A 72,089-nucleotide genomic window follows, 5' to 3' on the forward strand; every position below is an offset into this window, starting at 1 on the left:
CTGCAGGATGCCTTAAAGTAATTATCAAATAATGTCCAGAAAGGTCAGAGGCTGATATGTAATTAAAGATGATGATTAAGGGTAGGGATGTTTTACATCACCATGATTCCTATCACCTTCTTTGGCCAACAGCACTGCAGTGCAGACCTTTCAGTATTTGTCAGGATGACTCCTGCTCTCACCCTGAAAATGTTCAGATGTGTTAGACTCTTAGCTGAGATCAATCCTGCTGTCAATATATCATTATTAGAGTAAGGAAGTTGGATAGAAAATGAACTAGAGGCACCATAGGAAGACCCGGCGATACTTAGATTAGGTATCTCCTTGTTGATAAGCTTTCAATTTCTAAATCCAAATTTCCTAACAGAGTCTGATTGCATGAGATTCCATCCCCAGGATTTCCACATACAGTGCAGAGACTAAATATCAAGGGTCTCTGAACTGTGAGTGATATTTACCCACAGTGTACGTCATTAACAAGTAGATAAGAAAAGATTGATCTTGGCTTTGACTTTAAGAAAAGATCTGGCAGTTTGTGTGTGTACAAATTTTGTTACCAGCAGAAGTATTATCCTGGTAAAATGCTGGAGTTTCAAATTTAGAGCCACAGGCACCATATTAATTCTGATCATAGCAAATTCTTTCAGATTGACCAAATTGTTGCTGTTGCTCTTTTGCTTATGAACATACTTTGTTTTGGGTTGCATGAAATGTTTCTGTAAGAAATAGCTTTTCTAAGCTATTTTTCAATAGCAAATGTGCCAATCAAGGCTAAAGCCTCAAAAGATATCTCTAAGTGGACGCATTGTTGAACAGTTTGATCACTCATGTACCATTTGCAGCTACTTCTAACACCAATTCTTGCCCATTTCTGTCTGATTCAGAGCAGCAATCTGAAACAGAGTCACTGGCTTGAAAAATATGGGTGTTGCTGCATTTGAGTAAAATGATAGCATAGTTAATATTAAAATCCCAGTCCTTTCTGGAAACTGTATGCAACTTAAGAGTAGTGGTAAGCTCTCAGTCCTGCTAGAGAGGTCACCCACCTGCAGTTTGATGGCAGATTTTGGGTTCACTCTATGATTCATGTCCACTAAACTATTTTCACAGGAGGATAATTTCTTCACTGAAAAGGTGGCCAATCATTGGAATAGGCTGCCCAGGGAAGTGGTGCAATCACCATCCCTGGAAATGTTAAAAAATTTGTCAGTGTGGCACTTGGAGACGTGGTTTAACAGTGGTCTATATAATGTGGATTAATGATGGGACTTAATGAACTTATGAGTCTTTTTTGTCCTTAAGGATTCCATGATTTTACAATTTCCACATCAGCAGTGGAAAGAAAATCATCTCAGAAACCCTGTAAAAATACTGCTGGGAAGATATTGTTGACATGGTCTCCACTCCAGTTTACCACACAGATCCCAGTGAAAAGGCTTGTGCCTTTTCCCAAGCACCTTCTCCTTCACAAAGATAACGCCACCTCCCACTTTAATAATTTCCAGAAACTCTGGAGAAAACCACTTGAATGCTTATAAAAAAATTCCCCTAAGCAAAAAACCTTCACTCCATTTGATGTAAATTTGCATGTTTGCAAACTTTTCAATAGATATAAAAGTCACCAAAATGATTTTGCTAAATTTTACTAGGAGCACTAGCAAAGTCAGCCCTTCCATCTGCTGCATCCTCATTCCCCAAACACCTGCACTCAACCTGTTCCTCTTTGGCTCCAAATCTGCATGACCCTGACCCACACAGGACCTGGGAGGGCAGGGCTGTGCCCTTAATCACCACATCATCCACTCCACAGTTAATACTCACCTGTTGTGTTGAAAGATTATTTTGTCCTCCTGGAAATCAGAGCTCTTTTACAATGTGCAATTACTGCAGGCAGGTGTCAAGTTTCAGATTTTTTTATTCTTGCTAAAGTTGCATTTCTTAGTTCTTTGCACTCCCCAAATTCCCTGTGCATTTAGTCAGACATTTATGAAAGCAAGAGGAGGGTAGTCGAGCTTCTCAAATAATGTTATTTTGCAGGTGTGTATATGAGAGTAGAAATAATTATTAAAATTATATATACAGAGAATAAAGGACTGCAGATGCAGTTTAGAATACTTTGGAAGAAACACTGGTGAGCAAGAAACACACCACAATTATTGATTTTATTTTATTGGGTAAGGAAAAATGATGAATTTTCCTCTTCTAGCAGGTGGCAGTAGCTTGTTGAATACTGAAATGGATTGAATTTCAAGATATGGCTGCACATTATTATCCTTTATCACTGTCATATTCAAGCCTGGAAGATTTCATTCACTAAATGAAAACCACATTGGAAGATGCCATTTTATTTGGGAATAGGTTTATACATTCAAAATTATCCTTGGCACTCCAGTGTTAATACCCCTCCAGTGATAATTTTAAAAATTATTGGTGGAAGATGGAGGGGTTAAAACTTCCAAGGATGTCAATCATTTCAGCAACCCTCTCCCCTGCCACAGTAGGAGCAGAGGCTGCAGATTTTGTGGTTTATGACATACATCTGGAATGGTAGACTCCTTAGTACATTAATTATGCATCTCGATATTTGTCTTGCACGATTATTTTTTCCTTCAGCTAAAAATAATTTAATCACACATTAAACCCATGAAAATTCCATCTCTTTTGCAGACTAGATTCTCCAGATTTATAACCTACTTACCTCACTTCAGTTTGTTTGGATATTTTGAGATTGGCCTTATTTATTATACAGTCTATAAACTAGAATTATTCTAAATCACTCCTGTGGAACCATGAAAATGAAACCTTGGATAGGCGAGATGATTTTTATGTCTTTTAATTAGAGCTTATGTTGAAACTTCAAATGCCATGGCAAAATGTTTGTTGAACAGCCTTTGCTCAAGCTGACTGCAAAGGACAGAACCCCAGCTGTATAGGGATGAGATATCACAGATTTTGAGCAGTTTTGAATGACAATATCAATATCCAAAATCTTTAGCTCTGATTTATTCAGGAGCTTTATACAGGAATTCTGTTGCTTTATCCCCATTTTCCAGCCTGGTAAAGAGAAGGGAGGTGAATGTTGGGATTGTTGCACTTGCTCCCTTTCTACAGCTGCTCGGTGGCATGAATTTGTCCAGGATTTACTTTTAAGCTGACAATCTAAAGTCAGACAACGATTAAAACTGGACAAAATTAATCCTCATACTTCAATATTCCAGCTAGTCTATCATGACTCAGAAAGTTTGGTCCTCATGCACAATCAGCTTGCAGTGTTTATAGTTCTTTTTCTTCTATTCTGAAGCATCAAAAAATCCATTTTCTGTGTTTGCAGCCACCTGGACACAGCTGTTAGCTGTCTTCCCTCCTGTTCTCTGTCTGCAGCACAGGATTCAGTCTTCTGAAGACTGGAAACCTTCCACTTCAATGTAGTCTTTGAGCTTAAAATGCTCCATGCATGTGAAATATAATGGGTTATGATATGCAAACAGCCAGGCTAGATGATGTGAAGGTACCTTCTGTCCATAAGCTCTCTCAAATTATTAAACCTATGAAATTGCAGGACACAAAATACAGGATAATGTTAAGTCAATGGGAGTGGTGAAAATTAAGTATCATATGTATTAAACCCCACATACTTGGTTTCATTAAACTCCAAGCACCAGAATTTCTCCCAAGCAATCCCATTTCATAGGATAATAAAAGAAAGAGGAAGAAGCTTTAGGGCCACTTGACCAGTGTCTCCCCATATTTGCTAAGTGCACACACTAAAACTAATTTTCAAGGAATTTAATGCCTGAGAGCCAATTCAGCAAACGAAGTAAATCCTGTCTTACAGAGCACCTGCAAGTCACTAAGTAAGAAATATTCTCAACATTGCTTCAATAAGCTTATGTATGCAAATTTAACTCCAAGTACAGACAGGTACTGTGACTCTGTCTCAGTTGCTGAGGACTATAGATTTTTTTGGCAGAATGGGGGAAGAAATTGCTTTTTAAATTTGGAAAGTTTCAGTATTTAGAGCAAGGATCTAATACAGTTTGAACAAAATACTTTTAAGTTTATTTCTCAGTTACTTCATCTAACAGTTATCTTAGTTCCATATATATATACACATAACATTTCTTTATATATTTATAGACTTATTATTAATTTAAGACGACTTTTCATATTTTCTCACATCTCCCAGGGAGGTGTGGTATCATGCGCAGGGGAAAACTAAAGTTAAACAGATCATGAAAATAAGTTTGAAGATTTATAGTGTTTGTTCTGATGTGTTTTAGACTATTATCAGTCTTTATTCTCTTTCTTCTCTGATAAATTTTCATGTGTTGCTGATGCAGAGAACACATTGAAACTCTTCAATACACAAAGTAACTTGCTACTTACATTTTTGTGTCTATATATTTATAAAATCCAGAACACATGTAGAGATATTTTCTTATTAATCCCTGACTTTCAGTTACCAAATATCTCCTGGAACAAATGCAGTTTGTGACAGGCGCCACAATTGTGACCCTTGATCTAGATGACATGTAGAATATCACAATTATTTTTTAGTTTGGCTTCACAAGGTGTTGTTTTCCCACACAAACAGCTGATGAGATGTTCTACACAGGATTTCCATCCCTGGATGCAAAATAAATGCACATCTGGACCTCAGGGCTGACACAACTGGACAAAACAGAATAAAGGCCTGCACTGGGACCAAGAATACATGTAGAAAGCCAGGGGAAACCCTTTCTCCAAAAAGCCCTTGCAAGAGGCAATTATTGGGACATAAAATCTCTTCCCAGGGCCACATACACATGGCAAAACAAAATTTAATCTCTGGATTTCCAAGTCCTTACTCTCCTGCTTATGCTTATTTTCATGAAAGGCTTCTTCTACTACAGCATCTGGCTTGGTCATGACAAATAGGAACTCAGGGGATGAGGTTATCCTTGCATGGGTCTGCACACCTGAAAATTTGCACATTCAGAGCTGTGATGTTGATAAGATCAAAGGCAGCTCCTTTCTGCAAACCCATACCTAATGAAAGCAAATATATACCTGAAATTTAAAACTCTTACAGGTGAAGTTTCTAGGACTCTAGTTCAAAGGGGTTTTGACTGAAAGGTTATTAGAAATATGCTGAAAAGAATTTTTAAATATTAGCTCCCTGTGATGTTTCAAAAAGAGTTGTCTCTTTTCCCTGAGTGGACATATAAGCATAATTAAAGATGGTTTACATTTAATAAGTGTTGTGGTTTAAGCTGGCAGGCAGCTAAACACCACACAGCCTCTTGCTCACTTCCCACACTGCAGTGGGATGGCGGAGAGAATGGGGGAAAATATAGTAAAATTTGTGGGTTGACATAAAAACTGTTGAACAAAATATAAAAGGAAGTGAATAATTAATAATAATAATAATTACAGAACTAGAATATACAAAATGAGTGATGCCCAATTTAATTGCTCACCACTCAGATTTCCCTCAGTTTATAGATGTTTATTTATGTTTATATATGTGTATATACACACATATGTATGTATATATATATATGTATATATACATACATGACATCATAAGGTATGGTGTATGCCTTTGGCCAGTTTGGGTCATCAGTCCTGGATGCTTCTTGTGCATCCACAGACCAAGACTGTAAGGCATGTGCCTAGTGAAAATTTTCTTTATGATTGCTTTTCTTGTGTACAAATTCAAGCTTCCCAGGTTCTTCATCATTAAAATTCTTTTTTTTTTTTTTTTTTACAGTATCATTTCTGCCTTCTCCATGTAATCAATCAGTAACTTACACAATTCAGGGAAAATAATCTTACTGCATTACTTCAGAAGTGCTCTTTGATTTTTTGTTGACTCCCTTTTCTTACTGTACATTTGAAACGCTGAGGAAGGAAGAGCCTAGAGAGGGAAGGGCTGGACTCTGCCTGAAATCAGACCATGAGGAAAATTCAGAATAAAAGAATATGAGTTGTTCAAGGCACAAAATCAGACTTAATATTCTATTTTAATTCTTTCTTTTGCTACATAATCTTGAGAAAAATAGCTCAGACTTCATGCCCCATTCCCTGTCTCTAAAGGGAATAATAACATTTATAATATTAGCAAAATCTTTGTTTTGGAAGCAAATGCATGACAAGTTGGAGGCATCTGATTAGTATGTAAATGCAGGTTACAAAGTAACTTGGATCAGTAATGTACTCAAATGTAGTTTACTGGAAATCTTAGCCCCAGGTTTGTCTTTTAGGATCAGAAATGGTTAATCTTTCCACTATTATTATTATTGTCTTTAATAACCTTAGATTTCTCTTTTTATTCCAGTGACTTGCACTGCATGTGAACATTTAAGCTACAGGTGTGACATTTTAGCTTGAAGTTATATGTGTGACAATGGCTCTTTAAACCAACAGATCTGAACCATTTCTATCAGAGACTTACTTAAGTTTATTTGTTTGGCTGATAAGAACTCTGAAATTATATTTGCAAAGACCAGCCTGTGAGTATCAAGGATATCATTAATAATAAAAAAAAAACACCTTGAAACAGGTGCCCCTTTCCACAGCAACCTTCATTTCCACCTCATGATCATTCTATAGACAGATGCTAATAAAGGACTTATCCTGGTAGGTGCTCTGTATCTAATTGTCTTCGAGGGAGTTAACAGGTATTCTGGTAAAGTTTGATGCCTTCTTCTTACATCCACATTTTTCTTCCTCTTTGCGTACTACAGTCATTCTCCTTCAATGAGAGTTTGTATCTTCCCATTAACTCGTTAACTGCACTTGTAAACTGTCACTGAAGCAAGCAGATCTTACAGGATTCTGGACACAATGTTGGCTTTTATTGGTAAAACACAATTACAAAGGTAATTGGCTCCTATATATCTGTGTGACACTTTCTTGGCACCAGCTTCTGCCGTTCCTGGATTGCCTTCCCCTCTTCCACTCCTCCTCAATATGTTTTAGTATTGGAGCCAATAGCCTGGTGACCATTCAGAGGTTATACTTGGCAGGTTTAGAGCACAGATGCTGGATTGCAACGTTCAAGGGCTTGCAAGAGTTTTTATATCAAGCTTTCTGAGTGTGTCCATCTCTAGGACCGTGCAACAGCTACAAAATTGTCTTTAAATAGGGTGAGTTAACCTGTTGATGAGTTAAGCCCATTTTGTAGACCTCCAGTTTCTCCTTCTTTATTTTATCTGGAGAGAATTAGATTCTCTCACCTTCAGGATCATGTTTTCCAAGTATTCTTACCAAGATGAGATGATGATCATTTTATGTAACTTTTTTAAGATGATAGAATGCCTTGAAGACCACCCACCTAAGCTCCTCTGCAGTCATTGAGACAGATTATCATTTCTGCATCCTACTACAAAAAATCCAAAGTGTAAAAGAAAAAAAACATGCCAGGTGGCTGAAGTGGGAAGTGGGACTAACAGAATGATGTAAAGCTGTTGTAAAACTGTCAATTTTTCCACCAGTCAGAGGCAGTAATCACAGCCCACAAAATGCAAACAAATGTAGTTATAGTCTCCTCTATAATACTTTCTGAGATTTTCCTTGAACGAGATCCACTATAAGTCAGTTGTTCCAGTGTAAGAACAAACTAGGTATTGCTTCACGTCCTTTGGAAAAAAAAAAAAACAAACAAAAAAAGCCACCCAAAAACAACATCAAAAAACACCAAAACCAAACCATGGTTCCTCCTTGAAACAGTGTCAGAGTCCCTGGTGTACATTGTCCAGGTTGTGGGTTGGGGTTTTACCAAGAAAGATGTGACAGCTCAGTATTGAGATCAAATTCAGTGAGATGAGGTTTTATAAAGAATATCTCAATGAAAAACAAAAATTAATTCATCAGCCTCTAAAAGAGCTGAGGCCCTGCAAGATTAGATCTGATTTATATGTTGTGCATTGTTTAAGCTCATCCAAAAAGAACAAAATTTAAAAATACACAGTTGGAGAATATGGAAACTTCTTTACCACTCTTTTTAATTTCTTCTTTGCTATTCATTGTTCTTTCCCTCTTTTTGACAAATGAATATCTATAACGTTCCTCGGTAGGGAAAAAACTATTTAAAAAAAGGATTTGGGAAGGCTAGAGGTTTGCTTATTACTGACATAACCAATTGTCACTTCCATTTGGACTCTGTAGAGCTACAGAGATGAAATTTTCAGCTCTGAATCCAGTGAAGTCAGAGGCATTTAGGGATGTCCACCAGTTCTGAAACTTTTGCCTTTAGCTCTAAATGAATTTATGCAGGAGCAGGAATAATGTTTAATTCTTTGCCAGAATACAAAACAAGCCAAACTCCACAGTCTTTGTTTTTTTGTAGGTTGGATAAAAAGACTAATGTCAGAATTCTTTCCTTTCTGGTTGGGGAATTTTGAGGCAGATGTGGAACTCTCTATATTCTTGGAAGGTCCATATGCAATTAACACATGTGTTCAATAATCAATAACCACATCTGAAAGCTCAATCAGGATGATTATTTGGAGCAGTGTTGCAATCTGTGCATGAAGCAATCTCTGTTTTCTGCTCTGCTGACCAGAAATTTCTCAGCTTGTTAAGGGTTGAAGAAATGTGGTGTCAAAGAGCAAGTCCAAAATACAGATAGAGCTGTAACTAGAAAGAATAGAAGAATTCAGGCAATGCTGCCAAAGTCAACAAATGTTAGTCTGACTAAGGACTTTTTAGGGATGAATTTTACTGTGAAGAAAGATCTTACAAGTAATAATGCAGTTTCTTATTTAGCATAGGAGACAGATCAAAAATGTTTGTGTATTTGCACAGATATATGTATGCCTTTTCCCACTGCAAAAGCTTTATTTCTTCTGGAAACAAAAATAGCTGTGTGATTTAACTCTCTTACTTTGCTTTGCAATTGGATGCTTATGAATAGAATAACTGTGGCAGCAAATATGTCATGAGCAATCAATAGGTTGTCATATATTTCTATAAAATATTCATCAGATAACTTGAAACTGAACAAATTCATAAAGCGTGGTGTATCTACTTTGCTTACACCAAGCACTGCTGGAAGTATTAGTTCCGTTGGCATCCTTAGGAATTCTCACATTTGAGCAAAGATTCACAGTCTGGCCTGGGACAATTTTGTTCCTTTTTAAAAGTAGGAAATCACATAAATAAATACAGTAGAAATCTCCTTTTGATAATAATACATCCTTAACTGCCAGAAAAAACTACCTGGGAAAGCAGTGGATTTTCCACCACTGAAAGGTATTAAATCACATTTTTATATGTTGTAAAAGAGATGTTTGATGCAAAAATGACTGAGCAAGAAGCTCTTTTTTATTTCCTCTGCTTACAAAAGAAGTTAGACTGTGATTTTCTTTTTAGTCCTAGAATTTATGAATCTATTATAAAGTATATTTGCAGATGATTTCTAAAAAATACGTGGAAATAGATCAATAATATTAATTGTTAGTTGAATGCAATTTTTTGACCTCACTGTTTAGTCTCTACATGCACCTACAGATCCATCACGCACAAAGTTATGGAATATTTAAATGCAAGTCTAATTTAAGTGAACATAACCTTTTGATCTAAAAAATAAGCAATCTAACAATAGGAAAAATTGCAATCTGTCAAGACATATTTGAGTTATTTTGCAGTAATTGGCTTGGCAGTAGCTTCAGTCACAGATTTCTGTTTCACAGATTGTCCCCAAATGGATAAAAGGTTTGCTTTGAAATATAATTAATACTGCATTCAGCTGCAAGACTTTCTCAGGTTGTCAAAGGAAAGAGAGAAGAGAAAGAGAAGAGAAGAGAAGAGAAGAGAAGAGAAGAGAAGAGAAGAGAAGAGAAGAGAAGAGAAGAGAAGAATATTAAATAGCTGAACTAAATAAAAAAAATGCTAAAGGGCAGCAGGGAAATAAAATGGAATGAAACAAATGGCAAAAGCATTTCAGGCATTTTTTTAATTTTTTTTTTTTTTTAATATCAGATCAACACATAGTTCAATAATGTTCCATGAATTATACAGACACTGTCAGTTAAGGTAACATATGATGATGAAATATTTGGTCTCACAGTGGGTGTACATTACAGGTCAGAACAGACAAGGAAACCTTATTTTTCAGTGCTGGAGTCGTAAATATCTGCTTCATATAAAACTACATTCATTTGCACTTTAAATCTGTGTACAAATGTTTAGGGTTCAAAAAGATTGCTTGTGGAAGTTGCTGACTCAGAGTGCAATGTGCAGCAGAAATAGAAAAGTGGGTGCAATTCTTCTCCTCTTCATAATTAGAGGATTAATTACCTCAGATTCCTCAACCACTCTGTACTCCTTTTTTTTCTCCACATTTTCTTCAGTATTAGATTGGGATGTGCACACAAGGCAAGGGATATAAATCCTTGCTGAAGTGAAATGAAAGCAGGAATTTGGTGTGTGGGGTAGGGCTGCCTGATCCAACCTGTCACTGGGACAGGGCGTGACAGTTCCAGGTCACAGGATAGAGGCAGGGGTGGAAAGAGACCCCTCTAGGGGTGCTAAGGGCTGTTCTTGCTCTCAAAATTCCGACACAACCCATTTTTCCTCTGAAAACCACCTCTGTGATTACTGAGAGACGGCAGATCCTGACATTTTAGGTGCCAAAATCCCATGGCCAACTAAGCACCAACCTACACAGAAATGTTTATAAAATTTCCTTGATACTTACATGCATCTTTTATACATCAACAGTTTAAAATGAATGTCTAATAGTTTTGCAGTGCACTCCTTCTCCTGTTTAAAAATTAACAGCATTTCCCAGCAGACAGCAGTGAGTGAGAACAGTTCAAATCAACGCAAACCATATAAAGTCCAGTGAAAAAAGAAATGGAGCAATGCCTCCTACAATATTCTTGTGTTGCAGCAAAAAAAGCTGTTTCCTGCTGAGGTTTCCTGGCTGGTTTTGGAAGGCAGCTCTGGTTGGTATTGCTGCTTCCTTTTCATTAGAGACATCCACATCTGAATTAGTCATGCTGCATTCCCATCACTGTCAATGAGGAAAACTCCAGGTTCAGCTTATCTACGACCATATCTTTTAATGAACAGAAATAGATGGCCACTTCAGGCTTTCAGGAATTTAAGGCTGAATAAGAAGAAAAATGCCTTCCAGTGTGATTACGGCTTTATTAATGAACAAAATAAGCAATAACAACAGTTGATGACGGAATAGGTTTTCCCAGATGAACACTAGATATTCCTAAATGTTCTAGTTATCTAAAATAAGTTCACTTTTCCTCAGAACCTAGAAGCCAAAATCCTCTTTGCTTTGCCTGGACTTCAGCTGGGTAAATTAGGCATATGACCTTGAATTGGCTCATTGCTTCAGTCTGCGTGTAGCGTGTTATCACTGCACTTACAGTTCACCAGGAGCTTCACACTGTCAGAGATGATTTACAGTGAATTAATTCCACTTATTAACCAGATTCCTTTTCTGTTCAGGTAATTACCAGTGAATTAGCTGAATTAGCTGTGTGTGTTTCTTGTCCAAGAGAGTTTGGGGAGGGAAAGGGTGTAGCTGTAGCCTGTGTGCTCTGAGGTAGCTACACAGGGTGTAAAGGATCAGCAAGAATCTGGTACTGAGGCAGGTTGATGTACAAAATGAAGCTGTTTGCAAAGGGTTCTGTGAAAGAGTAGAGAGAAGGGGGAGACTGAAGATGTGGCTTAGTGTATATCCTAAATCTGGCTGGAAGATGGGCTTTGAACAAGCTGTTATTTTCCACATGGGAGTAGCATTGCTACAGTAAAATGCCAGATTTCATCCATCATAATGTCATGGCTCATATTAAAATGTCTTGAGGGACCTGAGGGAGGGATGGGCAAAAGACATCAAATCAATTTTCAGGCAATTGCTACGGTTTTCAGAACCTAAGCCCTGTGTGATGGTGTTATGGTTGCACAAAGGGAGGCTGTAAATAAGGTCCATATATCAAGAGAGGAAGTAATTTAGAAAAAGGCAGTGGATTTGACTTTTGCATGAGGCTGAACATACAGTGAAGTACAATCACGTTATCATTCTATATATTCTTTACAGAGATAAGCACCAAATCCATACTTATGAGAAATTAGCACATCAGTGTAGTCCCAAAAGTGTCAGCTCCAGAGAAATTAACACATCAGTGTAGTCCTAAAAGTGTCATCCCCAGAGCAGAGTAGAGTTTTTTTAATAATCATAAAAAAATATCAAAACCCAAACAAACAAATAAAACCCCAAAAAACAAAAAATCCAAAACCATACCTCTAGGGTTTTTTTTTGCATTTGTTTGAATTAGCATTTAGTTATGAGATATGCAAGTCAAACACCATTATATAGCTTGTTTCTTCTGGAAGCTTGAGCATTAAGCTTTTGCAGGGAAAAAAAAGGACTTTTTTACAAGGTGATTTCAAACAGAGAGAATGGGAAATTAGCCCCAGGATAGTCCTGCACTAGAAAAAAAAGTAGAATTTGAGAGTTTTATGGTCTACATAAACAAGGATAAATAGTTTTGTGATGAGTTTTTCAAGACAACAAATGGCCTGTGTACCACAGTGTGCAGGGGGCAATGTTTGTACAAAATCCCCAAGCAGGTGGCTAAGAAGCAAATTGATCTACCTAATGGCTTAATATTTCTGAATGCTGCATCCACTTAGGAACTCTTCTGTTTCCAGGCCTTTCTGTTGGCAAAGGACCAGCATATATGAAAATCTATTCAAGGCATCTGAGTGCCTTCATATTCCATCTGGAAACAGAATCCAGGGAGTTGCTAGTGCAGAAAAAATTCTTGTTTCTCAGGTATGTGCCTGTGGATATTTACCTCCTCTATGAGCCATATAGAAGGAAGTCAAAAGAAAAACATCCATGAAAGCAGGTCTAGAAAGGTGGTTTTATCTGAAATGATCATTACCATAGACGTGGTTGACCTGCAGCAATCACTAAAGAAAGAATTTTCCTTGTAAATGGGTAGTTTTAATCTTAGGCAAGGAAACATCAAGATTTGCTACCCAGCATCTGTTTATATCTTGTATAAAATTAGCAGCTGGCCTCAATCCTAGCCCAAGTGGACATATGGCTGAATAAAAAAAAAACTACAATACTTAACACTAATCAACATACTTGTTGGCACTGGAGCTGGGTGAATAATTCAGTTTCTTTTCTGTTTGGTAGCCAAACCACACAAAAAAGGTGGAGGAATTTACTACAGCAAAATGTCTCAGCAAAACTAAAAAAAATTGCACAATTTTTCTGTTCAAGTGTTTCATCAATACAAATGCATAAATTTACTTATTTTCTTTCTAAGGTTAGTTGATGTCATTACTTGATCTTTTTTCTGTCAGTGTAGATGATTTGCTTAAGTACAAGATATTTTTCCAGAATATGAAGTCAGTTCGTTCTGGTGAAAGTAAAACCATGCATTTTTAAATAGCAAAATAAAATAATATGACACTCTCAAAGGGATCCCATTCTTTTTCATTGTCTTCATGGCTGAAAATAATTACTGATTTTGCCTCCATTTCCAGAGATTTTTTTTTATTTTATTTTTCAGTAAATCAGTAAATTCAATGTTCATTGGAAAAAAAAAAAAAAAAAAAAAAACCACAACCAAAAAACAGACTGGACAGTACTCATTTTTAATTCCATCATGGACCAATGTACTTGGCAACTGAAATAAATTTAGGGTTGATCTCTTTGTGTGGGCCACCTAGTCTGGTGTCCATTGGATACTGAGAATTTCCTCCTTTGGCTTTATTTGCCACTCTAACAGCTTCAATGTGTAAATTAGTTTTAGATTATTTGTTCTTTCTTTCAGCATAGACCTCATAATTATACTTATTAAGGTTCCAGTATAAGTGAAGCTGAACCTATTGTGGTCAATAAGAGTTTCTTTATAATGAGCAAAAGAGTTGCATGGCATTTAAAAAGTCTCTTGGAGCATAGATTGCTTCTGATAAATAAAGATTTCTGGGTTTAGGAGATGAGATCTGTTGATTTTGGTGATCTGTAAGAAAGAGTGAAAACTCCTTCAATCATTTCAACAATATCTATGTTTATTTCCCCCAGTAACATTTATCTAATGAAAATCCATCCTACCCTAAAAACAGCAGGAGAAGTGAATTGTACTTTGTGAACTCTGATTTGTATACTTTCCCCTCCTAGAGTCCTTCTCTGATTTTGCACCTCTGGTGAAAGTAATGCTATTGATTGCTCAGGTCTCATTTAACATGGTGCATTAATGAATGCTTCTGTGTAAGCCTGTTAATATGGCATTAAATTCAATTCCTTTCTTGAACTTGTGTGCTGGCCTCCAGTTACCATTCCTAAAGGTCACAGGTCTCCCTCAGGTTCTGCATCACATTTGCCAGGTCTGTACAGCTGCCTTGCACAGCCCCTGGCACCCGAAATGGCACCAGATGTCTGTTCACACGTGAGTGGATTTATCTCCAAGGACTGGATGCAGCTCCAGCCTCAGATGAGGTGTCTGGGACACAGTGCTCACAACTGAACAGGTTCATTTTTGTCTATAAAGAGTCTATAAAGTTCTTCAGCTTGTCAAATAAGGGACCAGCTGGATAATTCTCATCTCCACTGAGCTCGGTTTTGTTGACCACACAGGCATTTACCATTTGAGATGCTCGAGTGTCTTTAAGACATTCTTATGGTGCTTACAAAAATGACACATGACATACAGGGACCTTTGCCTCCTGAAGGATCAGCTCCAAGTGGGTCTCTGAATTGGCTGTACATGTCAGAATAAGGACAAACTTATTCAAACCCTTCTGACTGTACTGGAAAATAACTTCTTAGGATTGCTAAATTAGGTACCTACCAACACATAGCACGACAACCCCTTGAGATCTGTAAGCTGGCAGACGTGACACCAGCCTCAGACCCTCTTTAGCAGGAATTAGATGTCAAGATGACCTGAGTTACCTGCAGTGCCACGAGATGTGTGGTAGGCAGCTGCATCAGCCCAGTGTCCATGCTAGATGGTGCAACAGCAGTAAATCCTTCTTACTCTCACAGAAGCCCCTGCAAAATCAAAATTCATCATCAAAATCTGAAGCTGAATCCTGTCCATAACTGGGTTTTCACCTAAACTGGGCACACACAGAACCAATAAAGCAGTTAGGAGAGCCAGCCAGAGAATAAAAACAGCCTTTTAGTCAAGTGTTAATATGCACATGCTTAAAATGCAGTGTGTGCTTAAGTGATTTGCTGATTCAGACCTCGAAGTGCTTGGCCAGTCTTTCCCTCTGCAGAGCTCAGATTAGAAAAGCACGTGTTTTTTTTTTTTTTCCTTTTTTTTTTTTTTTTTCTTTTTCTCAAGACAGGAAATAATTTCTCACCTTTTTAAGTGCCACTTGTCTGTGGGTACTGTAAAAATTGTTACATCTTGTGGAAGTGCCAATTAGAGACAATAATTACTTGACTTTTCTGCTTTAGCATTAAAATGCCTAAACTCTCTGTCCTTGGCAGCTGGGATTTTACTTCTGTGCTTTTCTGACTAAGAAAGATACTGGTTTTTTATGGAACTTGATATAATGATCAACAAGACAGTCACCCAAATTGTAAAACTCCACTCTCCTAAAATAATATTCCTAGCATCTTTGTTTCATTTATTAATTTCAGTAATTCTTTCCAGTGTAGTTCATATAATCACTTTGGTGATTATATAATATATAATTTAAAATAATTCATATGAACTGTAATATAAATTTTATGTAGAATATACTTCTAGATTAAGCTTTCTAAAATTATATTGGATTTTTCCATCCAAAGTAGTATTTTCAAGGAAGATGAAACCAGTCTGTACTAATAGAAACCTAATTTACTTGAAATGTATGTGTATAAATGAAATGGAGTGAAATGCAGAATTACATTATTTTGTGTAACTCTGCCCAAGTTTTCTGGGATGAGAAAGTGGAAAAACTAGCTAAACCATTTTGTCATATCCCTGTATTTTAGCACATCCCCTACAATCTTAAAAATCATGCAGGTATTTTTTTCTAGAATGCTTTTATGAGCTTTAATAATTCTCATGTGTAAAATAAAAGATCTGTTTTAGCTGCATGCTAAGTACTTTCACTGGAAACGGCTTCCAACCAAATTTTACAGAGGGGTTTAGGGTTTTTATTTTAAGTATTACAGAATATTTTAGGGGCTTTTTTTCCAGAACTATTCAACACCACTTGTGTCTAAAAATGTGTATGCATAGGTGGGAGCTGATTAATGGTGCTAAAAACACTTTGTGTAGGATCTTATGCTAATTATCCTTTATACCCTAACCTGTGTCAGTTTTAACAATCTAAATTAGCATTTTCTCTTAGGACTAGAAGAATGTGAGAATTGTGAAATTGGCTCAGTAAGCTGAATTAACAGTGTGAAAATTGAGATGTTCTGTCTTTCTATATTAGCATCTGCTTCTTGTACTAAATGTGATGTTCTAATCTAAGTGGTGGAGACAAAAAAAAGATAAAAAGAAAGAGGAAGAAGAGATGGGAGATGGGGTGGGGAAAGAGAAATGAAAATCTTGCTACATTGTAAAAAAGTATAATTGGTGACAATTGTTATTGGCAGTTCCAGGTAATCATGTCTGGAATAATGGATTTTTGACATGCAAGTCTTGAAAATTGGTTGCATTATTGTTGATGCAAATAGTTTAGTTTCTTTCCTATTACTGCTGCAATATAATGAAACACAATCTTATAGGCAGTGGGTGATACAGACAGAACATAGCTAAAATCCTGATTACAAATGGTTCCATTTGGTTTATTTTATATTCTAATAGGAACACAAGTCTTTCTGGGCTCATTACATTATTAAAATAAAACCCCAAAATTCTGAAGAAAAAAAGGAAGCTTTTATTATTGTTTCCTCTTCTAAAATTTTGTGAGGATTATTCAGATTTTAGGTCTTAGTGAGCTGATAAACTGCACTAATCAATGGCAGAGAGAAGGAATTAGCGTTTTCAAAATATAAAGATTATTCCCAGTCCTGGGAACTGCCCATTGTTACTCCTGATTATCATAATCAATGCTGTCTAAGGTGTTTCTGAGCTGCCAGGATGGCATCCGTGCAAGAAGCAGCTCCTGGGCAGCAGCAGCTCACATCAGATGAGTGCAAGTCAAACTGCAACTTCCTACAGGCTCTGCCCACCAGTCCTGGGAGCACGAGGCTGGAATGAAAAATGCATAAATCCAGTCAACGCTGGAAGTTGCAAGTCTGTTCACAGAGTTCAGGCACAAGGAAAAGGAAAAGGAAAAGGAAAAGGAAAAGGAAAAGGAAAAGGAAAAGGAAAAGGAAAAGGAAAAGGAAAAGGAAAAGGAAAAGGAAAAGGAAAAGGAAAAGGAAAAGAAAAAGGAAAAGGAAAAGGAAAAGGAAAAAAAAAGAAAAAGAAAAAAAAAACAAGAAAAAGGGAAGGAAGGAAGGAAGGAAGGAAGGAAGGAAGGAAGGAAGGAAGGAAGGAAGGAAGGAAGGAAGGAAGGAAGGAAGGAAGGAAGGAAGGAAGGAAGGAAGGAAGGAAGGAAGGAAGGAAGGAAGGAAGGAAGGAAGGAAGGAAGGAAGGAAGGAAGGAAGGAAGGAAGGAAGGAAGGAAGGAAGGAAGGAAGGAAGGAAGGAAGGAAGGAAGGAAGGAAGGAAGGAAGGAAGGAAGGAAGGAAGGAAGGAAGGAAGGAAGGAAGGAAGGAAGGAAGGAAGGAAGGAAGGAAGGAAGGAAGGAAGGAAGGAAGGAAGGAAGGAAGGAAGGAAGGAAGGAAGGAAGGAAAGAAAAAGAAGGAAAGAAAGAAAGAAAGAAAGAAAGAAAGAAAGAAAGAAAGAAAGAAAGAAAGAAAGAAAGAAAGAAAGAAAGAAAGAAAGAAAGAAAGAAAGAAAGAAAGAAAGAAAGAAGGAAAGAAGGAAAGAAAGAAGGAAAGAAAGAAAGAAAGAAAGAAAGAAAGAAAGAAAGAAAGAAAGAAAGAAAGAAAGAAAGAAAGAAAGAAAGAAAGAAAGAAAGAAAGAAGAAGAAAGAGAGAGAGAAAGGAAGAAAGAGAGATAAGCAACTCAATGACAACTACTGGAAAGGTGTTGGGACACAGAGAGAGGTGCAAGCTGCACCAGGTGGCTGATGTCACATTAATCCAGTCTAAATGGAACCAAGGGTGGTGGAGGCTCTCTGGAAAAGCTGCTTCCACTGGGCTCCAAGCCCTCTATGCTCTGGCTAGGCAGGAGGATATGGGAGCACCAGGTTTTAGCTCCAGAGGTGCTCCAGCTCACAGGTTTTGATAATGCTGATGGCCTGAGCTCTTGGAGTGACCTCAGAGGTTGGAGAGAGCTGGTTCAAGGCTCAGTTCTCATCCTTCCCTGTTTGGCAGGAAGAAAAGAGGGGAAAGAGTTTCCCACTTCTCTCTTCCTTAAGGATTTTTCTCAGACTTGTAAGAAAGATAGAAATAATGAGCTTGGCCCCCAGTCATCACTTCATTAAAATAAAAATCCTTCCTGACAGCCCAAATGTTATCTTTAAAATCTTATTACTTGTCAGAATACACTTTTGTTCTACTCCTAGCCAAGAACATTTTAAACTATTTATTTTCTTTTTTTTCATCCTTGCAGCATTGCCATATACAGCCCTTCAGAACCATTGTATCACTTTTCAAGTATTCAGTTCAAATTAAATCTCCAGGTCTTAAAGGGACTCCTGGAAAAAGACATTATTATTACGAAAACACAGAGGGCAGCATGGATACCCCAACTGTGGCATTTACATTCATGCTTCTTTGTAAACTAGCACAAGGGATCAATAAAACGGTTTTGTAAGATCCAGCTGAGTAGCACTGTAAATGAGCTCCCATCCCTCTGGCATTTTGGGGTTAAGCATGCACTCCTGTTAGACATCTGTTTAGGAAGCAGCATTCCCAAGTGCAAGAATCACTCCAAGCTGAGTTTTGCTTATCAAACTGCTTTGGGCCTGGCTGAGCTGGAGTTCATCTCCCCCCAGTTGACCTCACAGGGCTCTGGTGCCCAGCAAGGTGCTGATAATGCCCCAGTGTTTGGGAACTGCTGGCCAGAGCTGGCACAGCACCAGCACTGCCCCTCCAACATTCCCCCTTCCCCGGCAGGCTGGGGGTGGACAAGGTCCTGTGAGGGGACACAGCCACGACACAAAGGGACCCAAGGGACATTCCATATGACATCTGCTCTGATATAAATCTAAGAAAAGGAGGAGGAAGGGGGAGGGCATTTGTTATTTACAATGTTTGCCTTCTGGAGCTCCCTCTCCACGTGATGAAGAGCTGCTTCCCAGGATGTGGCCAGATATCACTTGCTGATACGTTTTCCCTCCCCTGCTTTTCCTGTGCATGCACAAACTTTCCTTTTTGCTTTAGTAAGTTTATCTGAATTTTAGTAAACACATCTCAGGTTTTCTCCCATCTTATTTTCTCTGCCCTGTCCAGCTCAGAAGGGGGAGTGGAGTAATAGAGAAGCTTGGTGGGCACCTGGCAACCAGTCTTTTAAATTTATGTGGACTTCAAGCAGAGCCCAAAGTGTGACCCTCACTCTGTACTGGCTACCCCAGAATGTCAGAAAATATACAGTGTTCAGGGGAACCTCTGTAGTGGGTTTTTTTACCAAGTTCCATAATGACCCAGGCAGGGCACCTGTAGCTCTAGAACATTAGCAGCTATTTCTGTCCCTATTGCTAAGTTAAGGGTCTCTTTTATGGTTCATCTCAATGATCTTATAGGTATTTTCAAGCCTAAATGGTCCTACATTCTATGTTTTATTCTGCTGCCCAGCTCACACCAGGCTTGTGCCAGCTGAGCATACAGGCTTATGCACCATTATCTGCTAGTTTCTTGTCTAATTCTATAAGCTGGGTGTTCACTAAACATTATATTTACATTTTCTTTCAGCATTGCTTGAACACCTGCAATAAGAATGTTTCTATAACCTGACAATCACATTCTGGTAGACATAAAATCAATCCTTAAGCACCTTTGTATTTTCTCTGATTTTTTTTCACTTTATTCTAAAGAACGATAAAAGTGACAAATTGCAGCTTAGATTCTCACCAGAAGCGATTTCTTCCCAAACACCCAGAAATGCTCAACAGTATCATGCACCATTCCCACTCCATGATCAAAGACAAATCTTTTCCTGTGCCAACAAGCAAGTCACCCCTTTGAAGGCCTTTTTTTAATGCTGGATATCACAATCCATTCTGGCTAGTCATTGCATCTGTCCATCAGGACATTGATATGGCTAGGCTAACATCAGCTTTGGTGGTTCATCTGCTTTCTCCTTATAAACTTCCCATAGCTCCACCCCGGGCAATCACTTGCCCCTGAAACCATCTGTGACTAGGATATCTTATGGCTGGGATATTTAATCAATTATGTCCAGAGCTGTGAGAAGAAGATGGTTCTGGCACTGTCATACTGTATGTACTCCAGTGCTGAACTTTGATGGAAAACTTGATTTTTATTAAATATATCTGTTTTGTGTTCTACAGTCTCTTGGGGGTGAAAAGGTAAATTAATTTAATAATAGATTGAGTTTCTACCAACATCTGTTTACAATCTGGCCAGGCTGTTATAAATATCCCTTCCCTGTATATCAAAATGAAGTCTTGTATTACTTATACTGAGTTCTAGAAATGATTCCAGTGCTCTTTTGCTTGGAAAGGATTTTTATTTTATAATTCTATTTTCTAAAATTGAATAATAACATTTTTGGACCTTATAAAGCAGAGATTTACCAGTCCCCAGACAGTAACATATGCAATGGTATTATTTTGTAGCAAAAGCCTCAAGAAAATAGGAAAGAAAGATGCCAAGCCAAAATTATATTTTTTCTTTCCCTTCTTTTGGGGAACAAGTGGAAACCAACCAGCCTCATTCCCATTAATCCAATTGGGATTTTTTTTTCTTTTTTTTTTTTCTAGTTTCATTCTTTGAATCATGGTAATGTTAAGGGAGAGCCACTATAGGTAAAAAAGAGTCAAAAGAGTAGAATTAGTTCTAAGACAAAGGCCCAAGAGACAACCAACTCAGTACTTTCAGGTGTTGGGCACTGCCACTCAGCAAGTCACATCAACTTGTGAATTTCTGAAATGCTGGTGAAGAACTTGTGCTCAAAAACTTTGTCAAATCAGGGACACAGACCTCAGCCCTCAGCCTTTCATGCTGAAAGAGGACTGTTATTGTAAAGAAACTTTTATGATGTGAGTGAATAATAATAATTGATAATAATAATAATTTAATAATAATTTATTAATTTTGTTCGGTTTTCCTATTTTGCAGTTACATAAGGAAGGTCTAACTCTGAATGCTTCAGCACAAGGTAAGCATCCTGCTGCTTTCCTCATGGTCAGTCAAGCCCAAGGCTTGTCTGCACGTTTCAGGTACCTCTCACCTCACATATTGGAGAAAGTGAGGTCATGATCTCAAGCTGCAAGATCCTGGCTGTAAGGAAAGAATGTTAATTACCCAATTGCTGAGAGGTGTTTGTTTGACAAGTGTTATCCTGAGTTTCTTTGACAAATGATGGTGGATAAAGAGTCAGAAATACAGGGATCTCCACAAAGCCACCTACAACCTGCAGCCCATCTGCTTGGAAACAGTGGGCACAGGGAATTAAATATTTAAAGTTGCACTTAACATATAGCTGAACAAAAACTCCTAGTCCTAACATGCTAGTTCCAAAACTTCCACATTTTTTTAGGGCTGACCTCACATGCTTGAAGGATAGAGCCCTCTATTTGCCCCTGCCCATGGCAATGCACTGTGATGCTGATGAGAAGCACAGCAGCAGAACACTTTGCTAAATATATAGAAGTTTAGGATTTTCTATTCTTTAAGAGATGGATTCTTTCTCTCCTGTAAAATAATAAGAAAACTGTGTACTAGTTTGGGCTGGACATTGCCATAGTTTAATACTTCCTTGAATTTGTTTTTCTTCCGTAGGTTTTTTCCAGCCTTTGCAGGTCACAATTCCATAAGGTGTCACCTGACCATTAGAAGCCATTGGGAAGAATGCAACCTGAGAGTGCAAACACTCTGAAAAGGATGGAGATTAATTATATAGGATTATGAAAAGGCAGATGAGAAGCTAATGGAAAGTCAACAGAACCAGGTTTGACCCCTGCTCTGAAAAGAAAAACCAACAACAAAAAAAAAAAAAAAAGAAAAAAAAAAAAAAAAAAAAAAAAAAAACCCACACAAAAAAACCCAAAAAACAACAAAAACAAAACAAACAAAAGAAACAAACATACAAACAAAAAAAAAAAAAAACCAATCCTGTTGCATGATCTTGGAAAAATCTATTTAAGCCTTTTTTCTTTCTTTGTTGGCTTTGTCGGCTTTGTCAGCTTTGTCCTTTTGAATACAATGCTCTCTGGGACAAGGACTGTTTTTTCCTTTGTCTGTACAGTGTCTAAAACAAGACACTTCAGCCTTGGTGGAAATCTTCAAGTGGAATGGCGAGGATAGTAATTATGGAGTCTTTGTATCCATTGTCACAAGTGCTTAATGAGTTAATAGAGAAGTGTCAGTATTAATACTGAAGGAAGGACAACAGATACAGCCAAGGGGGGGAAAAAATCACCTTCAGTGTTTGAAAAATCCATAATAGAGGAAATGTTTCTTGTGGAGTCTGTTTTATTTAGACAATAAGACATTTGTTCAAATTACAATAGACATTCAAACACTTCTTATTAGGAACTTTAAAAACCTGAAGGAAGCTTTCTTTCCTTCTTTTCCATTGAAGTCTACAAGAAAGAGAGAAAGGCTCTTGCTTTCATCCTGCCCTGAGAGAGACTTTCCTACCAGCAAGTGAAACATTTGCTAAATATAATGGTTTATTTTTTTTTATATCAAAGGGTTTTGACCATACCCATTCTTTATAAACATTTTACAGCTTCTTCTGTGTCCTTTCCCTTTTCTAAAGAGTGTCAGCTGCTCAGTGTGGAAGGTGACAATGAGGCTCAGAGCAGCACAGTGTACCAAAGGCATTGTACTGAATATCAGTGTGTATTTGAGAATGATGAAAATGAGAGAACCTAAGTTTGCACTGCTGGAAAGGAAAGCACACAATTGTGCAATTCTATGGATATAGAAATGTTCTCTGGGTTCACAGGCTAAGCCAGTTGATGGAGAATAAATGTGTTTACATATCTTAATTTCTTTGAGGGAGAATGTTTACCATTTTAGCTCCTCACTGTGAATAGTGAACAGGGTTCACATGGTCACTGAAAGCAACAAAGGGTTTCAATGAGTTTGTAGCATAATTTCCTCAAGCTTTAAGAATAGGGCAGCCGTATGAAAAGAGCACATCTGATGAACTGCTTTTTGTGACAAAGCTGGAGTTAGGAAGATGTGGGCTAAGAGAAGGATGCTGAAAATTCTTGTACTTATAAGTAGTTCTTATTTTCTTAACACATAAGCATGAGGTGTTTGAAAAGTCCAATTCACTTCAGTTGGACCTCTTATGTGTTTAAATTGGATGCACACTTGACATTCTGCTGGGCTGGCATGCCCAACCTAGTGCTTGCAGTGGAAATGAGGAATGTATTTGATTATCATGAAGAGAAGCAATTCCCAGGACAAAGGGATTAGACTGCAGAAAATTCCTACTCTTGTGGGGAAAAACTAAATTGCTACATTTATCCTTAAAAGTTTCCAAACATAACAGTATTTTCAGCAGCAGATTATGTGAGTTTATTATTCTTTTAAAATATCGGGAAAGAGTTGGGCTTTTCCTCTTCCCTGAGTGATCCCACTGATGGGGAGAAAATCCCATGAGATCATTGGTAATGGGACAGGGCTGAAGTTGCAGACGTGAGCCTCCTCCAGTAGTATATGGAAATCGGAAGCTTATTTGCCTTTTCTCACTGCCCCACATCTATATTGGCTTTGGCTTCAAAGCATCCCTGTCACATCTGTGCAAGAAAGATGCATTCAGTTCTTTATTCATGGTTTCAGGATAATATTTTAGTGTTATTTTCCAGGGAAAAAGAGCACACATTCCTGAAATGTCAATCCTGCTTGATACAGTTGAGGATCCTATGTCAGTGCAAGTCGTTCAAGCCACTATAATATAACAAAACGTTAGATTATACATGTTTTGTCCTGTCCACTTATTCTGCTTCTCAGAACTGGAGGAGGAGAAGGTCTGGTGGTGGTTTGCTTTGTTTTTTCTGGAAGATATTTTAGTAATCTGTCTGCATCGCATGTGGAAATGCAATTAGTTTCATATATTTGGACTGTTCTGTGCAGACATCAGGTGCTAAGGAAGAAGTGCTAAGAAAATTCACAAAAGCTTTTGGCTCTCTTGCATAGCAGCTGGCTGAACAGATAGAGGGTTGGGGTTTCTTTTTGGAAGTGGGCAGGCCTTTGAAGTCAGTTAAATAACACTCCTGGTTTAGATTCAATTTTCAGTCAATTGCTGGTCAGATTAGCTGTAGGACTGCAAGTGTCTTACTGGTGATGAGCTAAAGCAATTAGATGCCTGAAGCTTGTCATCTCCTTGTTAACAGGCTCCTGGGTATGCCTGCAGCCCCCTTATTTGCAGAAGACTGTAATTCAAATGACATCTGTGAGTTATTTATAGGAAACCAGTGCTGGAGATGTAACCCATATAAAATCAGCCACTATTTTAGTTCCCTGAGTGAGACACAGTCTCTATCTCACATGCTTTGGGATGCTCTTGACATCAAATGTGGGGTCAAGACTGACCTGTGTGTTTTGTCTTTGGTCCAGCTGTATTCAGAAATCTTTCTACAACTCTGAGTTTAAAACCCTGTTGGAAGCTCAGTCCTGGGAATGCTGGGGATAAGAAATTGAAAAGGGTGCAGAAATAAAAGGAGTCGGGGGCAGGCTCAGGACCCTCTGCCAGCAGAGAGCCACCAGCCAGCCCTGCAGAGCCAGAGTTTCTCAGAGGGTATTCACACACACAGCTCGTAAGGAAAGCACTCGGGCACTGGGAAGGAAATTCAGTCACATGTCTGCTCAGTCAGCTGCAGAGATGGAAATGCTGGGTAACAGCAACATTAACTGTGAGAAAGGAGCTGTGTCTGCCCTGTCACTCATAAGCAGACACATTTTCTCTGCTTGTTGAATTCATCCACTGGTGTCATTACTCTGTGGCTGGTGCTGCTCCTCCTGTCTCCACAGCGGCACCAGATCAAATCTTCCTTTCCTCCTGCAACATACAGGAATAAATCACACCAGCTCAGCTATTCTAGTCCACTGTGACTCCTCCGGGGTTAACCCTACAGAAAAAAAAAAAAAAAAACCAAACATGGCAAATGTTGTTATTTTTAATCATCAGATTCCCTTTTCCTAACTTCCCCTTCATTCCCATTCCAGCTCCTTCCCCCTTAAAATTACCTGGAAAGAAATTATCTTCTAGTCAGACACAGATGTTTAAGTTTGAGCTGAACAAATTTAATTAGTGCATAGAACTAAAAACTAGAATTGTGTCAGCCTCTTGGTCTTAATATGTATTAAAAGTGTTTTTTAGGAACAGGTGTAATTTACTTCATAGCACAAAATTGATCGGATCACTGCATATCAAAATGATGCACGAATGATGAGATTATGGTAATTAATTAATCACCTAAATGTATGTTTAAAGTGACGCTTGACAGAGAAGAGCCAAGAAGTTCAAAATTAATCATTAATCCACACAAAATTGCATATATATTTTTGCATATCTTTTGCATCATTTTTGCAGTTCTTTCACAGTTCTTTATAAATACTAATAAAACAAGTATGTATTGACTATGGAAAACAACATTAAAAGCTTATTGGGATTAATTTTTATTACCACTGAGTTATCTCTAGGATAAATGTGTATGTGTTATGCACAGGGAGATGTCAGATTGACACATCCATTCAGGAGTGCCAAACTTTGCTCACCCTGTCTGCGGTATTGCCTTCAGTGAGAGGCTCTGCCACCGGATCTTAATTGAGCCTACTGTAGATAAAGCTCAAATCAGGCTGAACACAACACATCCTTCATTGCTACAGCCCTCAGTGACATCAGGAACCAGAAGGGGAACCAGTTGTTACTTATAAGGAGAAACTACTTGTGATTTGATATTGCAAAGTATTTAGGCTGTTGTGATCACCTCTGGAAAGCTCAATTAACCATTGTTATCTGTTTATTATTTCTTTTTTTTTGGGAAAGAGAGAATTATATATGTATTTTATGTGTTCATACATTGATGTCTATGCATTTGCTGGGAGTCCCACCTCCTACTCTGACAGAGGTCTGTCCAATACATTGGATGAAGTCTAGAAATTAACTTCACCCCAATCAGGTTGTTCCAACCCTCTGCCAAGAACAGAGACACCTTCCACTATTTCAGGTTGCTCAGAGCCACATCCAGCCTGGCCTTGAACACGTCCAGGGATGGAACATCCGCAGCTTCTCTGGGCAACCACTCCCAGTGCTTTATCATCCTCATAATTTCCCCCCCTCCCCACAATTACGTGGTAATATCAGATATAATTTCTTATCTTTCATAAATTCTTAGTTTCTTGAATCTGAATTTAGCTTCTAATGATATAATTTCTTTCTGTGCTTGATGGATGAAAAGCATGAAAACATGAAAAATTCATTGCTGAGCTTGCACATCAGAATAAACTAAAATAATTAAGATATGTCCAGAAAAAAGAAAAGAACCCCAAACAAAGAACAAAACAAACAAAAAAAAAAAAAAAAAACAGAAAAAAACCTCCAAAACAAAACCAAACCAAATCCAAAACCAAAAAATAACAAACAAAACCCCAAAACAAAGAAACAAAACCCAAAATGGAATGAAACAAAAAACCCACAAAAAACCAAAAACAAAAGAAAAAAACAACCAAACAACCAAACAAAACCTCCTAAGAACAACATTAAAAAAGCAAAAAATCCAAACAAAAAATACCCAAAAAACAAAAACACCCATACCAAAAAACCCAAACCCAAACCAAAAACCCGAAAAGCAACCAAACCAAAAAACCTACCTAAAATCCAACAAAAAGCCCACAAAAACCCCAGTTAAAAAAAAATCAAAAAAAAAACCAAAACCAAAAACAAACAAAAAAAAACAACAAACAAAAAGCAATAACAGATAAAACAAACCAAGCCAACCAATGAAAACAAACAAACAGACAAAAATCCCTACTAAACCACACGCCCAGCAATTTTAAAACCAAAATTCCTAACTGAGAACTTCTTAACATTTGGACTGGCAGACTAGGTAATTATTTGAGTTTTTGATAATCCACTTTACTCTCTTTCCATCTACTCACATAACATCTATGGAGAAAAACTGATGAGGGAGCTGTGGGGTTCAGGCAGACACAGAATTTTTACCTCTGGCACAAAAATTCCTCTCCATTAATTTCTTTGTCATCATGTGTGCACAGCAGCCAGCAAATGGCAGTGGTACATGGCTGGTGTGGTAATAATATTAATATTTATGTTCTGGATGACAGGACAATGGTTTGGAAATTTAGGAGTATTGGAATGGGCTTCCAAGCTTTCTTGCCAAATAACTATGAAGCCTGCAAAGATTGTTCCAGCTATTTTCCCAGGTCCAAAACAATTTCTCCTTTTCTTTTTTCTTTTTTTTTTTTTTTTTTGGAAGTCTTTTCTACTTAATTTGTAAATCCTCTAGAGTGGAGAGGAACTTGTTATGCGCAAAAAGAGGTCTTGATCTTAAACTCCAGATTTGGCATGATTCAAAAATTCCAATAACATTAATCTCATATATCTTTGTCCCTGCTTAACCTGGTTTTGTGTATGGGCAAAGCATCTCATTTGGTGAACACATTTTGAAAATGAGAGCTGTCTTCTGAATTGTTTTCAGCTGCTGATTTAAATCCATTTTATGGTCACCTAATGATAAAAAGTGAGCTTCATTTACAAAACAAAATTGTTTTGAAGTTGGACTAATGCATCTAGTGTCAGTTTCCAAAATATTTATAGTGTGCTGTGTCCAATGTAGTGTGGTTCAACATTTTGTCCATAGGACTGTAAAAATTCATGAGATCCATAAAAAGATTTGACATAACAATACTGGCAACATTCCCAACTGCACCTTTTCAAAAGGCATTTCTAGAGTTTAATGCATACAATCTTGGTAAATGGATGAGAAGTTAAATGTTTGATTTTACTGTAATGGTTTTGTTTGAGCTATTTGGCTCTGCATGTCAGTAAGATCTCATAAATCACTTGGATATAACTCAAAAATTTCCAAGCAAAGACCAATGGTGTAAAAAACACTTCAAAGTGTCATGCAGAAAACAACTCCAGGCTTTCTGTAGCAACTTCCTTCCCTCATGCTAAGCCTTTGTGCAGTGAGCACCAAAACACCAACTCTCTCTGACTTGCCTCTGTTTTTAGCATCAGATCTTACTTGTGCAGCCAGCACTGCTCCCAGCAGCCCAGACAGAGTAAAAATTTAGGTTTCCTGTTCCAGATGCAGAAACAAATCCAAGATGTGATGAGCTTGGCATTGGTGCTGGAGAAAAGCAGCAGTTACTGCACTGAGTGTGAACAGAGGTGTGAGTGGAAGGTGTATTTGGAGTCCAAATGCTGGAGTCTATGATCAGAAGATAAGGATCCCAGGATGAGATGTCCCTAAAAAAGGGATTAAAGCTGGTCAAAGGTGAGAAAAGATGATTTAAAATCTCACACATTTGCTTTTCACATGTGTTCATGTGCTTGCATATGCAGCAGAGAATGAGTTCTCCTCTGGAGTAATCTTTGTCATTTGGGTTGAGCTGTTTAATGACACCAAACAAGGAATATCTTGCAAAAGCAAGGAGCTTGAAAGCCTCATTCATGCCCTGTAGGGCTTAGACAATGCATAAGTTCTCTACTCATTATTTCTGAAAAAATTTTCATCTTCCTTCTTACCAGCCTTGCTGATTGTCTTCCAAAATGAGAAATATCCCTGACTGTTTAGAATAGAAGGGAAAAGAGCATTAAAGCCTAAGTGATGAAATAGCAGACAAAGTTGATGCCAGGGGCAGGCTGGTGAAAGTCTCCCCTATAATTATAAAATTATACAAAAGATAACTTCTTAATTTGGTACTGATTATTTTTTGACTTCATAAAACTAGAGGGATAATTCATTCGTTGCCCTTTTCTGCTATTTTTAATTAGGTATTCTCAAGAAATCTCTTCTTCAGCATCAAAGTTGTTGTGAAGCAGGAGTAAGACAAGCTTTTTTCCTCCTCTTAATTATTTTAGATAATGATGGCAGGATACTGAAAATTTTTCCTCAATGGGGAAAAACTTTCTGCAATTTCACAGCACCCCAACCTATACAAAATTGGTGCATAAAGGTAAAGCACAGTTAACCCAAATGTAGCTCCCATCACAGACCGACAGATGCAAGAACAAAATGTGACACAATGTTCCTAGGTTGTCCTAGTGCCTTCAGCACAGTGATGTCTTACAGAATGTCTGGCAGGTTCTTTACACTCTTGTGATCAGTGACAGGACACAAGGACTCTGAAGCAAAGTCAGGGCAGATTTAGGTTGAGTATCAAGAAAAAATTTTGGTTGGGCACTGGAACAGCTCCCCAGGGAAGTGGTCACAGCACCAAGCATGACAGAGCTCAAGGCGTATTTGGGCAATACCTTCAGGCACAGGGTGTGACCCTTGGGGTGTCCTGTGCAGGGCCAGGAGCTGAGGCCAATGATCCTGATGGGCCCCTTCCAACTCAGCATATTCTCTGCTTCTATGATTCTGTGATTTCCCTGTCTATTCACTTTACAGTAAGCACTGGATAAATTGCATCAACAGCCCCTGAAGCAGAAACAAAGGGGTCCCAGCTCCAGGATGGTACCCCAAGAGATTCTGACTCACCCCAGCCTTCTGCTTTCAAAAGTCTTGCACATCTTTCTGCACCCTCTATAAATGTAGGTGTCACCTCCTCCTCCTCCTCTTCTGCCTCCTCCTCTTTCTCCTGATATTTTGCAGAAAAATGCCTATCATCAGCTCTGCTCTACACTGAAAAAAAAACAGTGTTCTCATTCTGAGTATGCTCATCACACTGCCCCCCCAAGAGATGCACGATGGAGGAAAGCTGTGCTGATGTGTCCTGGGCAGACCTGGCAGTCAAACATTGAGCCCTGCCAAAGTGGTGGCAGCTTTGGAGACAGCTCAGAGACTGCCAGGCTTGCTGGGAATTATTTAGTGGAGACAGAGGCACAAGTAGATTTTAAAAATCTAAATATTTATAGACTTACTTATTCCATGCAGGTGACCTGAGAACAAAGTGATCCAGTGAATGACTGAAAACTAATGACCTGGAGTCACACCTGGGTATTCTGAGCATCCAATTTAGTGCTTAATCACAGGTACTTTCACAGATCAAGTGGGACTTCAGGCTTGCACTTGCATTGCCAAATTGCAAGGCTCCACTCTTTTAACTTGACACATGTCTAATAAAAAAATGCACGTGAGGAATCAGAGTGATGCTCATCTTGAGTGTGTGTTCTTTCCATTGATGCTAATTTTCAGTTTCATTCTAATTTGTTTCATTGGATGTTGGGAATAAAAATGTTTCTGAGGCACTGGTTTTAGTCATCCCTCTATCGTCAGAGTCAGGGAGAGTACAGCTGAAAGTAGAGAAGAACATTTGGGATCCCCAAGTAATGAGAAATCAGTTAAAAGTCTAAAAAATAGTTAAAGTGAGCAAACATTTGTCTTGAACAAATAAATGAAAAATGACTTCATGAAATTATAAAAAAAAATATTATCTTTATCTGCCTACTTTTTAACATACTTTGGGTTTAAAAGAAATATTTAAAATGTTGTTGAAATTAGTACTGAAAGAGGCACAATGAGAGGAACAGCAGTTCTGATATCAGCTTCCTTTTTCTTAATACAATCAATTATTTCAATGGGAAAATGCCTTCTTGCATGTCCCCAGTGTCACAAATGTGTCCAAAGCAAATCATTATAGTTTTCCTCATTTTGAATTCTTTGTCATTAAAAGGGTGAATTCCAAAAGGCTTTCAGTTTTTTAATGTAGGTTTTATGCATAAAGACTTAATAGGAGACAGTAAAAGAATCCCAAAGTAACTCTACATCTCAAAGAAAGTATACACAAATTAAAGCTCTAATTTTCCACTGATGGGTTTGTTCTACAGAATTGCATGGACTTCATTACAAGGTAGTCAAGAGTCATAATTAGAATCTACTGAATTAGGATAATGCAGGAAAAAAATTACTGTCCTTTTTCTTGTGATCTCCAAGAAGCTCAGAGTCAAATATTAGTTATTCTGCTGCAAATTAGAAGCACTCTAAGCACATGAGTGGAAATGAAAATAAAATTGGTCCTACATGTTGGTCCACTGCTAATAACCCCATGTTACAAAGCCCAAGGTCTTTTCCTAATAATTCTGGATGTAAAACCTGCTGTTCTCTGCATGAGGGGGACTAATAAGAGCTGCTGCCCTGCAATTGGAGGTCCTGCCTTGCTCCACTTCTCCATTTCAGACTATGGTGTGGAGCCATTGCACTGTAAGTTCTTTCCTGCAGTTCCACCAAGGTGCCCATGGACACCAAGACCTCCAACACCCCTCCAAACAAGGACAGCTCATGCTACTGTCCCTGGGGGGTGCATCCCTCACTAGCAACTCAACCATCCATTCATTGAGAATCACAGAAAATATTTGAAATTTAGAAAAGTCAAGTTTGGAAAAAATCTCTGTCAAGATACAAAGTTCTATAGTTTTTCTGAGAAAAAAAAAATTGTAATTACTGAATATTAAATTTTCTCTCACCAGAAACCACTATAGAGATTATTTTGGTAATAATAGTATTTTCTAGTAATTTTTACAAGACCTTCAAATGTGTCAAAATTTTTCTTTAACAGCATGTTAACCTAGAATGAGGTATCTTTGCAAACCAACTCCTTGATTTGTATAACAACATAACAAATGTACAAAATATAAATTAGCTTTGTTTTTCAAAGTTAGAATAGTAACACTTCTATAAAGTTTGGTATTCTCTATGTAATTCCAGCACATATCTCTTAATTTAGTTATTTCAGGATATCCACTGGCTGCATAAGTGTTTATTGAAGACACATGATTTCCTATTTTACTTTTTTCTGCCTCTGAGAGTTAAAATTTGCCCAGAGCCTCATTGCATATTAGGACATTATTTTCTTAAATGTCATTTCATGTCTCTTTAGAATAGTTTCTCCTGTTATCTAAATGAATAAAGCACCAAAAAAGACTGATAGGTTTGAGTGAATCTTTTCAGTTATTTTGATTCTGAGAAACCAGGAGCAATTTTCAAATCCTTCCTTGTTCCATTTACAAAGATATATAGCTTAAGAAGACATTAAGAGTTTTCAGTTGGGTTTTTTTTAATCAATCTTTGGCCATGAGGGTGGAATTCATTGCACTAAATGTTAGGCATTTAAAAATTAGACACTGACTTCTGAACTACTCAGCGTAGGCAGGATGTTCATTCATTGTGAATTAATGAAAAAGATGCTTCCAAGGGTGATTCATCTGACCTGAGTTACCTGGTTTAGGCTGAAATGTCTCTTGAATGCCTGTTTTTCTCCACTGACTGCTAAGAGAACTCATTCTTTTTAAACACTAGATCACTCCTATGTCTCCTGTCCTAGGCATGTATTTAAAAAATTACCTCCCTGGCCCAGCTTCTCCATCTTTCAGTGTGGGAAATTTAAAAGTTTTGTCTGACTTCACAATGATGGAGGTAGAAAATCTGCTAAATTCAGCAGAGAAATGCCTGGACGAGATTATTTTTGAAACCAAGCAATTTATACAATTGTCTGCACACAATTAATGTGTTTTTTTTTTTTTCCTACTTAACTTAGAACAATTTGTGAAAACTAATTGAATTGCTTAAAGCATAAGAACATTGTAAAACCTGCTGTTTGCTTTTTGTTCTGTTGTTCATTCCAACTTCTACAGATGAAAACAAGCCTGGACAAGAGCTTAGGTATTATCAGAACTCAGTGAACACTTACCTGGCTGGATCCTGCATTTTTCAGCAAACGGAGCTGATAAATGACAAACTGAGCTGATTTTTTTTTTTAAACTAGCCCATGTATAAAATCTTTTCAAATAGAACGCATTAAAGTGAAAGAAGGTTCATCTAAATGGAATGTAAAGTGGGAATACTTCACAATAAGGCTAACAAAACAATGGAGCAGGTTGCTCAGTTGTGGATTATTCCTCTGTGGTCAAGGTCAGACTGCGTGGGGTCTTTTGAGCAACCTGATCTACTGAAAGGTGGAAAGGTGCCCCTGCCCATGGCAAGGGGTGTTGGAATCAACCCATTCTGTGATTCTATAACTCTCTGAATTCTTTTGGCTTTTGTCAGATGAGGATGTTCCACCCTAAATATTTTGAAAAATCCACAGTCTCTAAAGGTAGTGGCACTGCACTTGCCTCACTCTAACTGCCTTGCCAGCACCAAAACTCAAGGTGCATTTTCAGGTGACGTCCCACAATGCCACATTTGAACACCACAGAGACAGCTAAAGTGAAGTTATGCTACTGTAAATAGGTGAGTATTTTCCTTTTTAAAAGTTGGATTTAAGAGCCATGGAAATTACAAAGGTCTTTAAAGAGATGTAGTGAACCGTGTCCACCCAAATCACTGAAACTTCTAGGTGTCAACATCAGCTTAAATAAATTCCACCTTGGTCCAGGGATTTTTATAGAATCTGAAAGATATTGAGAAAGTGGTGAAACTCATACTGCACTCAAATAATTTCTTAAAATTGGCACATAAAGAGGTCTTCAGTGTGGATAATGAGGAAAGAGAGAGACCGTGTCGTCCTCCATCCCATTTTTTCAGGCTCTGTTTGCATTGTCTTCACCTCAGCATGGGAAAGCATTTGAGCCATTAAACATGTCTTTACCTCTTGTCACCACATTGATCACCTAATTTTCTCCAAATATTCACTTGAGTCTCCTTCAGTTCATTTCCCCAAATTGCATTTGTGTAATGCCTGAGTAATAAAAGTCAGCAGAATGACTAGATGGAATTTCACCCTTTTGCATTATCATTGAAAAAGACATTATTATTCCCTTATCAAAAATATCCATCAGCCTAATTACATTCCTTTTCTTCACAAGGTTTTAAAATAGGATACCTAAGTATGATAGGCAATGCAGACTTATTATTTAATGACCATAGGGGAGATACATTTTGATTCATTTTCTCATGTGTTAAAAATTTATGGCAAACATAAAACCCAGTTATAGCAGCTGGATCATTTGTAATGGTCATAATTTTATTTAAATCACATATAGATAAAACATTATGTACATTTTAAAGCATTATGCCATTTTGAACCACTTGGGGAGACAGTCTTGTAGGATGGAAATAAAGCAAGCAGTAAGAATAATCTTAGCTGAAAAATACATGAATTCTGAAACTTGGCACCTAAAACTTTAATATCTTTTTAGCCTTTTTTAATGCAATTTTTAACCAGTTTTAATCATCTCTCTGGTATTATCTACTTTACTCCAGTTTAGTTTAAAGCTTTGACACTGATTTTGTCATTGTCTTCGTAATAAGACCTCAGTCATTCTGATTCTTTCACCTCCAGTTTTATTTGCCTCACAATTTAAAACTGGAGAAGGAAACAAAGCCAATAATAAATTGGAAAAAAAAAGAAAATATTTTTAGACAGCATAGATTATCTGAGAGCAGGACATCTAATTCAGTCCAGACCAGAGGAAAGTTTTTACATTAAACTGAAATTGCTATTCCTACCTTATTTGTGGGAATCCTAATAAATTTTAAACCATACCCAGATGGTTTCTGTTCCACTGGAAATTATGTGAATAAATTGTCCTCTGTTGCAAAAGTTAGTCCAGGATAGTAAAAGTCTGAAAAATACAGAAATTATTTTTAAGTGTAAAAGACATTTATCCTGGAATTTTCCTATAAATAAGGATGGTGAACTTCCTTCCTTACAAAATCCAGTTTAATAGCTCAGTGCTGGTTAAATCATTGATAATGTCTGCTCTTTTCCTAGAGAATTGCAGTTCCAAATATTTTTATTTTTTTCACTTAGTGTTTATTCAAAAGGAAAGTACAGCAGAAAATGCAGAGAGATTTGCAAATTTTCTCTTCAAAATACTTGAATTTCCACTTTAAAATAACCAGTTGCCACTCTTTTTTAAAGGTGAAATAAACACATAAAAGGAAACTGTCTTATAAGCAGCTTTCAGGATTTATAGGGGAGTTATTTTCCTATAAAAATTGATTTCTCTGTTTCAATAAGTTAGGCCATGGCCCTTTATGGTTGAAAAGATCTTCCTTTCTCAAAGCCTCTTGCAAAAACTGAGGTTTAGTTTCTGAGCCTTGACCGATATAAAATGGTGGAACAAGCTGTATTTTCATGTAGCCATGAAAAAGCTGTGGATCAGTCTGATTTTTAAATATATTCTCTGAAATTTTTGACAATATTTTCCCATGGGAAACAGATGCCAGTTACCAATACAAGGACCTGAAAGAAGCTCTTAGAGAGAAAGAAATAGCAATTGTATTAAGCAGAGGATCCAAATGAAAAGTAGTTTGAATGGGTTACAAACTGACACTTTCTATATTTCTATGAATGCACACATATGTTGGGAAGATAGAATTTGGGCTGTTTAATTCTGACTTGGAGAAAGTCAGTCTTATAGCCTGCATTGGGCAATTTTGTAGTGCCATGGAAATACAGAATGAGCCTATTAAAAAAAAGAAAACTTCTTGTTTTCTAAATCGTGGACTTTTTTATCATATTTTAAATCAGGCAACTGAAAATTTGTTTCAAATTTATGAAAGAAATTATAGCATTTAAAATTAATTCCAAAAATTCTTTTTTTTTGTGAGAGACAAAAGTAGTAAGGTACAGATGATCTATGATTCTATGTTATAAAAGTAAATTATGACCAACGTCTTCTTCCAACTTCCTTTATTTTTTAGAGCAATACAAAAACATAACCTTCACTCTGTTTTCCTGCTCGATAATATTTTGCAGGTGAAGGACTTTTCTTCTTTGGGGATTACCCCAAAATGAATGTTTGGGATATTTTTCCTTCTTTATAGTTTTATTATTCTGTCATAAGTTTCCTTAGGGAACCCTGAAACTCTAATAGTTAGATGTTTTATCTAAGACAGATGACAGGGTTACTTCTCTGTGACTCATGAAAGATTTTTGTGTTACAGCTGAAATTTATGTTGCGGAATTTTTTTTTATATTTCAGCATAAATTATATTGAATTACCTGAAATAACTTTGACAACTATGAGTTTGTATAACTAACAATAACAAGAAAAAATTACCAGGAAGTTACTTACATTTGCAATATTTTTCTGCATTATATATGAGTCAAGTACCTATATTGCTTGTTTCACTCCCATCAATATTAATTACAGCAATAAAAATGACTCCATTATTGCTGTCCTGAAAAGATGTTAATGATGTGGTCATCACTGAAATAGCTAAATTGGCTAATGTGATGGCACAATAAATTCAGACTATAATTGGGCTGGTTCTCTTTCTCTGACATCTGTGTAAATTAGCAGCTCCCAAAGCATAAAACTCACACAAATGAGCAAAGATATAGATCTTTGCTTTATAGCTGTGGAGACCAGTTTGTAACAGTTAGGTAATTTTAGTTAGTCACTCTGCACTTTTGTGCTGCATTAGCTGGCATTTATATTCCATGGACATAGCCACCTGCACCTCAGCCTCTTCAATACCTGAATTACTGATGTATTAATATTCTTGCATCAGTTATTCACCAGAAAGTATTTCATGATGAATAAATATAATCATAGGAAAAATACCTTTATATATTGCATGTATTGAATAGCTGTAAAAAATATTTTAACTAAATTCTCATTCAAAAACACAATTCTTTATACCTTAGGAAGGAAGCCTCAAAACATCTACTTGCCCCTCCTGTTTCTTTTATTTTAACTACATGACTGTTTTTTTACGAGGTCCCAGGTTTGTTTAGAATACACTGGAAAGTCAGTTACTGATGAACAGCAAGACAATGCCTTGGGTTTTTTATTTCATTCAATTTTCTCAAGCTTTATTCACTGTACAATATTCAGACTTTGTTCTGAAGACAGTAAGATTGATTTCTTCCCAGCATTTTCATAGTGCTTCTTCTTTGTATCAGCCATGGGTTTCACAATGATTATTGAGTTTTTGTGCAAGCATTTCTGTTAGACAAAGAGATTACAGTATTTAGAGAAGGAGAAGGTGAGGCAATGATTGACCTGGTTTTACCTCGCTTATTTTAGTTGCAAAACTTTAGTACCTAAGACAACAGTTTATTATTTTCAGATTTATCTATTGTTAGTTAAAAGAAGAATCATCTTTGAAGAACAGCACAGATTTTAACTGAGTGCCTCTTTGTTTCAGCTACTAAAGGAGTGGAACAGAACTATGATTCTAACTCTTACAGTGCCAAAAATTCATTGTAGATTGGGGTAGATTGAAACTCCCATTTACAGTGAGTTATTCAAAACTTAATTTCTCCCAGGAATAAGAAAAAAGGCCACTTATAAAGTGCATCTGTTTCCATAACTTTATAGTTTTCTTGAAGGAATGATTCTGATAATCAATTTTGCTTGTGATATCTGATTTCCTCAAAGCAGAGGACCAGCAGATCCTATGCCAACCATCCACAAAGCGTGACAAACACATTTAACAGCCAACAGTAGGAATTTTGGTTTAAACAATGTGCCTAGGAATAAAGAAGGCATTCAGCAGAAGTAGCTCTGGGCTTGGGTCCCCCGCAGATACTGCCTCTGTCAGTTGAAGTCTACTCTCTAACATGTTATCCATATTCCAATTCCTGTTAAAAAACTAAAAAAATCTAACTGCTCATTAAACTCAACAACTTTCATTTATCCCCAGAGCCTGGCCCATTTCTGGACCCTGGCACATAAGAAATTGAAATGGAGAATTCAGCCACTAACATGCAGTAGCTGAAATACTTTGGCACTTTGCAGTTTTTCACTACTTGACGCCCCTTGTCAAAACATTAAGGGGGATGTAGAGCAGCAGCATGTCATTATGTAACATTTTTACACATCATATTTATAAAGAGTCAAACACATTTTATTCTTGATCTAGAACTCTGCTAATTAGATGCCACTGACAGTTTGACTGCAGACTTGGAGTCTGAGCACTGTCATGCTGTTCCCAGTTGGCATTTATAGTTGGCTACTCCGTAGAAGCTTGGGCCATTCTGCTCAGGTTTTCAAGGCAAGACAGAAGCACTGAAACTTTTCACCACTTTCTCTCGCTTGTTAATTAATGCCTGCACAGTGCTTTGAGTGTGTGCTGTCAGAATTCTGTCTTTTATTTCCCTGGTAAAAAAGCCTAGAAAACACAATCATGGATGCCCTACAAAACCATCCTAGATGGGGAAAAGAAAAGCCAGAGATTAAATCACCTGAGACTACAACCTTTTCAAAAATGCATTTATCATAATATTATCATACCAATACAGGTTATTGTCTTATGATTTTAGGTTAAGGAGATTTTTGTCATTTAGCCAGCTCAGTTTCAGCAAAAGTGCAACAACACGGGGCTCAGCACCCAGCGCAAAGCCAGCCCCAAAGCATGGAAAGGTAATGATCAAGTTATTGAACTTTTGAGCTAAAGGTACATACCTGACAGATTTTACTTTCCCTCCTAGAAGTTGTAATTGTGCCTGGATCATGACCCAGAGCATCCTACTGGTAGCTGGAGTTTATAATATACTTCTCTCAGCTCTGACCATGCCGCTAAATGTCTCCTGTCCTGACCATCCTCCCAAGCTCTGAATGAGTCAGCCACACATTGCAGACACTTTGGGGGTTCACCGGGTCCGTTACAACTGTTGTTAAAGGTACTCACATTCTCCAAAGTCTTAATCTTTGTAAATTACTAGTTTTCCATACAGACTAAATGGCACAGGTCTGCAGGAAAGGATTGGGCCCTCTGTAATGACATTAAATAGAAATTTAATAACCCAAATTGTAACCCAAACTCATCACATCTCCTTCCCAGAAATGCATGCCTCTAAATTCACTATGCATTTTCTATTGAAATTATTCTGGATGCCAAAAATCAGGCACAGTAGTGTAGAGAAAAAGGTGTTTTCCAACAAAAATACCACTACAATGCAGATTAGGAGAGGCAACAAAGCCAGGAGGGATCATAACAGAGAAAATCTCTATGAGAAATTACATTAATTCCTGGCCTTCCTGTTTGTCATCTATTCACAATGCTAACTGTATCTATTGCATTCCCTAATTTATATGGTCATCTGAGGGTGGCAAAAGCTCTTGCAACAGGTTAGTTCATCAATTATCTAAAACTCTTTGTGTCAAGGCTCTGTGAAAACAAAGGCAAAATAATTTATCCTTTTCTGCTGATTTCAAAGTAACAAATACTGTTTCATGCTTCTTTCTACCAGCCACGGTACTCATGCAACTTCTCTGATGATCTGTCATTTACTGAAGGCCTAAATACACACTTATTTGATAAATTTGGAGGTAAATATACAGAAATATGGTTAGAATTTTTTATTTAAGGAAACTTCCAATCCATGGAAACACATTTACAATAAAAGATAGATTTCAAAGGTGGAGGGGGTTGATTTGTTTTTCAGTATGAAATACTTCAAGTCCCCAGACCACAGGATTATGTTGAGAGCTCAAGTGTATCTAATATTTATAAAGAACTGGATGCTTTTTTAGAAGTGTAAAATCATGGCTTTACATAAGGGCAAACTTTATCAGTGAGGCAGTCTTAATCTTGATCTCCTCCTTTGAAGAACTGTGGAAAAGGGTGTATGTGGGGAAAACACAAGCATAATTAGACAGGAAAATGTTTGTCTCTTGATTTTATTCTCCTTGGTCTTTGGAAACAAAGAATTACTTTACATTTACTCACAATAGAGCAAGATCTTGCTCAGCAGTGAAATTCTCCCCACAGAAATCTTCCACAGTAAATAATGCAGCGCAAGGTAGTGACAATGACGCGTTAGAGCTTCGTTTGAATGCACGCTGTGCTTTGTGTGTGGCGCAGAATTCAATGGACAGCAGTCTGAAGGGGGGAAGAGGCTTGTTTGTGTTCACATTACATAATCCACTTGTCTTTGTTGTTCTCATTCTAGGCATTTTGTCCAAAAATGTTCTGCTTCTCATACAGTGCATTCAGCCTTATCTGGAGCTCAGAAGCCTAAGGCTTTGTTACAATAGTTATTTATAACTTAACTATTAAAAAAAAAAAAATAAAAAAAAAATAAGATAGCGGAACAGGAAAACACTTCTTCAGTCATAAATAAATAGCTCATTTGTACCCGGGGAGGAGAAGAATAGCTTTCAAAGAGTTTTCACTTTAGAATCATGACTTCCAGGTAGAAGCAATTGGAAGAAGGCTCTCTAAAACAAGATTCGTGCCATTTGTTGTTAAAAGCACATTGCTAAGATTTCCAAAATTGCTCTGGGATTTGAATACCTTTGTGAGTTTTTAGGTGCCCCACTTGGAATTAATCTGAAAGAAGCCCTTATAATACAAAGCATTTCCAGCTCCCTAAAAACCAGACATCTCTGTCAACCACCTAGAAATGGAAGCACACAAAATTCTTGCCTAAGAGAAAATGAGTGGCAGCTGCAGATGGAGAAGCATATTCATGTGGGATAATTTAAGTCTTTGAAATACAATGGAGGTAAAGAAAAGAAATCTTGATAAGTATCATTTGAACTATCCAAGTAACAATTTTTGACCTCTTACCACTATTGATTTTGTGCTCAGAAGTTGACTTCAGTTAAGGCCCTAACTATTAAAACATGGAAATCAGAAAATCTGCTGTGTTGATGATGTCACTGCTATGGCTGTGTTTGATATCAGATATATTGGTATGAAACTAAAACACTTTTTCCAGATATATGAACAAGCTATAACCATAAAACTACATAACATCATAGGGTCTGGATTGGAAGGAACCTTAAAGACCATCTAGCTCCAAACCCCTTCCATGGGCAGGGAGACCTTCCACCAGATCAGATTACTTGAAGACTCATCTAACCTGGTCTTGAACATTTCCAAGGATGGGGCAACCAGACATCCCATTTCAAGTATGATGTTCGATGATATAGCAGTATCATAGTTGAAATATGGATTTTTTTTTTGTTTTTACCTCACATATTAGCTCCAGACAGAGAGGAAAACTATTCAAAAATGTTTTATTTTCAAAAACCATGAGAAAACCCTCAATTCTGTTCCCCCCAGCATGTGCAAGTTTTGCAAAGATATGTTTCCATTCATTTCAGTAGAATTTTTTTGGTGTTTAGGGCGAGAAAAAGGAAGAGAAGGATCATCATTCATACAGTGGAATTGAATTAGAACCACATATAAAAAAGAAGTTTTTACTAAATTTTAGTTGAGGCTGGTTTTGTGCTAAATGACCTGCTTTGCTGATCTCTCAGATCATCATCATCCATGTTACATTTGAACACTTCCAAACTTCCTGAATAAACAGAGATATTTTCCCTCACTTTTCTGTTGTTAACCTTGAAGAATACTTCCAATTTCCCCAGCATACAAGTTTTCTAAGCAGGAGCAGAGAAACTGCCTGAACTCTCCAAAGCTCATGCTGAAATGCAGCATTTCTCTACTCTTGAATTCTTTTCAGTAGGTGTTGAAATCTTTTATAGTAAATTGCATTTTACATGTTTGAAACTTCAAAAGAAGGTGTTAATATAATTGATACAAGAGAGGTTTGACAGTTGGTGTCATGATATGAGTTTCACTCAGCAGCCTTCTGAAGCAAAAAATAATTTTAAAATCTGTTTTCCTAAGGAAAGGAAGCTTGTGGCTTTAATGATGAAATAACTTCTCAATGACCTGCTCTAAATCCATAAAGTCCTACTCCATGTCCCAATAGTCAGCATTTTAAAGTGGATTACATGTAACTATTCTGAGTCTCATATTTCTGATATTATTTTTTAAATGAATCTTTTGTAGCAATAGGATTGTATTTTGTGGTTATATACTCTCCTTTATATTCGTATTAAATTACAAATAGGGAAATATCTTACAATTACTTACTTGACATTTAAAATCTCGTTGCCTCTCAGTGGGTATCAATAGGATAAGGACCTGCCCCAAAGTGCCATTTTTTAAAAGTTTCTTTGATCAAGCCAAAAAACAAAGAAAGGCCTGGGGGTAGCCAAGAACAGACCTTGGAGCAATTTTTGGAGAGTCTTGGAAAAGGAGGTACTCTGAGTATCACTTAGATGATTCATTTCTAAAATTTTGATTCATTGCTAAAATTTTGGTCACCAACCTGTGATTTCATTGACCTGAAAATGGTAGGATTCAAACGGCTAAAAAATGTAGGCAGATTTTTTGTTTGTTTTTGGTGGGGTCTGTGTGAGACCTATGAGGAGAAGCCAAGAAAAGAATAATTGATCAACAAACCCAAATGATACTAGATATGTAAATACAAAAAGAACTATCCTTTAGAGTCATATATGCCAATGTAGAGTGTAAAAGAAGACAAATATGACTGCTAAATCCTCGGAAATATTTTTGGAATGTGTCATGCAAAACCAATTCAGAGAGTTCCTTTTACCATCTCTCCATATTCCTTGCTGAAACATGAACAGTGCTGCCTGATTTGCCTCTGTCTTCCTTCCAGCTTTCATTTTTATAGACCATCCTGAAAACAGCAGAAAGTTTTATAAATTCTAAATATAGAGGGAGCCTTTTATGCAGTCACTCTTTTGGACAGGTAACATTGACTTTGTACCAAGATCCATCCAAAGGTCAAACATGGCAGAGTTATGGAGAAATCAGAAATAGACACAGCATCAGACCTTCTCCATAAACATTGCACTGTCTAAATATTCTACAGCTACAAAAAAAATTCAGATTTTTTTCAGGCATAACCCCAGCCTTCACACAAACCTGCTTTTCCACCTAAACTCATTTCAGTGTCACTTAGCTGTTATTCCCACCTTGGAGATCTTATACTTTGTTGGTATGAAGGAATCAGAACTTAAAAACAAATGCTTGTATAAACAGATCTCCAGCTAAATGCTGCATACACATTTTAATCTTACAATTTGTGTCCCACAGCCATCCCTGGCAGCAACAAGTGTGGTATCTGTATCACAAAGTTCTTCTTTCAACAGTTCTGAGTCATGAAGAGAGAAGGATGTTCTCCTTGTGCACAAATGAAACCCAGGAGGGACGGAGACTGCCAGGTCCAGTATATCCCGTGGAATTTGGCAGCATTTCTGCACTATTTACCACTCCATCCATTTTACAACTCTGCTTATCTTTCTGTATTCTTGAAGACAAATGATCCAAGAAAAGTAAAACCTACATTGAGTGAAGAGCACTTCTCCATCCAGTCTGCTCTTCAGCTCATGAGTGTTAGGTACTTCAACCTCACTTAGCCAGAGAATTCTGCTCCTATAGGAGTACTCAGACCATGTCAAACCTCCCTGAGTAACTCAAATTAGAGATTTCTGAACTTACAGTTTAAGAGGAATAAAAGTACCAACTTTACACATTCTCAGTTTTGCAGTAGACAGCAAGAGGAGAGAGAAGAAAGACAGTTTTGCATGACTGTCTTAATTTAGATCAGGCACCAGGCTGAAGGTAAGTTTGGGACAAACAAGAAGGCCTGGGTGCAAAAAGAGATAGGTGGAAGAAAGCTGGAACAGGATTCTAGGCAGGCAGGGAGAGCTGAGTGATCAGAACTAGGAATGGTTTATAGAGGAATATTGCTGTTGTGTGCAGGCATGCTGAAAGAATGGCTTTGTTGGGCTGCAACAGCATTTGATGGCTTAATAACATGAGTTAATTATCATAATTATGGCTTAAATAGTGGGTTCTTCGAGGCTTACTGCTTTGATGCCAACATTACCAGACATTTACTAAGTTTTCTCTAAAAATGTTCATCTCATATCCATGAAAACTTTGCTGTCTCCTCTTATTTATAATGGTTCTTGCATTCACATGGCAGATCATTCCAAATTCCAAGAGGAAGAATGTACCAATGAGAGTGTTTGTGGGCTTGTGGATTTGAGGGAGGTTGAAGGTTTGTGGGTTTGAGGGAGGTCAATAAGTAAGATCTTAAACATAGCCAGCATGTCAGTGCTGAACTCCCCTCATAGGATGTGTGTCTGTAGTTCAGACATCATCCCTGGGCTCTAAGCCTGGTCCCCAAGATCCATGACACTGAACATGTTGCCACGAGACATTGTGGACATTGTGGATGCCCCATTCCTGGAAATGTTCAAGTTCAGCTTGGAGAGAGCTCTGAGCAACCTGGTCTAGTGGAAGGTTTCCCTGCCAATGGGAGGAGGCTGGAACAAGGTGATCGTTAAGGTTCCTTACAAGCCAAACCATCCTGTGATTCTATGACTTGCTACAAGCTTGTCAATGCATCAGTCACCTTTCACAGAGTTAACTTTTCAGTAACCATTCTCATGGCACTTTCAGCAGCAGCTTTCCTGAGGGAACATTTTATGTTGATCCCCATGAAGCAGTTTCACATATGGCACCATCAGCGGCTCAGTCCTCTTGAAGGAATATTCTCTTAATTCTCTAAGCTGCATGATCTATCCCGATTGCACAGCCTCAAAACCCTTCCTTGTTTATTGGGGTATAAAGCTACCTTTTCCAGACTTCCTATTTTTCAGCCAGACCTGAACAGAAAGGAAAACCAGAGCACCGCTGGGAGAACTTGCTCTGTCATTGTGAAAATTTGACAGATCCTCAAATTACAGTGGGGATAGTTGAAGCACCGTGGAGGAAGGCCCACGTTACAACACTAGTAAATTAAATGTACTTTTGTAGCTTTTGTATCTTACACAACCCAGCAGGAATGACATGAGGAGAGATGACAGGCAAGCACATGCCTCAGCTAAGGAGAGGGGAAAGAGGGTGAGGAAGCAGGAGGTGGTGATAGAGCATGAATAGCTTCACAAGGCATCCCCAGACAATCGAGTTGACAGAAGGAGTGGGAGTTTGCAGGCAAACTTTCTGGAGTCTCATTAGATTGGGAGCAGGCTGATGAGAGCTCTAAATAACAGGTGTTTTGTTGAACAAGGGAGAGAGAACATGAAAATGAAATAAAAAAAAAAAAAAAAAGATTAAGGCTAAAGCTTCACCAGGAGTGTCAGGGGCTGAGACTCTGACAGGGAGGAATGGTCCTCTGCCTCCTTTTGTGCCTATGGATCTCTGTAGGCTTATGGACAGGAGCTCAAAAGGTCTCCTGTGAGCACCAGCCACCCTGCAGAGTTCTGCCCATTCTTGCAAGGAACTAAGTTTTCTACAGCTATAGAGTTTTTGTGACTCTTCTGAGGAAGTCCTGATATTTCTTCTTCACCTTCCAAAAACATCCACAAAACTCATTCAGGAAAATAACCACTCACAGGAACAGAACACACCCTACCATCAAATTCAATTTAAAAATTTGTTTTTTGAAAAGCAGGATCGGCCTATGAGGATTTTAGCTCTGTGTAATAAACATAAAATCATTACCCAGTTTACAAAGGGATTGTTTACAGACACAGCATAGCACAGGTATCCAGCAATTATACCATTTGTTCATCCATCCATCACCAGTTTCTTTACTTTTCTCATGACATCTTAATAAATGAGTAGCAGTCTTATTTTCTTTTTTTTTTCTTTTTTTTCTTTTTTTTTCTTTTTTTTTTTTTTTTGGTTTGTTTTTTACTTCATATTTCCTTTCAATGCAACAGTAGTAAAGGTATGTTAAAGTTATCTTGTCTTCACTGGTCAGAATGAGATGGATACATCACCATCTTAAATTTCCCAATGGCTTTTTTGAAATTTCAAGATAAATCTGAAAAAATTTTAAAATTACTCTACTTGATTTTTAGCACTGCATGGTGATTGCCTTGCCAAGAAGTGGGAATTCACTTTTGCAGGAGACACTTTGTTCGTAACTGGCAAACTTGTAATTAGTTCTATCAGGCCTTGCTAATTGGTCATAGTACCCGGTTGTCCTGAAATGCTTGAAGGCAAAGGAAAGAAACTGGAGGCTGCTTCTCATCTGAGAGGCAGGATATGATTACAGAGTTGACAAGCATTATTTAGTCTTGTCCATATCAGCATTCAGCCACCACATCTACCAGGACTCTGAAGAAATCGAGACTTGCTACTTCAGTCTGCAGCAAGTTACCACTTTGTGCCTGAAATTTTTTGTGTGTTTTATTTTGTGTAGGGAAGAAGAAATTAGAGTTAATTTTTCACTCAGTGGGTTTTCCTGAGACATACGTATACTCCTATTGACCCATTTCAAAGTTCACCACAGGGAAGTACTTTAAAATCCTGAAAAATTTTAACTTCTTTTTTCCTTGTTACCCTTTTACACCCTTGCCTGAGGGTAGCACAATTTCACTTGCCTTTAGCAGTCTGGTTTTGTCCATGTACCACAAGATACACAGGAATGTGGTGATTCATCTCCTCTGACTTTGGATCCTACTGCTCAGTTGCTTTGGCTACCTGTGGCTCTCTTCATAATCACTTCAGAGACCAGAGGGCTTTAAGGTACAATTCATTTGACCTATTTTAGACATTGGCTTAACATGACATCAATTGCACTTCAGAAGTTCTCATTTCTCTCCCAAGTGAGCCTCAGGTGACCAGCACAATCCCAGCTGCCTATGGTGTGGCTGTCTGCAGCTGTGTTAAATCAGTCCCACCCAGGAATTTCACTCAGGGCCTCCATCCACTGAAATCCACAGTGAAACTCCCATAGGCTTTGGGTACAGTTCTGCCCCATTTCATCTTTGAGAAGAAATGGATGTGCTTGCAGATGTTTTAAACACATGGTGGGATTTTACTTTCCCAAGATTTAGGAGAGCACCTTAAAGACTCATTAAATATCTGTACTGAGTTGCTCCTGCTCACTGATCTGTTTGAAACGAAAATCAAGTTAGTGCGATAGGGTTGGAGATGTAACATTCTTCTGCAGGTTTGAAATTGTAGAGGTAATTGTTTTATTAAAATATTTGCTCTTTTGCTCCCTACAAGGTCTTTGATGGCCTGGAAGTCAGTGTAGGGCATCACGCTAGCTATTAGCGCTTTGATTTCCACAATGCCTTTTTTTATTTAATAGGCCTGAAATATTGATTAACATTTACAGATTCAATTCCAAGCACTTGCCAGGGGTTACAGAGAGCCAGAGAGAGCTGGTTGTGCCAGTCAAATTCTGAGGTGTAATGAAATCCCCTACTGTGCCTGTCAACTTATCCAGTGTACAGGTCATTTCCCACAAGGTCTGCCGTGTTGAAAGAAGCAGTTTTCACATGAAACATTTCATAGGGAAAGGGAAAATATGTCTCCAGTATTGTATGCTTTATCCCTTTGTCTAATATTGAATGGCCTCATTGCTTCACAAAATTTTTGCCCCCAAAGCTTTCTAAGTCAATAGAAGAAGAATCTTTCAGGTGGGCAAAAGTCAAGACTCACAGTGTAAATGCTTTATTACTGTTGTCAAGGAATTTCACAGTAACTAAGGCTAGAGATAGACAAGCCCCAAAAGGACTGGAATCTCAATACATTTTAGTTAGGTATTGAATGATTCTTTTATTCTTCCAAATATTACAAAGCTCCGTTTGAAAGATACTTACATCTTTCTTCCAATAACGTCCTCTTTCTTAATTTGTTCCAAAACCACATTTTTCCTTCATATTCAAACTCTCTTACCTATTTCAATCCAAGTCCAAATAGAATATATTCTATTCCATCCAAGTCTACATCTGATTTTCTTTTGTTTAAGATCAGGGTGCTTTTGTCTTCTTATCTCCTATAGAGAAAAGAAAGAATAAGCAGAGAAATGTTTGAGAGAGCAGTTTTACTCCTGCTACTAAGCATTAAATATCTGATTTAAAAAAGGTTCTTTTAAAGAAAGATGTCCTGTTCTTTGAGTGACTAGGATCTAATTTCAGATTGACTATAACAATAGTCTTTAGGCCAAAAAACTCAATGTAATGTTCTTTGCCCTGATCTTTCATGTGATATTGTCTCAAGTTTAAAATCTCTGAATGAGGAATACAGTGGTTTCCCCTTAGTTCTCTAAGAAGAAGGAGGACACAGGTACCTGAGCGGGTCAATGCTTCCAGCACTGTGACCTGACCTGACCTCAAAACGATGGCTTTGATTTACAATTTCAGAGTGGACTTTGGCTGGTTTTTCCATCAGCTTGAATTGTAATGGGACATTTGACACTGATGAATGGCTGGATAGAGCCACCAATGGATTAAAAAATATTTTCTTCATTTTTTGCTGAGTATATTGAAAGGAGGCAGAAAACATCCACCTGAGAATGATGCATTGGATGTTTTCAATGCATTGGATGTCAGTGGTACTGGCTCAGGAGAAATCAAGTCCACTCCTTTAACTGAACATTTCTAACAATCTCAATGTAATAGAAATTTTAAAAGGTAAAGGGATTTCCCATTAAAATTGGGTGATGAGCAAAATCCCACTATTTGACATTCCACAGCAAGTGCAAATTTTCTCCTTTAAGTATGTTTCACTTTATTTTTATATTATTAACGAGAAGCTTTGCACTAAATAAGTGGAAAACATGCAGACCTGATAAACAGTTTGCTACCAAAGATTGGTTTCCCATCTCCAGGAATGAGCTTCAGTGACACTTCACCTACAAGTTTCTCTTGTTCTGCAATATACACCCAGTTGTATTGCTAAAAAATTAACTATATAGTCTGTTTAAACCTGTTATTCATTATACTTCAACTTCTGCATTCTCCACTGAGAAAAAGATGTCTATAACAAGAACTTTGTTGGAAATGAGAATGAAATTGACTTTTTTCTGGTAGCCAGCATGCTCAAGGTTAACATATAGAATTCTAATGATCCACAAGTAATTCCAAGAATTCCTATTTAAGATTAAATAACATATATTAAAGTATCCATATGTAAGCTGAGTATTTAATCTCCTGATAGGTACAGCTGACAATCATTGTATCCAGAAAACTGTCCATGAAGAGTAGAATACAACTGCTTAAGCTTTCTGAAACTTAAATATCTGGGGCATTATGCCTAAGGCATTCCTATTGGACTGGCAAATGTAAAATGGGATTTATGGGAGGTGACATCACTGTGAAGCAGAAGCTAGAGGCCAAGCAAGATACTTCTGAGAATCTAAAATTATACAAGACTTTATTTAGGCAACTGGGTGCTGTCCTAGTTAACTGCTTCAGGGTGAGCTGATAATCTGAACACCACAAATATCACTGATTCCAGTCATGGAGACATCCTAGAGGATTTGTAACCTGTACATAGCTTGGACAAACATGACACAGTCCTTGTAGGAGACATAAACCTACTCAGAAGAAACCCAAGAGGGGTCCATAAAGGAACCTCAAATGGCAATTGACGTACTCATTTAGGTAAAATAACTAAGTTCTAGAATCCATTGAATTCTCAACACATATTCTTTGACTATACCAGCAGCTTAGATGTGTAGATACCTGCAGGAAACGTATTTAAGATTTCCGTGTTTCATCATGTCAATATATGAAATTGCTCAGAATATTCCATCTGGTGTACCTTAGGATCAGATTGGTAGTTAATGGTTTTTTTCACACAGAATCAATTGGGTTGGAAAAGACCTCTGAGATCATGGCGTCCAACCTATGATTGATCATCACCTTGTCACCCAAAGAGAGTGCCACATCCAGGCACTCTCTCTTTCCTTAAACAACTCCAGGGGTGGTGACTCCACCACCTCCCTGGGCAGCCCATTCCAATGCTTAATCATCCTTTCTGTGAAGAAATTATTCCTAATGTTCAGCTTAAACCTTTCCTGGCACAGCTTATGATCCACAAGTTTTGGATCCACAAGCCTATACTGGCCTTCAAGTCAAGTTCCCCACATGTCAGATGATCTCCTACTTTCTTCTGAGGTGGCTAAGACTCTTCTTTTTATTTCTACTTCCTAATTCTCTGCCCTTTTTAAATCCCAAAATTAGTTACCTTACAACACTGTACAGTGGTGAGTGGAGTCTCGGTTCATCTCGATGGAAGAAATTGACCCAGAGAATCAAGGACTCTGAAATCCTCCTCAGATTAATAAGATTTCTTGGAATGACCACTTACTTTGACATGGGCTGATATTTCAACAACTGATATTGATTTTCTCTGTATAAAATAGTTAAACATGAACTAATATGAGAAGTGTGACATAGATTTAACTTCCTCTTGGAAACTCCAATCAGTAGTGTGATGGATTTCTCTGGTTTTTTTTCTGTAGCCCATTGAAAATGCCATTCATGCAAGTGAAGGAAAACAACAAATACTTGAGAAAAGGTGATTTCAGCACATTCAGCTGCATGGATGGACCTTCCCCTAACTGGATGGACAGGATGATTCAGATCAGGGAAGAAGAAAAGTGAATTTTAGCATACCCTGTGCTTGTAAGTGAAAGACAAGACTCAAATACTCTCACATTTCTAATTCACAACTTTATTTTTAAAGGAAAAAGCTGTGTTTCTGGATGAGGCAAACCTTTATTTGACTTCTAACAAAGGAAAAAAGTATCTCAGTTCAGATCAACTCAAACATTGTGGGTTTTTCTGAAAAGAGGTAAACAGAAAAAGCAATAACTAGCAGACCCCTAATGAAAAGAAAGTAAACTCAGATGAAATTGAATTTCAGAAGAATATCTGCGCCTAATTCCCTTCTCATTTTAACAGTCTGGGTCACAGCTATAGTCTCCTGGGATTACCATGCATTGGTTTCTAGTGTTGTCTTTCTAGTGTATCTTTGACACCATTTCATATCAAACTCCATTCCTCAGAGCAGCTTTTCAGCTACTTTTGAGCTTTTCTAGCTCCAGCTAAAGACCTTCATTTTAAAAACTATTGTCACAATTTCTGTTTTCTTACATTTCCCTTTGTTAGGAAAGAAGGGTTTATTGACTCTAATGCAGCTTGACTAGGCTCCAGAGCTTGGAACTTTTTTTAATTTCTTGTGTTCTTTAAGAAAATGTAATGTTTCCTCTTTACATTGCATGTCTTGTTTCTTAACCATTTTGTCACTGTACTGCCAATATGAATGTACACCCTTCTGTTAAATCATTGTCTTTTTAGAGCTACTTTGTAGTGTTAAGTACAAATCTGTAACACTTTCATCATGTTGACATAATAGCAACCCAAAATATCCCTGACTGCAGGAATGCTGGGGGCATGAATTCTAACATTTTGCTGTAGGCTAAATTGTAAAAAATGGTTTTAGCAGCTGTGATTGACCCTATATATCTGGTGCAAATCAACTATGGTGTATTTAAATAAATGTCTCTTAATTAGACATACACAGGACTGGGAACTGCATTGAACAGGATCATGTGAAATCTCTGCTGCAACCCCGAAATAAAGTTATCATTTACATTTGTTGATCTCTAATTGTGACACCTTGTATGAAGGTCTCCAGTTTCTCTTTTCCTCATGCTGGTCACACTTTCAGCTCCCTTCATATCTCCGTCCCTTTAGCAAAATGCTGTACTGACTTCTTGCTGAAGACACAAAATCTTCTCTTTTACTGTGTTTTTGTCATAACCATTTTAGCAGCCTCCTCATTCTCTGCATTTTCTGCATCTAATCACCACCTTTCTTTGAGTAACTGTAAGTAAAGCTTGCAGGTGTTTTGGGGGATTGGTTTTAATGGAGATTTTTTAAGTGCAATCTAGACAGAGATTTAGAAACACAGATCACACCAGCTTCTGTGGTGGTGTTCTGTTCCTACATATAGTAAAGGTGCATTTAAAAGTCTCCTTGGTGCCTCAAATAGCTCTTACACAATTGAAACGTAAATGGAAGTGAAGTTGAAAAACAAATGCTGAACACCCACAGGTTCCTTTGGTTCTAGTGGTTATTGCAGGTGCTTTATCACTTCTAAAATTTGCACACTTTTACTCAATTTGGAAAGGCCAGCACATTTGCAAAAGTGCACTCTCCACCCTGCAGAGTTTTGTGTTTCAATAAATGTGTTACCAAGGGAAAAACAAGATGCAGACCTCAAGATTGTTGCTTAATTTCTGCCTTTCATTACAGGAGCCCTTCCTCTAATGCTTCATGATAAATTCAATCATCGACCAATTCCTAAAGCAAAAGCAGGGGATCTCTGTCTTCAGGAGCAGGCACAGCTTGAGATTTCTTTTTAGATGACTTATGGTCACTTTGCAGTGTGTAAGTAGGACACAATCAAGATTCTTGACCAGCCCAGCACCCTTTGAGCAGGGTAAAGATACCCATGTTTAGCTTAAAAAGCCCTCTTATGGCTTTTCCATTGGCTCCCAACAGATTCCTATAAACAGTGAACACTGGCAGGGATTTTAAAAAAAAGAATAAGCTGCTGTGGGTTCAAATTCACAAAAAAAAAATCAAAACATTGACATCTAATTAAGAGCCGATTCTTTAGAAACTCAAGAATCATTTACATGCATTGACGTTTAGTTATCTGGTTCCCCACACAGCCAGGAAGCTAACCTAAAATTCAAACATTTCCATTATTTATTTCCACTGATCAATCTTTTTTCTTTTTTTTTTCCTTTTTACTTTCCTTTTTTTTTTAATTTCTCTGACATTCTGCATCTTAAAATATATAGATTTATGGACATACATCTTTACAAAGCCAAGCAAAAAATCTGAAAGCAATTTGCAGGGTGAAAAAGAAGCAAAGAAAATCCCCAAAGGGTACTTTCTTAGTGGTAAATCTGGGCCTATTTTATAGCTGAGGTAAGAAAACCCTTCCTTGAAAAGACATTTTCTAATTGAACATGAGATAAACACATCTTTGGGCAAGTTCTTTATTTTTCTCCTCTTATCTTAACAGAAGGTTATTCACATTATCAAAATTCTATTAAAGGGTTTTTATTGAAGAAAAATGTTGGACTTATTGCTATTAATCATGTAACCTCCTTGAGCACCTGTTCACAACTAAAGGAAGGGCAGAAGCTCAGGATCACTGAAAGATTGCCTAAAGATTAAAAATAACCTAAACATAACTTGTGTGGGACACTTTATCTCATTTTTAACATATTGAGACTCCAATAACTCATTTTCCGAGAGGAAATTGTAATCCAAAGGGCCAAGAAACTTAGTTTTCTTGAAATGAAAACTGAGGACCAGAAGTTTATTAAAAAAACAAAAAACAAAAAACAAAAAACAAAAAAAAAACAAAAAAAAAAAAACCCACACAAACAAACAAAACCCAAACAAAACATAAAAATGTTATGGCACTGAGGGTGAAATCTTGAGGTATGACAATATTGTGATCTGGACCTTTGTGATTACAGCTGCAGAGGAATGGTCTCATCTCCTTTATCTCAGAACAAGGACTGAAGATCTCTGAGAGAAGATAGAGTCACAAAAAAAAAAAAAAACCTGAAAGATGCTTACAAATAGGATTCTTTCACCTCCATTGAAATTTCTGCAGACCTTGAAAGGTGACATTTAAGCTTTTCCTTTAAAACTATATCTTCAAAAAGAAAAATACTGCAGTGAAGGAGACTCTGAAGAAAATGTGTAATTTTAACAAAAACAAATTATTTATTCAGAACTATAAATAAAAAAGTTGAAAAGTCCCCAGATTACTTCCTCAACACTGGGCAATATATGAATGAAAATATAAATTTTTAGACCTTCATATCTATTACATATTTGTTTTACTCAGGTATTCCAGTAAACTGAAGCCCATGAGTGTGAAAGGAAGCCAAAATTTCTCTACCAAGGGATATTTTTTAGTCAAGAATTTACATTCTTTGAGGACAGTTTATTTTTACTTGTTGCTAAAAAATGTTGCTTTTTCCTAAGAATTTAGGAAAAAATTATAAAACTTCTGAGAAAAGTGAACTTTTTAAATCCAGATTTTTCCTAAGTCTAAACTAGAGAATCGAGGAAATACAAAAGAGAAAGAACAAAGGATTGGAAGTGGGGGAGGAATTAGAAAATGGTGCTTAAAATTTCATCATTTCTATACTGAACCCATTTCAGTCTATCTTTGTCCTCCCCTTTTTAGACATTTTTTCCTTCTACTCATATCTGGAAAGTTGCATGGCCAAAATTATAGATCATTTATTTTGTATTAATATTCACCATTCCTTGTTTTGACAAAACACTGATAAAAGTTGTTTGCTGAAGAAATACATTAATATTAATAAGTGAATAATGAGTTCACTTAAGACTTTCATTATCTGTACAATCATAAGTTTGAAGGATGAATATGATAGCTGAGCAAAAAATATTGCTAATTATGGTCTCAGCTCAATCACCAGAACAGCACAGCTTTTCCTAGAGATGCACTAAAACCAGAAATCAAATTATCAGCCTTGGACTTAAGTGTGGAGCTGAAACCCCACCTCAGACTCATTTCTTCATTCTAGCTTTACTTCTCATCATGCCATAACTTTCCCAATATTTGTTGAAAGAACTCTTGGGAGCTCTCATGTTTGTTACAAAAGACTGGCCGTATTTATTTCAGGAAGGGAAAACGTTGCCCTCACTGTAAACAAGAAGCAGCTGGACTGTGTTGATGAGCTCCAGTGAGAGCAGAGTTTATGCACATTTTTTTGTAGGTAGGCATTTGTGTATTGTCTGCTTCTCCAGCAGAGTTTTGTTTTGTCTTGGAGTTGATACTCCACACCAAGATACGTGTAAATAGACTTCCCATGAGCTCTAGTAAAAAAAAGTGATTGCAGATCATATCAAAACAGTCACAAAATTACTAAGCTGCCCTAAAATTGGTCTGAAAACTGGCTGAGGAGCAAAGAACAGCTGGAGTGGGCAAGAGGTAGCCACCAAGGGCTGAGAGAATTCCCTTACTGGAGCCTGGGATTGTTTCCAGGAGACACAGGAGAGCAAAATTCCACCCTAGGAATATTTTCTTATCATCTCGTTCCTGCTCTGAAAATTGAATCACACAATATTTTTTACAGGAAGAAAGAAACAAAAGCTTCCACAAAATGGTTTTAGTGGACATTAGAGGACGAAATTAGTAACATCAACTCAGCTTTCAGAGCCAAGTCAGGAAGAAAAGTTTCTTCAAGGTTTTGATTGAGTCTATTAGGGCCTTCTCATTATAAAACTTCCAGTGTTGTTCACAGTGGGAAACATGATTCCAAAGTAACTTGTCTGTCAGATTTGTTCTGGTTTAGCAACAGGAAGATTGATTCTTAAAATTAATGTAGGAAGTAGAACAGTGGGAATGGCTGAAAGATGCTTTGCCTATTACAAGTTTATGCTTGTGAAATGTAAATCTTGATGTGTTTTTGCTTTATTTGGACATAGGTAATTGCTGGATCAGCTGGAAACTTGAATTAGCCCAGCTCAGGTCTGACTTGCTCTCTTAAAATCTGTATCCATCATCTGTAAAAAGGAGATTTGTGCAACTATTTCCCTAACTTTTATGCCTTATTTAAGTGCCAAGAGATCTGTGTCCATCTAATACTCTAACTAGTATTCTGAAATGATGAGCATATCTATATCTATATCTAATCTATATCTATCTATAGCTATAGCTATAGCTATAGCATCTATATCTATATCTATCTATCTCCAAATAAATAATTTTAATTTTATTGATGTGATAGCCAGATTTTTTCCCAGTGGGCCACATGACTATTTCAGAGGGCAAGTCCAATCACCAAATAGGATTCTGACCTAGTTTATGGTGTGATTTCCAGCCTGGGTGAAATATTCTAATTTAGCACTGTGAATACCTTCCAATGTGATCACCTGTTAGGTAGAACATTCAGATTTAAGGTATTTTGTTTTAAAGGATATTTTTTACCTTTTCTTTTCTGAGCTGAAGATAATCTGAAGGTATTTCAAGATGAAGGCATTTCTATTCCAAGGAACAAAACAAAGAGATGCTGTAATGGCATATGTGAGCTACATTTACCCTGAGGCATTTACCATAAAGTTCAGGGTGGTTTTTTTTTATTGCATCATTCTGACAGCTGTGAATAGGAAATGGAACATATTGGTATTGTCACCGGGAACCACCATTTACATTTTTGGATACATGAGGGAAAGGGAAAGGTACCAGCATCTGTGAGCACACACAGAGGATATAGACCCAGAGTGTTCCTTGGATCCATTTTGTTTGGAATTTAAGAGGGACAAAACAGTTAAAACAATTGCTGATTCTTTTTCTAAAAGGGAAAAGAGGGACGGAATGAAGTTGGGAAAAGAAAAGTAAGGAGGAATTCATGGTGAGCGAGAGAGAGAGAGGGAGGAAGGGAAAGAAGCAGGCAAGCTGGCAGGTGAGTATGTAGAAAAGAGAGACAAATAGGGAAAATTGTATAAAAAGAAAAGAAAAAGAGTGAAAGAAATAATTAACGGAAGGAAGGAAGGAAGGAAGGAAGGAAGGAAGGAAGGAAGGAAGGAAGGAAGGAAGGAAGGAAGGAAGGAAGGAAGGAAGGAAGGAAGGAAGGAAGGAAGGAAGGAAGGAAGGAAGAAAGAAAAAGAAAGAAAGAAAGAAAGAAAGAAAGAAAGAAAGAAAGAAAGAAAGAAAGAAAGAAAGAAAGAAAGAAAGAAAGAAAGAAAGAAAGAAAGAAAGAAAGAAAGAAAGAAAGAAAGAAAGAAAGAAAAGAAAGAAAGAAAAGAAAGAAAGAAAAGAAAAGAAAAGAAAAGAAAAGAAAAGAAAGAAAGAAAGAAAGAAAGAAAGAAAGAAAGAAAGAAAGAAAGAAAGAAAGAAAGAAAGAAAGAAAGAAGAAAGAAAGAAAGAAGAAAGAAAGAGAAAGGAAGAAAGAAAGAAAAAGAAAGCTAAGGAGACAAAGGCTGACTTCCTCCTACATATTTGTCTGGAGGGGTACATATGGTATATTTGATGTACAGAGAGAATTTAAAATGACCTTCTACAAATGTCCTAGTGCACAAAACAAGACAAATCCATCACTTTAAATGTCTGGAAAAGTTCATTATGCTTTCCCTAGTCTCTGTGGAACATCTTTAAGCAAAGGCATGGTAAATAATACATCAATTTTCTATCGCCACCTATGAGTGAAAATGTAGAACTGCAAATTATTCTTCTGTTCATAACAGAGGAAAGAGGTGTGACAGTTCTAATTCAAATATTTCCAGACATATGTATTATGTGTCTGAGGCAAAACTAACTACAATAATTTGTTTCCGGAGGAAATGAGCCAATTTTCAGCATATTTAGGGTTGATTATTTATTTAATTTTATTCATATCATACATTTGGGGACTTATTCCAGTAGTTCTACTATCCTGTCCCAACTGAAGCCAAAATTTGGGTGTTCTGTGGACCAAGATAAAGACAGTCCTGATTTGGATGGTGCATGCCACATAAAAGCAAGGGTAGTCTCAACCTCCTGTATCTACAGAGTATTTCTAGATTATGAGCTCTGAGATATAGGTAGTGATTTAATGGCAACTGGTGCAAGAAAAGAGAAGGAAATAGGAGACAAACACAGGAAAGAATTTGTTTAAACCAGCAACAGAGTCAAAGTGGAACAGACCAGAAAGTCTGAGTGAATCTAAACCAGTGAGATATAAAGTGGTTGGACAATGGAGCTGAGAGTCAGGATGTGCAGAATCACAGGATTAGGGAGGAAAAGGGTATGGCTGCTGAAAGTATGTGATTCCTAAGGTCAGAGTAGGAAGGAAGGAATCCTATCAGATAACAGCAGCTGGACTTGAGGAAGGCTAAAGCAAAGTGAAGACCAGACAGAATGTGTTGAGATGCTCCTTTAGGATCCAGGAAATCTGGATATCATATTCAGCTGAACCACAATCTTCCTATGTGATTGGAAAAAGAAGAAGAAAAAAATAATAACTCTGGGCCCAATTTATGGCAAGAGTCCTGGTGGGATTCATTAAGTGAATGAAACATTGCAGCACAGAGATTTTTGAGTCTCCCCAGGCTCCTGAACAATCTTTGAGGAAAAGCCTCGTGCAGGCTGTGAATCATCTGCATGCATTTGGCTGGATGAATTGCATCTGAAAGGGGCCTATTTTGCTCCATTGTTTTTGAAGGGAGTCAGGGATGCCCAGCTCACATGGAGACTTCTGGAGCAGTCATTCAGCTGCCTCCTCTTGTGAATGGAGAGTAATAGGCATTTCCACAGTGTGATTCATTCCAGCTATCCCAAGCCCTAGTCTAAATTGTCTTCTGGAATTGCCTTTTATTTTTTTATTTTAAGCAAATTCCTGAGTTATTCCTGAGTGACTAACAGGCTTTGATAACTCACACTTCCATGCCTAAAGTTAGGTGAGATGAATCCCACTCACGAAATATGGAATACCCATGAATTCCTTCCTGCCAGACAGTTAGCTGAAAAAGGTCTAGAGACCAGCTAGGCTGAAGATTCACATTACAACCATCCTGGCTTTTTTTATCCTCCCTGCCTCAGGTAGATGGATAACATATTGATGCTGTCAATATGCTGTCTCTTGGACACACCTCTCAATGCACCACAGAGAGGTCCCTAAAACCTCATCATTTTGGCAGCTCAGGAGACATCACTGTGCCTCCAGCCCACAGCATCCCTGTGCCCGTGTTCTTGGGGCAGGACTGTCTCACCTCACTACAAGGATTAACACATGGAAGTTGATTGCAGGGTTGTAAGAAGGTATGAAGGCAGAGGGCATAAATAAAACTACTCAGTGTAAAATGTTGAGGAGTTCCATGGAAGAACAAAGCAAAGTTGAAGCAGTAGCATTACAAAATTACCATAATAAAGTGCAATTTAGGCATATGGTGAATTCTGAAACAGGTCTTTCTAGGTTTGAGTTGGATCTGCCACAACATATCTGTGTGCTCCTCAGCAGGGCAAAGAAAACTCTTGGGAAAGTCAGGCATTCTTTGCTTATAGAGCATGAACCAGAATAGAACCTTCTTTTAATGTAATTTTCATTTATCCTCTTTAACACCAAAGATACAGAGAAGGCTTCCAAAAGGCAAAAAGCTTTGGTTTTGAATGGAAAGACAGTATGTTTAGATTGGATATCAGTGAGAAATTAGTAAGAAATCTTTACTCTGAGGGTGGTGAGACTCTGACACAGGCTGCCCAGAGAAGCTGTGGCTGCCCCATCCCTGAAAGTGCTCAAGGCCAAATTGGATGGGGCTTGGAGCAGCCTGGGACAGTGGGTGGCATCCCTGCCCATCACAATTGTCTTAGAACTAGATAATTTTAATTTTTTTTTAAATTTTTCTGTGATTTTTCAATTTTCTCATCTATGATTGCACCCAGGATCAACGGACACTTCTGATCATTTTGCTTTGCACTATTTGAATGGAGGCACAAAATATGACTTTTTTTAATGTAATCCCATACCAAAGGAATCACAGAGTGGCTCCATTTGGAAAGGACCTTGGGAGGACGAGTGGTCCAATCCCCCTGTCCAAGCAGGGCCACCTAGAGCCAGTGGCCCAGGACCGTGTCCCGATATCTCCAGAGATTCCAAGACCTCTCTGGGCAGCCTCTGCCAGCACTTGGTCACTCTCTTAGTTAAAAAGTATTTCCTTAACATCCAGAGGGAGCATCCTGTGTTTTGGTTTTATACCCATTGCCTCTGGTCCTGTCACTGGGCACCAAATGACAAATATAGTGCTGAAACAAATACATATCTTGAGGTGGTTGTTTTCTTTACATAGGAAATATGTCAGTTATCTGAATATTTTTCTCTTTCTTACATTAAGAATTTCATGTGAAATTAATATTTATCTCAAACCTAATGAATATTCCCAGAATATTAAGGAAAATAACATTTTTGAAAGCCTGTGTGGAGTGTATGAAATATTTATAATTTCATATTGATTTTGGTAGCTTTGATGGTAAATATTTTAATTAAAGAACTTCATAAAAGAAATTAGATAGAGAAGAATTTTTTCAGCTCTTTAATAATCCTTTTTTTGATGATCCCTAATACTTATGATCAGCTGAGAGAGACATGTATCAGGTTATAAAAACTGAAACATGTGAGCAATAAAAAAGTCTTTTAAAAAATCTTAAAAAAAAAAGCATTCTCCAGATGCTCATTTTCAAATGCAGTAGTAGCATATTTAGGACCTAATTTAAACAAATCATTTAAACATCAGAGTTTTAATTTTCATCATCTGCTACTCTGTCCAAATGTTTAGGATTTTGTGATATAAGTTTGAAATTATTTTCAGAGGTCTAGGACCATGAGAAGAAAACTTTAAAATTAAATCTATTAGACAATCAAAAATTTATCATTCCAGTAGCTATTTTTACCCATTAAAAGAGAAAAAAATCTGTTACTTAAACCATTTTTTGGCATTAGATATACTTTTAAAAATGTTCAATTAAAACTTGTGCAAGTCTTGGAGTATTTCTACTTCACTGAAGATATAATGGAATATATTTAATTTGAGTGAAAGGATGTTAAAGATATAATAAAAGACTTTGACAGATTTCTCAGAGAGCAAATGAAATTTAAATATGCAGATCCTACAGGCAGAAAAAAATTCTCTCTGAGATCTGATTAATACACTTCAGTTCAGCAAATATGGCTTTACCACTAATCCAGGTAAAATAAAAGCAATATATTAAATGATTAATCTACAGTGATTGTCCTCAGATTTTTGAGGATAAAACAGAATATGGAAAAATTCACACAAAACAAATATAATGTCAACGAAGCCTAAAGTGAAGAACTGAAAATTCACATGACCCTGCAACAAAAGGACAATTATTAGTCATTTGAATAGTTCAAATTGCTCTGACTACTCATACCATGTTTGTTTTTTTTTACTCCCTCTACACAGTGTTAGATATGTGCTGTATGGATTACTTGCTGTGAATTGTATTTTTTATCTTAATCCCTAATTTAATAAGACATCCCAAATTAAGGGACTGACTTTCAAGCTGAAAGCACAATTTAAAATTTGAATGTTTCTTTGTTTAGCTTGGTATCAAAAAAACCCCAAAAGTATATAGGGGAAAACAGGCATGGAAAACAGATGCAATTCACTCCAAAAATTGTTTTAACCAATTAAATGCTGTGTACTCAGTGGGTACTAATTGATGGGACTGACTCTCTACGATGAGGGTTCACTTGCAGTCTTTGGAACAGATCAGAATTGAATATAAAATTATGATCAAGCTGAGAATGCAAGGTTTGAAGGATAAATCATAAAAACCATTCAGCTTCCATTTAAAAATGACACCAGGTCTGGTTTTCAGAGGTGGTTACATGGCTACAGCAGCATAATGCTCTTAGCTAAAAATCTTTAAAAACCCCACAGCTCATATCTGCTGGGAAATTGCTTGTGTCCCTAATTTTCTCCTAGAGATAAATGATACATAAATATCTAATTGTTTTCATTAATGGAGCTTGATCTCTTAGAAACTTTCAGTTCCTTTGAAATATTACTTCAAACTCTCAGCTGACATGAATTTTATGATATGATGCTACTGTTGCTCATGAGGTTCAAAATTTGCTTTTCTTTTTATTCCAACACGCCTAGCTCCAGGAGTCCTGTTATGCAAGAATCAATTTTTATTTAGTAAAATATTAGCTTCTGCTTCTTGCCATCCACAAGAAAAAAAAAAAAAGTATGAAAATGCAAAACAAAGAAAGATGGAAAACAAATAGAATTAGTTCTTTAATTTTGAAAATATGATTATTTTTACACTGGACCTTTCAAGAAGGAGAGAGACTCATCACTTATTAAAAGTTGAGGTTATTGATACTGAGTGTTCAAAGAGGAACCCACAGGTTGTTCTAACATTGAATACCAAGGGGATCAGCATTATTGTGTCAATAAGGAATACAGAGTGAATCAAACAGAATGTCTGCATGCTATAAACACCTTGAAATCAAGAGAAATGTCATTCCAAAAAAAGGAGACCCAGTTTTTTTGCAGAAGTGAAATAAACAAAATTGCATTAATAGCCTGAAGGGGGATATGGGTTACAAAACCATCTTTCTCTGCTGCTTTCTCCTGGCTTTTCAGCTGGCTGGTGTTTTCTCTCTCCTTTTCTCTCTCAGCTCTGACTCAGTCAGGCAACTCACTTATTAAGTAAACATCCTTCAGAGCAGCTTTACTGAGGAATACTGTTCCATTAAGTAAAAATATGGAGCAAGAAGCTCTTGAGAAGCGATGATCAGAGACCTAAGAATACAAATGAACAAATGCACTTTCTGATTTAAATATGTTATTGTTATTAGCACCATTATTCATCTTCCAGTAGCTTCAGAACAAACATCTTGCTGCACTAAACTTTCGCAGGCATAAACATCTATTCAGCCCTAAATAACTTCCAGTGTAATTGAATGTTAGTAACATAAAACACTTATCAGGAAATGAGGCTGACTCATAGAATCAACTCACTGTGTGACAGGTGGGTTCCAACCTATTTTTTCAGTTGAGAAAAAAATCTTCTTTATGTTGATCTTGGGGTGTCTCAGAGGCTGGTTGTTTTTTAACACACCCTCCTGCGGTGATGGCTGCTAAAATGCTTGTAATTCTCCATTCAGCATTCAGCTTAATGATCCTAAGGGTCTTCGAAGTGTTTTTGAACAAGAGAAGGGAGGGTCTACAAACCCCTGTGAGTTCTGCTGCAGAAGCCCATGTTGCTGCATAAAATGTGAGATGGAAGCAGCAGTGGGGGCACAATGGGTTTAAAATGCCATAGGGCAGGGTTAAATTAAATATTAGTGAGAAATTCTTTGTGGTGAGGGTGATGAAGCACTGCAACCATTTATTCAAAGCAGCTGTGGCTGCCCCTTCCCTGGAAGTGTTCCAGGACAGGTTGAATGGGGCTTGGAGCAACCTGGGATAGTGGAATGTGTCCCTGCTCATGGCAGGGAGTGGAATTGGATGATCTCTAAGGTCTCTTTCAATCCAAACCATTCTTTGATTCTATGTCAGTGGTCCCCTGCAGCAGCCAAAAGAAGCTTTCCGGGGTCCCACTCTGCCCTTGACTCACAGCCCAGTGCAGGAATCCATTGTCTTTGACAATCAAAGTTAACACATTCTTCTTATTGTCCAAGGCCAACAAAGCACTTTGGAAACTGAAAGCATTTCAAAACATGCCTGGAGCATCACTGTAGAAACAAGCAGATGAACAATATCCCTGTGAGGCAGAACAATGCTATTATACTAATTTCACAGATGGATAAACTTGAACGCAGCAAGGTAAGGCCTAGATCCTGTTTGGTGCTGTGCTTTGATATTTTAGGGGATTAAGCAGCACAGAGAGACTTTTCTTGCCTAGCAGGAAAGCTGAAAGGCAATCCATACAAGGAAATACAATAGGAGTGCAGCTGCAAATGCCTTTACTCACACAGCCTGCACATGGAAGAGTGTGGCTCACCAGCTGGAGGGCTCCTCTTCTCTGCTGAGCTGCACAGGTAACAAGGATACCAATGAATATTTTCCCGACAAGCTGCTTAGGTTTTTTCTAAACAGCAATGAAATGAGTCCCATCTGCCTCAAAACACTTCCATGTTCTCCAAGCTGGCGTAAGTTCAAGGCAGATGTTGCCTCTGCTCCACTCCTTTCACCCTCACCTCACCAGCAGAGCAGGGTTTGCCCAGAATAACCTTCCCCAAGCCCGTGGAGAGCACCCAGGTGTCCTCATGGCCATGCTCAGGTTTCTGCTCAGCCGGTCCCCTGAATGTTAATGCTGATCTTCCTGCATGTCCATGGAAGGGGCTGCACGTGGGCAGGGTGACAGACCTTTCTGCATCTGCAGGGGAAGAGCATTGCTGAGTTTAATCTCACTTTTTCACTTTGCGCTACATGAAATTTTTAATTGTCTAGTTGAGAGAGGGTGGCAGCTGACAATTGCTTTGTTCAGACTCACAGAGCTGATAATGCTCTGTTCATGAAACTGGGGCTGTTAATGATTCGTAAGCTGATACTTCCTCACACTTGATTGTGCACAGTAGACTTCATAATTTGAGCTTGTCATTTTCATTTTTCGGGGGGGGAAAACTACAACAGAACCTCTTCTTTTCATGGTAGACTTCTCTATAAGTGTGTAATTACATCCTGATGTTCTCTGTTATTTGTACCTTGTTCAGCCCATTAAAAGTCAATTTTAATACACTTTCATAAAATGTTCATTTTGTTAGAAAAAAAAGTTTTTGTTTTTTTTTTCCATGTGGCACTGTTATCTTATATATTAAGAATATTGTTTAAATACAGAGAAGATGCTCCAAAGATCATTTCCATCAGAGGGAAGTTGTAACCATTCCTATGCCAATATTTACCTCAAGAAGGGACTTGTCATTTCTGCAAGTGACTCATTGTGGGAGCATCTCCATATCCATCCCAGGTCCTCACACAGAGACAGTAGAAGTCTCCTACAAGGATCCTTCCACATCTTGCAAAGCTTTAATGACCAGACCTTCAATGTCAATGTTAGGGCTGTTTGCAAATTAATATAGAAATGAACTCTTCCAAATCTTACATCAGCTGACTGCTGTGGCTTTGGCTACATCAATTAAGTGGCTGAAGGATAAAGAGTTCTGAGTATCTTAGCAGGCTTTGTACATTTATTTTAGAACACATTATTGTTCCTAAGGTTGTTTTTGGGGTTTTTTTGGGTAATGCAAGCCTAAATATTAAAAGCAGACTGTTGATTTTAGGTGTCTACCTTTTTTAGAAAGCTATGAAGTCCTATGCTCTGAAAAGCAGGATATGTCCAAGCATCTTTGCTTAGAGAATGCAAATTGATAATAATTTTAAAACAATCTCCTCTATAATTGCATTGTAGACAATTGCAACCAGAACCACCTTAGAGACACATTTTCTAAACAATTTATTAGAAGAATATCTAGCCAAAAATGACCAGATTAACACTTCTATTCTATGACTGCAGAATGGAGACAAGGGAAAGCTCAGAGTCTGCCTTTGGTTTGCAGCTTGAAGTATCAAGAAACCAGACACAAACAGTGATTTCAGGTGACAAAGTAGAGAATATCAGAAGAGCTGTAGTTAAATAAATACATACATAAATAAAATAAATATAGATGTTCCATATATAGTCATATTTATGTGTGAATAAAATTGTAGTTTGTGCAATCGTCCAAGATGTCCTGATACAATAAATACAGAAAACTCACTGTCTATAAGGAGCCAGATAAGCCAGGAGAAAAGGCTATTTGCAATCACTTTCTGCATATTTACCTGACTTCCCATTCCTTTCTGGAGTTTAGACACATGGCAAAAAAGAGTGGGAGAGATTTTTTTCTCAGTGGCCTTAAACATATGCAGCCCAGCTTGTTTCCTGCCAAAATTGGGAGTTTCAATTCTCCTAGACTTAGAAAATCTCCTACATATATTTTCCATTTCCTAAAGCACTTTTCTGACCACAAGACTATAGATTTGGGATCCAAGTGCCTGAAGAAACAAGAATCAAGAAGTCAGCACATAGTGTGGAGCCTGATTTTTAACATGGTTGTTAAGAAATGCCTTCTGGGAGAGAGGGAACTGAATTTTACCCCTTGATAATGAAATAATTTCTGTGTTATAACCAAGAACCTTCTCATGTGGAAGACTTTCACACTTTCATACAAGACCGAAGTTAAAAAGTTCTTGTACCTATGTGCTTTGGGTTCCTTATGTAAGAACAATCATAAAGCAGATGTGAGTGTTTTCATTTCCCACCTCTTTTAGGAAACAAACAGGGAAATTCTTAGGTCTCAACTCAAAACTCCTCGTCAGATGTCCTCCAAACCATGAGAGAACATTCCTTCTGTCTTACACAACAATTCAGAGTCCCATATTTGCTGACCCTGAGTGATATTCTCCATCTTCATGCCCTGAAAAAGAAACATTGAAAGAAAAAAATAATCAGTATGGTGAGATGAAAGTCGTGTGACCATCATTATCATTAGGAAATCTGTATTAAATGCATAACTCATGCTCCCTTCTCTGTCAATTTAATGCTTTTAGAAATCAGTCATACAAATACCATTCACATGAATTGATTTAGCAAATCTGATCTGCTCTGTTCTAGAGGTAAGCTGAAGAGCGATTTAAAAATCATAAGGACTGTAATCCCCATTTCTAACTGAATGCATCTCATCACAGATGTAGTCAAATACTTTGGGACATTTAATTCTTCCTAAACTTACCCCAGTTATTAAAATCACAGCAATATTCCAGAGCAATTTTCCAAAGTTCTACATCTAAACTGTTGTTTGCTGTGGCTATTACACAACAAGGAAACACACTGAATATTACTCAATTTAAGAAACTCAGATTTATCTCACCTAGATTTATCCATCTGAAAGTTAGACATTTGCCCTGGTTATCTGGGGTCTCTCAACAACCAAAGGAGAGAGACACATTATGAGAGCATGATTCATCCCTCCTGTTTTAAACACCTATCTCATGCTGGAAGCTGATGCAATTTTTACTATCTGTTAAAAATGGATGTCTTATTTCCAATCTGAATCTGTCTAGTTTCAGCTCTCAGCTGCTGGATCCTGACATGCTAGATTAGTGAGTTATTTACTGTAAAAAATATCTTCTCTCTGTGCATGAAGAGTGCAAATAATCTACTCTTCAAAGAACTGAATAGATGGAGATTCCTAGTTTCCCACTATATTACATTGTGGTTGCTCTTCAAATAAGTCTTGAGAGATAATATTTCTTATCACCCCAACTGACACAGCTGGAAAAAAATAGACAGGTTTCTGGGCACATAAGCTCTTCTTTGGGTCTCACTGAGTTCAAAGCTTCTCTATGAAAAGCAAATTTATTTTCATTTTTGAGAAACCATTTAACTTGACAAATTAAAGCTTTGCAAGGGAAGAAGCACTTCTTACACATAATTGGCACTCTAAGGTTTTAATTCTACAAAAAGCACCACAATAGTGAGCCAATTTGTCTTCTATTACCAGGAGTCTCTTTCCAGTGTGTACTCAGCAAATTCCATACATAAATGTGATGATTTAAGATCACACTCCTGAAGTTGGAGGGAATCAATGGGATTGTTTCCACTAAATGACTTTCATTTAGGCCTTTTGGTTCAATTCTCTATACTCACACAGGATGAAAACTTCTATGGGCATTGAGCAGCAGTCATTGGGAAGCTGTGGTGTGCTTGTAGAAATAAAGTTTGCATAAATGGTGAGAGAAAGCACACTGTTAATTTGCATTTTACTTTAAAACTCAAAGTGTATTCTAGCAACCCATGACCCTATTATCAAAGGCTAGAAGAAGATAATGAGATTCTAAATAAGTCTCTGAATAAATGAAGGTTTTCTCTCAATTATGAATGGATACATGCTTACTATTATAGAGGTGTTCTCATGTCACTTTTCTGAGGTCTTTGTCAAAACTTTCCCTTTGTCAGATGAAGGTCGAGGGGACATTTTTATTTTCACAATTACAAGCTCACTGTGAAAAAAAGGTCCCTAATAAAAATCCAATCCCCAAGCAAAGATATTCCAGCAACTAGAGAAGATAACTTTAGAACATTTGACATTTTCACCCTCTTGGAAATATGGAATCATTACTCCATTCCTAGTTTCCTAACAGATCTTAAATAAATGGATGAAGCTAATACAGATATCCCAGGATACAAGAAAGTAATGGGAAAAAGAAAAAAATAAGGAAGAAAAAAATAAGGGTTCAGCTGTTAAAAAAAAAAAAAAAGCCTTTTTTTTTTTGTATTTAATTGCAGATGCAAGATTTTTCTAATTTTCTGAAAATTTTTTTTTCACTGTTTTTCCTTTTTTTCTTTTATTCCCTAGATTTCACAGCTTAATTTTAAAACAAAAAATACCTATTTCAGTAAATCACACGGGGAAACAACATTTCAGTGGTAGCAAACTTTCTGATGAGAGATTTAGGAGCTATTCCAAAGGCTTTCCCCAAGGCCATTTATATCTGATATATCCATTTTATCTGAGATATAATGATAAACAAATGCAATATGTTATTTTAATTTAATTACAGCAATTAATACTTTAAGATACATTGCTGATAGGAAAAATGTTGCAAGTGATTCAGGCTATCAGTTTAGTTATGCTGGACAATACACAATATCTGATGCTTCACAAAATATCAATTATGTCTTCAATAATCCTTCCGTCCAAATATGCAGGTAACAAAAATAAATTGGATATAAAGCAGGAATATAATTCTGTCCTTATAGTACATAAAAGCATGAGGCCTCTTTCCTCCTTTGTGGTGGCATAAATGATATCAGTGGCACTGCTTCATTATTTCTTGAATCTACATTGGGTTTCCCCTGGGGCACAGCGACTGAGACATGCCTGATTCTCTTTACGTGTCCTGTAACTTGTCAACAAGCTGATGCAATTAGGACTTTTCCTTCCTGATGGTCTGTGTGTGTGCCCTGAGTGATTTGTTTTATTTAAAGATGGACCAGATTTAACGTTCTTCCTAGAGACACGTGCCACAATCTGCAGGTCAACTCAAATCAGAACCCAGCCACAATTAGTTTGGGATATTTAGGGATCTTTTTTGAACCAGCTCTCGAGTGAAATTCTTGTGTTGTTTCACAAACACTTGAAAATGGAAATTGGCTGGTGGATTAAAATAGAAATTCATAAGCTTCTTATTAAGTATCCCTGCTATGAATAAGGGTTTTGTTGAAAAGTCAAACTATTCCTATTATACACAGTAGACATCTTTCCACCTGAATGCTCTTATCTCTTTTTGATCATATAAGACAAACAAGAAAGATTCTCTGGATTTAGAAACAAGACTAACCCCTTCAAATCCACCAATTTGAAGAGTGAAAGAACAAGTCGTTCATTTTCTATCCATTTTTTATTTAAAACTGTAACATTCATATCTCTAGTGAAATATGCAGGTTTGTTTCATTGGCAGTTACAAAGCCCTTTTGTGCTGTTATCTTATTCTTTATATTCATGTATCTTTCTTTTAGAAAGCTAACAAATGACAGATTTTTAAACTGTCTCAAATCCTTTAGAACTCCTACACTTTCAAGAACTTCAGTCACTCTAAGCTGTAAAAACTGGGAACTGTGACAGATATTTTAAGTGTACTCTTGCAACCTGAATTTCTGATTTTCAATAAAAGTGCTTATTCTCAAATGAAAATTACTTTGGCGGAATATAGCTTATTGTAGTTAGAAATCCATCTCAGTAGTTCACAAAATTTAGGTGAGATTGCTTAATCAGATTTTTAATTTTGAAACATGGAAACAAAATCAAAACCAAATCTAGGCTTCATTAATCATTGAGATTCCAACTCAGATTTTTATATAGTCGTTATTAAACATGCAGTTTATTTCTTAGTTCTACAGCTGAAGATCAACAACTTGTGAGCGCTTTCCTGTGATGTTTGTAATCCTGTCTGCCATACATTCAGTAGGAATTTTCCTTCTGATAACATTAAGCTGCAAGGGAAAAAATAACACAGTGTTTCAGTTTGCAACAGTCTGTGATCATCATTACTCACTCAAAGACAACCCCCCAGGTTATGTGATGCCTGAGGAAAATGTTTAGAAATCCCCAGAGTGTCATATTTTTATAATGGATATTCATGCAATTATTCATGTTCTGTCAGATGTATTCTCACTCACGGTATTTTTGCCACTTGTAGTAATTTCTGTCTGCGGTACCTGACGTGACTGACTGAGCCCAAACCCTGATTTTCCCAGGAATGCCCCAAACTGAGAGGCAGTTGCCAGCTCACTAAAATATGTTAGGCCAGCAGAGAAGATGAACACAGAGAGGTGAAGTGATTCTCCTGTGGGCACAGGATGTGTGACTGCTGGGAAAGGAACCCTGATCCCCCTTTTGGAGGACAGGGCCAATGTGTGCTCCATTCACATCAGCTGTTGTTTAAAGGGACTAGAAGAGAGGCAAAACACCTCTTAAAAGTTGGTTGGCTTAACTATACAGATTTCAGGACACCAATAAGGTGATGCCCTCAAGATAATGAACATAGATGGAGGGAAAGAAGATATGAAGGAGTAAAAAGAGTGCCCAGTGTGAAACACTGACCACATCAAATGCAGCAAGAATCAGAAAATCATTGGAGCTATAAAAGGCCTCTAAGATCACAATGTCAAAACATTAACCCAGCAGTGCCAGAAGTAAAGTTCAGGCAAAACTGACTCAGAAATACTTAACACATCCCAATAAATCTGATGTCCCCAAACCCAATAAAAGGGTGAATCAATCTCAATTCACCATAAGAAAAAAACACATCTGAAAAGCAAATGCTCATTATTTTCCAGTGGGACACTGATACAATATTCTGCAATATTAATTTCTAACAAATTAAATTTTGTTTTAGATCTACATGTGTAAGAAAATCTTTTTTTTTTTTTTTTTTTACTTTTCTGAACTGAATTATTTACTGACTGCAGAACTTCTGTTTTTTCATTTGGAAAATATCTTCTTTAAATATTTAGAAAAAATATCTATAAACAGCATGCAGTTTTAATTACAATTTATACGCTTGCATTCTAATTGCCTTTTAAAGTAATTTAGCTTGTTCTTAAAGTTAATTAAACTCATTGGGGGGAAAATGTTCCTTAATTCAGTTGTGGAAATGGAGCAGATGTGGAGATGTATTTGTGATTGTGTCTATCAGTCTGAACTTATAAGAATCCTTTTAATCTTAAACTCTTTAATAGACTTTAAAATAAAGTGGTTTCCATATGATCAAGGTGCTTGTGCATTTCTGCTTTCAACATTAAAATTATATGTGCACAGAGCATTAGTTTTTAATTAGTTTGTCCCTTCTAAAATTCATTGAAGCTGGATATGACAGCATGATCTACTGACTTTATTGTTAGAATTTTGGGTCTTGGGGACTATTCACTGTATATTTCCAAACATTTAAGTAATTCAAATTCAAAATCAGGGCTTGATTTAAACAATAGTGACTTTTGCAATGAGCTTCTGGCAGCATTTTGGAAGTGAGAAGAGGGAATGCACATTCTCAAGAGAGGAAAATATTAGAAATATATATCAGTTGAATTAGAGGCCACTGTGGCATTGCAATTTAATCCTTGATATAGCTTTGAATTGGCCAAATGGATGTTTACAGCAGTTCTGTTGTTAGAGAACTCATCATGGACTGGCAGGAATTCCTACAAAGTCCAGTCTGTTAGTCCATGCTGAACTTGATCTTAAACTAATTTTAATTTACAGCTGGTTCAGGTGCCTTTACTCCAGGCATAATTACAGTTGTCCACCCTGAAAATTAAATTGGCTGTTTAGAAAATAATACAGGAAAAAAAATTCCCAAATATCAGTGCATGAAGGAAAGTTCCTTCCAGCCAAATAGCCCTACCAGGTTCCAACTTTGATTCTTACCTTGCTGTGGTAGTAGAAAGCGCATAGTTAGCTACCAAAAAAATCTCATAGTTAGCTAGCAAAAAAACCTCATAGCCTGTTTTCCCTTTCCTTATCTGAAAGAATTTTATCTGCTAATCAGACTAAACTATATCCTCACTCTACAGACTGTCCATGAAAATGGTCCAGTCAAAATTTCTGGTTGCAGTGATAGTACCTGATACATATTAAACAACCAGGTCGTTGCAGACAATTGATCTTGTGATAGACATAGAATAGTAAAACCATAAAATAAATCCAAGCCTTCAAAAGGATCATTAAAATGATCAGAAGTGACTACCCAGCAGTGCTTGTTAGCCCAGATTTTGAATGGTGTTTAACCAACATAAGCAAACAAAGGAGGATTTATTGTGAAGGTTGAAGGAGAACAATAGCCAGCGTTTCAGTCGCCTCAGAACAGAGTGCAAGACACCTAGAAATTCAGAAGGAAAGAAAAAAAAAAGAATTTAGATAAAGAAAGCCAACCCTTTCATCCTCACTGTATCCAGCATCCGCGGGTCAGTGGTTCCGAGGTCACTGACAGAGCCTTACAAGTTTTATAAAGAAAGCCTGGGTTAGCCTATGGTTCTGTTATTGCAGCAGAAACAAGCTCGCTGCTGGTTTGTTAACTTGTTTTGATTCAGCTCTACTCTTGTTTCATTGACGTTCACCAGGCTGACATCCAGAGACACTCTTCTTGGGCAGTCATGTGTGTCGGGCCCGGTACGCTCGCTGTCAGCTTGATAGAACCA

At 37.3% G+C, this 72,089-nt stretch overlaps 1 long non-coding RNA gene across 1 annotated transcript; it reads right to left on the reverse strand.

Moving 5' to 3' along the window:
- Window positions 1–14,882: 14,882 nt before the first annotated feature.
- Window positions 14,883–47,828, reverse strand: LOC137474938 (uncharacterized). The gene is made up of 3 exons (XR_010999562.1): window positions 47,727–47,828; window positions 29,838–29,971; window positions 14,883–15,019 (listed from the first exon to the last, which is right to left on the reverse strand). It is a non-coding gene; the product is annotated as an uncharacterized lncRNA (long non-coding RNA).
- Window positions 47,829–72,089: the final 24,261 nt, after the last annotated feature.

This window comes from Anomalospiza imberbis, chromosome 5, assembly GCF_031753505.1.
Source record: "Anomalospiza imberbis isolate Cuckoo-Finch-1a 21T00152 chromosome 5, ASM3175350v1, whole genome shotgun sequence".
Taxonomy (NCBI): Eukaryota; Metazoa; Chordata; class Aves; order Passeriformes; family Viduidae; genus Anomalospiza; species Anomalospiza imberbis.